Raw genomic sequence first — 72,089 nt, 5'->3', positions numbered from 1 at the left:
TCCGTCGGAGAAGTTTTTTTTTTTGGGTTTGCCACGTGCTGGCTTGTGAGTCCACCTACATTCAGTTGACCTGATGAATTTTAATTTTTTATTTGAATTCGCAATGAAATCTACATCTCCTCTTTTTTAAATATTTTTTTTAATAACAAAGGGTTTCAGAAGTAATCATGTTATAGCTAGAGACTGGAAAAATTCGCGCTTTGGATGACCTCTAGGATAGATTCCACAATCCCCTAAACACTCGGGCAAATGCCACCTGCTCATTGGCTATTTACTCGTGAAAACCTGTCAACTGGGACGCTTGCGATTCGATACTTTCTTGGTTGAAGGTTTTTCATTGGCTCAAAGTCCTTCAGATATACTGTGAGCCAATAACAGAAGCAATATAAAGACACAGTTGTTTGGATTCTAGCATATCATGAAATGAATCCGCGAATTTTTCCAGCAATCGCGACGCGACGTTAGAACGTGTATTACACGTTCAGAGTTACATACGGTACCAAGGCACTAGGATTTTAAAGTGAATAGTATCATAAAATTCTTTCCTTCTAATGTTTCATGTTTTTGCTCAAGAGTTTTAATAAATTCATTACATAACCACATTAAATAGGTAAGCAAAGTTATTTATACCAAGCAAGTCTTTATTTAATAGCTTTTATGAACTTAAAAGCAAATTTTTTTATGTCACTAGTAGCATGTACTGAAAACAAGAAATCATGTTTGCATTTAAATGCAGACATGTTTAACGCAAACAGTTTTGCATTAAACGTTCGTATGTAGCATTCGTCTTCAAACTTAATTTTTAGTATATACCAATACAAATCAGGTTTTTTCCTTAACCCATAAAATCAGGTTTCTATAGATTTTATAAAACCTGTTTTTTATTTATAAATTATATACTAAAATTTAAAGAAATTTTAATTTCAGTACATGCTAGGACTGCTAGTTTTTTTAAAAAAATCAACAAGGACTTATTCAGTATAAATTTTTTTTTATAAACAATTAAGTATGGTTATATTATTCATTTATTAAAAATAATGTGCAGAACTTCGAAATGTCATAAGCAAAATAATTGAAGATATTCTCTCTTACTTTCGTTCTTGTCAATGTTGAAGGTAAATTTATGTCATAGTACACACGTTTATTGGTTTAATGTAATACTTTATATTGACCGAACAGTGTGAACTGCAGAGTGAGACCAAATTCTTGCCATCCTAATGCATCAAACTCATGGCTTAGTACGTTTTCTCAGGGCTTTGTCGGTTACAAGCGGTTTTTTTTATAGCTCTCGGGTGACACCAGGGCTTGCATAATAGAGGAATCATTGCGGTGCTTGGTAGGATCAAAAATTAGTTTGTCGGGTTGACAACCATGCATGCAGTCTCGTTCAAATAGTTACCGATGTGCCTTATCACAGTACCTACACCTTCCTCACCTGACTGACGGCTCCTATGATGACCAATACCAACCGGCCATTCCCGATTGATAGCACCTCGCTTGGTTCCGATTCACGACCCCCAAATTTGAAATTTTTAGTTGGGCTTAGTGCAGGATTGAACGTCTTGGAACATTTGTTGTTACGTCTAGCTTCTAAAACATTTTAAACACTAGAAGAAAACGGCCAGAGCATTGCACGTGTAGGAAAAAAATTAATTTCATTTTTATTTGGTAGGAGTACCCTATGACCTATTATTTGTACATAATATCACTTCCAAAATTGCAGAGAAATCGTGTATGAAGAAAGAAGATTGGCACTAACACTCTGTCACGGATTCAATGTTTGATTTACATATATGTTATGATAGGGAGGCGCGGATTTTTTCTTGCGTACATAAATGGAACTTTCCAAGGTTATTTTTACAGCAAATTGGATGGACATTTGAAAATAGCTTCAAATATTCAATTCTTTTTTGGTAGGTTCCACATTTATTCACACTAATTTTTTGCGCTTTTTCCAAGTTCGGCTAGGCCTATACTTCAAAACGATTTATTTTCTATGGCATCAGGCAGAGGAAATATTACGAAGCTGCTAAATTTAAACGCGGATACAGACGTTTAAAAACAATTTTAGCGGGAAATCATCACTCAAATTCGAGTTAGCAAATAATTAATTTTAACTGCAGTCGAAGCTGCTATGTATTAAGTGTCGCATTTAAGAAATTAAAAAAAATTGAATGTCACTCTGCGGAATTGCATCGAAAATCAGAACTTTAAATTATCATACGGCGAGAATGTATCATTTAAAAAGCGAATATTTTATACTTCCTTGTTAAGTTGCTTAATTGCGACCTTGGCTCGTGGTTCTTATCTACAAAAATATATTACCTCGATATGCTGAGAAAATCTGAGATAAAGGTCGTGGCGAAATTTTAAGTGACATATGAACGATATTTTCTTGAAGATATACTTCTTTAGGCACGTTATAAAGAAAATGATGAGCAAATTATTACGATGTGCACGCACCATGCAACGAATTTTTCATAGGATGAGAAAAAGGCTACATACAAATAAAAATTATATATATGCTTTTAATTCTACCTTAGTGATTGATATTGAATACGAGTCTATATTATTAAAAACATTTATTTATTGTGAATATTAGTTTTGTAATTATGTTTATAAACTTTTTAAAGTCTATTTTCATGTGTTTTTATATAATTGAGGTTATGTACTCATGTGCATAACTTGTTTGCATTAAAAACTATAAAATATTACATGATTATTAATAAATAATTAAATTTAATAAATAAGAATAAATATTTTGCTTGGTTTTCGATTATCATTACTAATTTAAAATGATCTCGATTATTTTACTAATCCAAACTATTAATTTTACGCATGGTTTATATTAATATTAAATACCGAATTTTTATTTTAAATTTTTAATATGGTCCCATTTATATTTTACTAACTATATTTATAATCTCACTCCAGAACTTTTAATTATTTTATTTCTATTATTTATTTTTAAGCAAAATTAAAGTTAGTTAGTTTTTTTTTATCATGCCAAGTAAATATAACATCTAACGCGCGTACATAAATACGCACGCCCATTTTTTCTAGTCTATTACAGTATAATTCCCTGATTCCCGATGGCTCTTCATGTCGTGAACCAATAAATGATAATAATTATTGTGTTATCGACGGCAGGTACGTCGAGGAGGCTGCCGAAGCTTGGCCCAGGGTGGAAGGGGGGGGGATGGTGTCAGGTGATGTTTGATTACGTATTCCGTACAACCTCGACCTGAGGGGATTGCTTACCCGCACGACCCTAGGTGCGCCAGGCCGGGAGGGAGGAGAAGGGCCTTAAGGCTGCCACCCATGGGTCCCTCCCGTAATTACGGGAAGGTAAATATTTAACCAGGAAGTGGCGCCATGGTCGCGCCCCATGTCTTCGGGGTCGGGGGAGAGGTCGGGTCGGCGTCAAACCAACCCCCCTCCTCCGATGATCACGTGCAATAGGTGCCGGGAGGGGGGGGGGGCTTGAGGAGAGGGTTTCGAACCCTCTCACGCCATCACCTTTGCTGCGTGACGGGGGAATCACGTGACCTGTGCGATACGCCTTCTGCCGGGGCGCCACACGCTTCGGTGTCTGGGCGGAGTCGTGGTTGACGTGTCTAGGCCCTGGGGAAAAAAAAATTGTTTAGGGGCGAGAGGGGGAAGGAGGTATAATGACTCCATTAGCAGCACCCGCGACCTGAATATTCTAATCCGAGCGAGAGGGAGGGAGAGAGAGAGATAAATATATACAGAGAGGGATAACGGTATAGCCCTTTGTGTCGATTTCTCTATCAGAGTCGTGTGATCACTACACGAAACATTTGTCACAAAAACCAGAGGAAAAAATCTTGGAATTTTATTCTATCTCCCCTCTAAAAAGTAAGTAATGCTTAAGGCTCTGTCTCACACGACATCTTAAATATTTAATTTTTTTGCCCTTCATACTTATTATTTATGGGCTAAAACTTATATAATACGATACTTCGCTCGCATTTGTTGTTCTCTAACAAATATATATGCACTGTTTGTTACAGAAAAAATAATGGCGAGGAAATTACTAGTCACGGGTGTATCCGTGTTAGTGAGGCGGGATGATAAGCGCGACGCTCGCTGGTGCTTCTAGCGCGGCATCGCCTCTAAGCGCAAGGCTCTGAACTGGCGCGCAGTCATCTCGTCGTTCATACGACAACTATGTATGAGATTTGAGTGACACCGTTTACATTGGATGGCGGGAAAATGAAGATAAAGATGTAATGCGAGTCCTCTGGGTGCTTTCAAGAATCTTCGCCGGTGGTTTCATTGTCTAAAAATTTTTCTGAAAAATTACGTTTAAAAAAAAAGTACGAAAACAGAACCTTTCTCGGATATCTTGAGCAGTATTCAAATTGCATTGTTTCTTCTGAAGCTTTGCATGTGTGTGTCCTGGGGAGTGAAGCACTTACAATTATTGTAGAAACAGCCATTAAATAATGGTGACAAACGATAAAATGAAAAAAAAAAAAAATTGGTTATCTGAAAAGTCGGTTTACGGACGATGGTTTAACGTGACAACATCATAACAAAACATTGATGAAATAATTGCATACTTTTATGAATAAAATTGTATCGTTTTTATTGAATTATCACTATTTTGTATGGATACAAAGAAGATGTAAAATTAAATCTACAATTTAATTGATAAATTTACTTTTTTTTGCACTCATTAATTCAAATATGTTTATTACTACAACGAAGAGATTATTTTGACTATAACTTTTATAAATGTTACCTATTTAACTTCTTCCAATCTGTGTTATTATGTTAAGGATAGGATAATGATAGGAAAAGAAGGAAACTAATGGGAGTGTTTCAAGTTTAATGTGCCTCGAAAAAAGTCAAATCGATGGTTGTTTCAATCGAGTGGAAGAGAGATAGATGCGGCGCAAGCGTACAATGAGCCTAACGGGACACGGTGTAACGGGACAATGTGCGTAACGGGACACTTTTTCGTTTGTGCAGCCGGGTTCATCGATTTATTAGACGTTGTCACGTCAAAATAATTCAACGAGACGTGTGAATCCGAGCCTTAACTGTGAAGTGAGACGTTAAAAAACCGCTCCTTGGGCGTGAAGTGTATCGTGAAAAAAACGCGCTCGCAGTAACTCGCGTTTGGGTTATCTGTATGTAAATGCTTCGCCCGTTGCGAACAGCACACTCCAGGTGCTTTATTCGTTTTTAATCTCCGCGAGTTATTTGCATTGACGTCAGGGTCCGTGCTTCGAGCGGTACGTCAACTCTGCAAACGCGTGACGCAAACGACATCAAGGTGCATGTTTATTGCAGCAGACGTTATTTATTTTTCTCGACTTCCTTCTGCTTTCCATTCAGAATGAACATTATTTTCGCAAACGTTCGCATAAGTTTTTTTTATCACAAGTTGGTTACTTTTAACTAGATGTATACGTTTAACCACCGCCGTGACTGATTGATATTTTGGGTGAAATCGTACACAATAACATACGTCATGAACTCAGTTCATCTATTGAAACAACACATCGATTTGGGCGTGCATCCAAAATCATTATAATACTTGCTTAATGGGCATTATGCCATCTGTATTACTGATGCATACTTTCAGAATATGATTTTTTTTTAACTTCAAATATTATTATCTAAATTAAAAATGAAAATATGTATATATAACACAGTCTGCATGACTAAAGATTTCTGAAAATTTTAGACAACAATAGAATCTTTGTACTTTCAAAAACATGCAGAATGAATTATAGGTATTTATTATTTTAATCAAATATTTATGTTATTTATGTATTAAAATGCAAAACCAAATAAGTATATGTCTGATTGGTTTTACTAAATATGATTTTTATTCTGGTAGCCCAGTATAAATGGAGCCATGTTGGTTTACTAATCAGTTCATTCCTAGTTATATTCCCAGTGGGGCCGAACAATGTATAATGGTCATAACAAGAAATAATCGCAACTCAAAAAAGTACTTGAGAAGATTTTAAAAAATTAGAAAGGCGGTTATGTTTTTTGTGCGATGGTGCAGCTATCTCTAGTATTTCTGCCGTAACAATTGTATCGAAACGTTGCGAAACGTCCGCTGGAATGCGTTGAAAACCAGTTTTCAGCCTCGCGTAGGACACCGTTTATTAAAACAGTTTTCGGATTTGATTCCTTATTATCTTTGAAAGATTTGTGCAATGGAAGTGCATGACTTGATATAAGCTTTTGGACATACGCCATTGCTAAGCACATGTATGTCTGTACAAGTAAACTACAAAAAACCAAAAGACAAAAAACACAAATCAAGCAAAAATTGCTGTTGTCGATAGGATATATACACCACATAATATTCCATAACAGGAATATGGTCAACAAACAAAGAAAAACAAAGAAAAATGGACTAAGAGAACGAAAGACCCCCACAAATGATGAATTGAACCCCAAAAAAATTCAGCACAACAGTTTAAACGAGACAAAAACACAACAAAACGATAAGACGAAACAAACACAATAGTTATCCAAAACAGAAACAAGTGACGTTTCGGGAACTGCTATCTGCTCCCGTCCTCAGGCAGAGACGCACATGGTACGAAAACACAGGTGCGACTAAGTAGGGGCTGGAAAAATGAGGGTATTTATCAGAGAATGGACTACATCTTACTCAGCCAATGGCAGACAAGCTGTCTCCCCATTGACTGTGCACCATGGAATTAAAGCGTATTGGTTATGGTAGGTTGAGTATTGGCTATCGTTTTGTGCTGCAGGGATGTTTCTTTCTTAATCAAAGGGATCCACATATTTTTTTTTAAATTCAATGCTCTGCTGGCTGAAATAATTTTTATTGCTAATAATTAAGGCTGATTCTTTGATTACTTGCCGGGATTCAATTCGGACACGTTCTGGAACACGGCCCGCGAGTTAGGCTTACGGTCGTGTCACAACAAGCGGTGCTTATCCGCTGATGCCTAACCCCCGAACGTCTTGGAATACCGCCCTGAATGTTTCTTGCAGCACCTGCCAAAAAAAAAGAATGTATCGCCTTATCTCGAACAGACTGTACATAGCACCCGGGGGCAGGAGCGGTAAATGTTTCGTCGGCGGCGGGGATATACTTCACGTGGCGCATATTCGGAAAAAAAAAAATAATAACCCGGGCCAAGAACACGAGTCGCCTCACTTCACGAGCGCCAAAAGAAAGAAGGAAAAAAAATGTCCCTGCGCCGACAGCAGCCGGGGACGGGCAGACGTAATAAACCAGGGCCCCGTTGCAGCGCGCGACGACGTGGGGAGAGCGAGTGGACCACACGTGGTCCGGAGGACTACCGACGGAAATACTCCTCCCTGGATGACGGGCCTCCCTCGGCCGGGAAACTCGCCCGAGGACGTCCCACGACTCGACGTCAAACCCGAGGACTGTCGACGGGCAGAGACCGGGAAAAATTCGCCAACTCGTTTCGTCATAAGCTTAAATTCAAATTGTAATTATAACCTCGTCTGTTTCAACTAGATGTTAGCTTTTGGACATGCGCCATTGCTAAGCATATGTACCTATGTCTGTAGAAGAAAACTACAAAAAAAAAAACCAATAGACAAAACACAAATTAAGCAAAAAATTGCTTTTGTCAACAGGATATAAACACCACATAATATTCCATAACAGTAATATGGTCAACAAACTAAGAAAAACGACGAAAAATGGACTAAGAGAACGGAAAAAAAAAACACAAAATATGACAGCATAAAAATATTGAACGTAAAAAAATTCAGCACAACAGTTGGCACGAGACAAAAACACGACAAAACGAAAAGACGAAAAAACACAATAGTTTTCCAAAACAGAAAAGATCGAAAAAAAAAACAACACAAATGATGACAGCACAAATATAATACTGGTCTGTTTCTCCTCACTGGTTAACTTTTAATCTTGCCCGATCAAAGATGTATCGAAACAAACGTTATCCAGTAGAGACACCTCACGAGTCAGCAGACGATGAACAAGTGACATTTGCCAAAATTTGCAGGGGATATTGGAGTCCACCCTTGGAAAATTTTCCAGTCATACTGATAGGACAATTAATCACGGTTCTGAATTAAAAAAAACATGTTTAAAATGTAAGCATTTTTATTTTCAAATATTATTAAATTCCCACCATGCATCAAATTATTAGTCGCTGTGACTAAAAAAATTTTGGTACTCAATCCTAAATGAATAAATCAAACATTTTAGAGCATGCATATCGTAAACCTATAAAAAAAACCTAGTTATTAGACAATGCATCTTGAAAATTTTAGTTTGAACTCGTGGGTAGCATAATTTTTAATGAAAAAAAGTCTATCAACTGTGTGGAAATGTGTATTGTTTTGTTTCGTATTATTGAGAGATGTGATTGCTTTGCTGTGGTAGTTGAATATTTAACGATACAAATGCAAAAAAAAAAAAATGGTTACTGAGTTTCTTTTCTATAGTCTGAATGCATGATGTTTTTACATATGCATAATAATTTATAATAACTTTCATTGCTCTAGGCGGTGGCTGTACATACAATCCGCTATCTGATACTCGGTGAGATATCAAAATAAGTTTAAGCAAATAAAGATTCAATGATTACCTCAAGAGAGGCCTAAATACTTTACAGTTTTTGTGGTTTGTGTAAGTAATATATTTTGTTTAAATCTCATATGTATGCTTATCCAGTCACACGAGCTAATGCAATGACGATCGCGTTTAATGGAAAACAGGAGTCACCCTGCCTTTCATTTCACTTCCCCTTCTCGGAGTATTTTTTTTTTACTTCCTCTAGCAAACCCTTCCACATCTTTTTTTTTTTTTCCTTCACAGCGACGCATTAATTTCAATTAGTCAACGGGGACCCAACTGTTTGTCTAGAGTGAAATCTCTTCAATTACGTTGTCTGCGTTCGCTTCGACTAAGCAAGGCGGATGGCTTGTCTCCATTTGGGTAGAGGAGTGTTTCCTTACTGCTCTGCTCGCTTTTTTCCTTGCCTGGAACAGATGAAAGCGAACACGGGTGATACTTCATAACTAAGACGTTTCGTAAGGCAAGGCAAGATGTGAGTCATGATTATATGTACAGAAAAGGAGCTATATGAAGAGAGATGATATAAAATGAAGTTTTTTTTTTAAATCTAATTCTTGTTGAGGTTTTGCAAATATTTTAAACCACATTCCTTTTAACCGTCACTTATTTTGACCATGTTGAATTATGTGTCGATCATTACTAAAGAACTTGAACGATGATCACTTCAAATTACCATTGAACTTCTTAGTGAAGACATTGTACATTGGGTTGTCTCTATTATTTGTTATTTAAGAAACACACTTATATGCAGAAGGAAAAAGCTGATGTTGTTTCACCTTACTCATCAGAATTTGAGAAGAATATTTAATTTTTCTGAAGAGCACACCGCAGAGTCAGCAAACATTAAAATCTGTGATCAGTCGTCTAAATTAAATGCCAAACTTATAGTAGACTAATTAAATTTAACACCAGATACATGCGGCTAATTGAAAAAACATTATAATCTTTTACCAGTCAACGAAATTAATGCCAGACTTATAGTTAACTAATTAAATTTAACACCAGATGCATGCGACTACTTGAAGATATGGCACCTGAAGAGTAATGGGATCATCAAAATATCGTACAGAACATGACGCAAGAAGATGGACATTTAGTTCGAGCCTCAATTCAGTAGCTGCGACACTGATCATCTAATCGGACAAACTGCACCGTACAATAGGCAGCCACTGACCGATCAACATCTCAGGATAAACACCATAAATAATTCTCTGATGATCTAGTCACCCGTTCGATCGAAATGAAGCCAGTGACCAATCAACGTCACCTCCCGACTTCCTATCATCCCAGTTTGTAGCCTAGGAGTGAAGATATCCCATTAGTAACTACTGCACGTAGTATACCATAAAATTCACCAAAATTTTAGTTTTGAATCTTGTCACACTATCGAAGTTTATTTTTGGTCTGGGCTATTTCAAACTTTTCAATTTTAATCTCATGATGAAATTGAATAATGCATCACATTTCTGGATAAAAATTTTTAAGATGTTATGTGATTTTTGTGCATTTATTAACTTTTGTATAACGTTTCTACGACATCCATTCTAACATTACTTTAGTTTTAAAATCTTTAATGACCCATGTGTTCTTCGTTTTAAGGATTCGTTGTGACGGAAACGCACGTCATTTCCGTTTTCGCTAGGCACGATTTTGATTGGCTGATCGCATCCCTAATCGAACATATTTTAAGAAACTGTCCTATATGCAAAATATTTGATGGTAACTCAAGTCATCCAACTTGTCAAACAAACATGGCAGTCTTCGCGATTTTTTCCTGTGACTTCATAACCTTAGGGCTCGGAACCAATGATAGTGTATTCTGAGTCACGGTGGGAGAGGCTGCAGTTGAGCTTAGAGGTCACCGCCCACAAGGGCACACACATGGCGCGCAGAGCTTCAGAAAAAAAACACGCGATTTGAAAACTGCTCAAGATATCCGAGTGGTGTCTGTTTACAAAGACATTTAAGAAATATCTGAGTACGGAAGAGTGGTTTTGTTTCAGTTTCGTTCCTAAACTGCATTTTTAGGAGAATGAACAGGACTAAAAGCGTGTTTTCAGGATAATCTTTAGTGTTTGAAGCATTATCAAGGATTTTGAATTACACATTTATCTTCGTTTCTCCGCCATCCGCCATGTTACTGTTATCATTTAAAATCTCATTTTTGTCCATTGCATGACTTAATTCCTTCCACATAATTATTGTCCTGTCTAATTTTTTTCAAAGTTTGACTGTGTTCATCTGTGCCATGGTCGTTGTGTTGTCCATAATACCTGTTCGCTGTGTTGTCCATTTTGCATTCTTGAAAAATTTATTTTCCCCGTGACGAAAAGTGCAAAAACTGCAATGGATGAAATCATTTAAAGATCGTATCAGATGCATTCTCCTCCTCTACTCGTTTCCAGACTTTACAGCGGGCACGAATACCCCAAGTCACCGCTGCAGTTTAACACCCGTCCACAAAATTTATGGTCGGCCTCCGCGGATCACGCCGTTAACACCGGTAACACGCGACCTCGCGGGGCGAGATGTCCTCGTCTTTGGCAGAGTTCCACAGGAAAATAAAATAAAAAATAAAAAGCAATCAGTCTTGACGCTCCGCGACCACGCTACCTCCCGCGTCTCATGTTTGTGTTGCCGCGTAATTTTAGACCTCGAACCATGATCTGCTACCATCCCCCCCTTTAACACTCTCTTTCTCTTCCAAAAAAAAAATGTCACTAGTCACGTTGGGTGGGAGCAGGTATTAGGGATCATGGCATAGCGGGACTGAAGAGGTTTTTAGCAGATGATGCATTAACTCCATTTTTCACGCGCGCGTTATAAATGTCTTCTTGCGAGCTCAGCTGTTGGTGCAGGTCTGGAGACACGGTACAAAAAAAAAAGAACAAGAGAGAGGAGATTTCGGTTCGCCTCCTAGAAGCCCAATTCGAATATCCTCGTGAATATATTCTCGCCGACGAATGAGACGCGCATGAACACATCCGACTCGACCCATTTTGAGGTTGTGATGAAATGATGGTTAATGTTTTCCGCGGGGCGTAATGCTTGCCTCACGCCATCTGCAAGGCGGAAGGCCGCAAGGGGGAGTGACTTAACATATATATGAACACAATCGAATCAATGAAATGAAGTTGAATAATCGATTAGTACGATTTTTTTTCTCTGTAATACTATGCATTTATTTTTGAAAATGTTTTTCTGTAGATTTCCTCCACGCTCAACTATACGAACACTTAAGAGAAAATATAAATTTTATTTGTTTATTTTATAGTTTTTTTTAAATTTTATTTGGATGTGCCAGTTTGTGGTATATGACGTGATTATCTACTCGTAGGCAACCGGCTGTCAACAAGTTTCACTTCAAACAAATGTTGGAAATTGGTTAAAAAAAAAAAACTTCCTTCTATACAACAAACATTATTTGGAGTGGAGCAAATTCCATAGACGAAGAAAGCAAATGCATCGAACGGTATTCACAAGATTCCGGCTGTAATAATCGGAATATCACGTAACTACTCAACATAGTGTGTAACAAGTAACACACAGAAAAAAATTTCTGTACTTTAAAAAAAAAATCCTTTATAAACCAGTTGCCAAGAAACAGATTGTAATACAATAAGAATGATGTTGTAACTTAGTACAACACATGACCATGGTTATTTTTGCACATATGGAATACGATATTCGAGATAATCGGCTCCTATTTTAATATTCTAAATGACATTTCATTCGAGCATAATTTTTTTTTCAAATCATGGCAAAGATAATCAAATATTCAGTAAATTGACTTTGATTTTGTTTTAGTTTACTTATTAACGAGAGAAAAAAATACTGGAAAGCTATTCAGAGAATGGTTTACAAATAACTTTTAACTATTGTAGGTACTGGGACAACACAAAGCAAACCCAGTATTATTTTGTTGTGATACAGTTTGTTTTGAATGTGAATGTACATATTTACACTTACATGTGATTTTACATGAATATGTCTGTTTTATTCACAAAAAAAATGTACAGTGTATGTCTGTTGTTCTATCCGAGCGGCCTGCCTGTGACGGGAACATTTCGTCCTCTCGAGCGACACGAGGTGTCGCTGCGCAGGTAATTAGGCTAATGCGCCCGGGTTTTCCCGTACACGCTGCTAATGGAGTAGTTGAAGGACCTTCGAACGCCTCCTGCAACCCCACCCTATCCACACGATCAACCTCTTCCGAGCATTACCCATCACGCCAGCATTTACGTTCACTTCTTTCCAGTGCACTGTATCTGCTACCAGCTCTGCCCTTTCTTCAGTGTGCTCTGTTGCCAGACATACACCAAAAGCGTTAAAAAAAAATTTTTCTCTACGCACAACTTTATAGTAAAATGATTTTTTTTAAAACTTCATATTAAATTAAATTTTAAAAGGAAAAATTGATTAAGAATTTTTATAAAATAATTTTCTACTTGTAGTTCATCAAGAGCATCATATGATAATATTAATTTATTACTTCTAAGGAAATGTAACCGAGAGACGCCATTTTGGTTCCAAAATTTTTTTTTAAAATTTATTTAACCTCTTTTAGCCTGGTGTTGCATTTTTGCAACATACCCTTTTTTATTTTTTTAAATATTGTTTTCTCTATGTGCTGCTACATTCCTGGTATTTTTAGTTTGTTTAAATGTTGGCATTTATTTATCTATGGATTTATTTTTATTTTAGTGAAATAAAAACAAAAGAAAGCTTTATTCTTTTCACTAATCACGTGATTGCAGTGCATCAATGGTGAAGCTCGAATGTATACATTATAACATCCATCCTAAAGGTAAACTATTTACTAAAAATTATAGAATATCTTTGTTAGGCTTATTTTTGATTATGCATTCATTGACATGAACCTTGATATAATTCTAGTAATATTTATATGTACATTTCAGTTTGTTGCGAATTTGCAACAATAGGCACTAATAGAAATTTTTGAGATAACAATAGGTCTTTCTGAATTTTTTTCTTTTGCATTCTATAATGATTTGTAAAGATTATTTGAGTCTTAATTATATTGTTTATACAATATTACATACATAATTATTGATACAATGCAAGTTTATTATGATATTTTCACACACTAACCTTTTTTACTACAGTGTATGTAAATGATTTTCAAAATGTTTTTTCTACACTTTTGTTGATTTATGATAACTGTACAATTGTATCCATGGATTGCAGGTTTACAATGAGGAGAGCAGAAATAAAAGGCAAAGGAAAAATGGTGGTAAAATTTCAGTCTATTCCCAAAGAACAGGATCATTGTGTGTATGAACAAATTGTCCCATTCGAGGGAATGTCAAGACTGAAACAATACAACCCGAAAAAAAACCACAAGTGGGGTTACAAAATTTTTACTCTTTGTGACACAAAAGGCTTAGTTCGTGATTTTGAAATATATTGAGGAAATATTGAACCTGTTCCTGGATTGCCTGATATTGGGGCCAGTTCAAATATTGTACTGAGATTAGTCGAGAGCATTCCAAAGCACCAGAACTTTTTGCTTTTTTTGACAACTGGTTTTCTTCATTGAAGTTATTCACTGTATTAGCTGGAATGCGAATATGTGCCCTAGGCACCATAAGAACCAACATATTTCCTGGGCTAGATTTACCAACTGATGCGGAGATGAAGAAAACTGGGAAAGGCTCAATGATAGAAACAGCAACGGATGTTGATGGAGTAGAAGTTCGGGTCGTAAAGTGGTTTGACAACAGAGGTGTTTCACTAGCTACTACGTTCGATAGAGCCCAACAAACATCCACTGTGAAGCGATATGACAAAAATCTAAAAGCAAAGTTGAAATTTCATGCCCAAGGGCTGTTTTGACCTACAATAAGTTCATGGGGGGTGTATATCTGCTGGATGGTTTAGTGTCATATTACAGAATCAACATACGATCTAAGAAGTATTACCAAAAACTGATTTTCCATTTCGTAGATGTAGCATTGGTGAACAGTTGGTTGCTATACCGAAGAAAATCATTTCTGACCTCTTGCAGTTCAAGACTGATGACTCTGCAGCATCGTGTTCACAGGGAAAAGACCCCACTGAAAAGAAAAGAGGAAGACCCTCCAGTACCAATGTTGATGAAATGCACGAGAGAAAAAAATGTGAGGACCTGCAAAACCAATTCCTGAGTTCAGTGTTCGGCGAGATGGTATTGCACATTGGCCTGCTATTGTGGATTCGAGGCAACGTTGCAAACTTCCTGGCTGCACTGGTATCACTACAGTGAAGTGCTCAAAATGTAGTGTTCATTTGTGTTTGAAGAAGAATAAGAATTGCTTCGTCAAATTCCACATATAAATGCTCAGAAAATCTACATGTAGAAAAACCTGTCATATTCTTACTATTTTCAATTTGGTTGGTATATGATCATATAACCTTATCAGCAGATTTGTCTTATCAGGGGAATTATTATATATTAATTTTTACATGTTTGGCATTTCTCTATATGTTGTTATTTAGTTTTCCTTAGGTATGAAAATTATAACATGTTGATCGTATAAAAAGTTTAATTACATGTGTATTTCTAAAAAATAAAGTTGTTGTGCAGGTCATGTCATTGTGAGAACTATAAATAAGTGATTTGTTTGAGCACTTTGAATTTGTAAGATTTTTTTATGCTATTTAACTTTTATAATGTAAGCCTACAAACAGTAAATAATTAAATGTATTATTCTAAAAATAATTATTATTTTCCTTTAGTGCCTACTGTTGCATTTTTGCAACAAACCTAATAAATTTTTTACAACAACGAAATAAAATATGTCATAGTTTCCTGTGTCTTTGAATACATATTTAAGGTCATTTTTCTACAAAAATATTTTTTCCTTGCACATTTGCATATTTCAGGCTAAAAGAGGTTAATAATTTTTATATCTGTTACCATTACATTTTTTTCCTGACTTGGACTGAATTGCATAACGAACGGAATGCCTTGTTATTAATTGTGACCGAATGCTATAAAAAAACGTTTCCCCTGTGAAATAATAATTAAGTTCGTAAAATCGATATTTTCTTCCAGATTTACATAATTGTGAAAATACTATTAAAAATACACTATGATTTTTTTAAATAGAGATATAGTAAAAATTAATAATATGCTAAATTTATTATGATTATTGGTTTTTAATATTAACAAGCCAGGTGATATCAATTTGGCAACAACGGGTGCTATTTTCTCTGTACTGCAATCTAAGCATGAGACATTCTATGTAGTACCCCCTCCCCCACAATAAAGCCTTTTTCCAGGACCGATCGTTCCCTGCCGATAGCGTGGGTATACAACCCGCTTGGCTCTCGTGCGCGCGCGGGTGGAGGTGGCAGCCAGGGGCAGAGAGTGAGTGAGAGAGATGGACTGAGTGCCACCCCGGGGAGATATGCAACGCGGCCGACGCCGTCACGAACACGGAACGTTCCAAACACCCCCTACCCCCCCCCCCCTCTTCCTCACCCCAACAACCCATTGCTCCCCCTGGGCCTATCAGCAAACTCGCATCGCGTCCACTTTGGTCGATAACGTAACTGCCAACTACTGTCCGTCTCGCTCGTTGGCCTGCATCGCTCAGTCCCGCCGTCTCTCTCTCTCTCTCTCTTCCAGGGGCGTGTGTAACGCGCATATAAAACTAGGCGCGATGGGTGTATTGAGTTGTAACTCCGCGGTCGACCCACGAAACGTTAAGGGTGGATGGGAGGGTGTTGTCCGAGTGGCTATTTTACACACCCCCCTCTCCCCCTCTCCACACTCCACCGGCCGGCAGAAGGGTTTGCTCAGGCAAGGGGGTGGCAGGAGTTGCCGCGGAGAGCGAGAAGCAAGGGGAAGGGGGGGAGCAGTCGAGATCAAGGCTATAATGTAGCAAGTGTCGTGTTTTATGGCTGTCCGACACGGGATCGCATGCTGAAAAGTTACTTGTAATAAAGACATAAAGGTTTGTGACGTGCGCGCGAGAGTGGATCACGTGACAAAATATTGAAGAAATTAATGGGAAAAGGGGAGGGGGGTGAAGGGAAATTTTGCTAGCTAATCAGGCTTTATTTGGCTTTTTAACAAATAGGTTGTAGCACGAACAGGCTTTAATCTATTTGTGATAGATTGAGAAATTCTATATATAATTTTAAACATTTTATTGCCCAACATTTCCATTCATTAAAAAAAATAATAACTTCAATCATATCAATACCATTTTTTTATTTCAAGCATAATTTATTTAATCTGTCCGTACTATATGCAAAAAGTCTTATTATAAAAATGCAAAATCTGTATCACACGCATGTACCTACCAAGTTTTGGATATTATTTTAAAATGTAAATAACAAGTGGTAAAATATAAATGTGCATCGACATTTCAAGACGGAAACTCGATATTTGTATATTAGGAATCCAGAATATTTTATTAACCAGTTAATAGCGTCAACCAAAAAAATTAAATTTATCTACAGTGTATCTTTAAAAGAAACTTCGAACGAAACATTTTACAAATGCTTTCCCCCTTTACCACAAAAATAAAAATTGCGCAAACATATATTTTTCTTGACTTGCTACAATTTACATAGAGCGCAACTTTATTGAACCCAATGTGTCATTCTAAGAAGACCTAAAATCTCTGCGTTTGCAATAACGATTCTGTTCTGTATTTGGACTAGCTGCAACAAGGAGTCATGAAAATTTGCTCACAGATCGATTAAAGTTGTGCAACATGTCTTTGTTATACCTGGTATCATAGTCGTAGAAAATGCTAACGGATTAAATAAAAAAAGTGAGCAGACTTTCAGATATAACCTCGCTAATGAGAAAATTAATGTTTTCTCATGTTGTTCATGTTGAAAATAAAATTAAAAATATGAAACTCAGACACGAAATTTAAAGTATAATTTTTTTAAATAAAGCCGAGCTTGATAAATATACTGATCAATGTCATATTTGCTTTTCAAAGACATACCAAAATTTCCAGACGCGAATCACACACACACACACTGCGCCTACCACTAGTAATTCGCTGCCTGAATCGCAAACTTTGCTTGCTACCATCACCCGTAGATGGAAGCACGAAACCAACAGAAATTTTAAACTATTAGAAACGGCTCCGATAAAAGTGAGAAAAGACTTGAAAATATCCTAAACCCCGGCTTTGCTCCTGATTTTCGACAAGGAATTCTATTAAGGTACTGTCCATCTTGTTAAAATTGACTGAACAGTTAATACTATAACGTTTCAGCACACTTTAGACGTTATACTTCTAGGGCATTACTAAAATATTACCTTATAATTTTTTAAACGCGCATTATAACCATATGTTTATGCTTATATGTATATGTATATATATGGGTTAAACGACTGAAATCAGTCTGTAAATGCTTTATACAAACCAAACATAAATTTTTGGGCCTACTCCTCATTATTATACAGCATTAAAAAAGTAAAAAAAAAACAGTGCTATTGACGATATATGAACCACGTCCCTTGAAGTCAACAAACTCGTGCTTCACCATTGAGCTACCGCTCTCGTTGACGTATTCCAAGGAGAACATGTATTATAACCATTGTAATGCCAGTTTTATTAGGTAATTCAAAACTTGAAATTACTTTTTACCATGACTATTTCAGTTTACCGAATATATTCCAGGGTAGTTGCACTATAATTAAGTTTCATTTTGGCTCACGTTTGATATGTATCCTAATGTTTACGAAAGAGACTATATACGGGTTTCGTTCTTTAAATGATTCATGCAATGGGGAATTTTTGATTTAATGCAGTTTTTATGGACATGCGCCATTGCAGTTTGGCACTGTTTGTGATGGAAATATTCCTAAAGTCAATGTAAGGGTTTATGTTGCTAAACGTGGGTCCACCATATTTGGGTCACATTTCCGTCCATCGACTTCCGTTCCATTTCCATGAAATGACTCCTACCAAATGCAATATTCCGAGAGCTAAGATATTTACACATCAAATATTTGCAGCTCGTTCGATTAGACAAAAACTTCGAACACGTTCGATTAGACATAAAAAATATCGAACATTTAGATTACTTTGAGAACTTCCTTACACACGAAGATCGTGTTCACGCACACCACGTGCGCGATTTATAAGAAATATTTGCAATTACATGTGCAGTAAAGTGCACATAGTTTTAATAAAAGAGTGAAATGCCACCAACAAGACTTCAAGAAGCACAACAAACATCCTCGATGCTACAAATTCGATGTTTGCTGCTGGCCAACATGCACGTCTTGCTCTAAACATCCGAGAGTCGGTTATTAATATTCTGCCTGCGATTGTTTGGCGGAAACACACACACAGCATCGTTGCGTAATTGCATCATGTTTATCGCTGCCTCCAAAGAGATATTGGCCCAGCCCTTAATCCGTTTCCCCGAGCGTTTAAATGTTTAACTAAAGCCAAAGCGAGTAGGAGCTCACTGACACAAGTCACACGTAATTAATGGGTCTCGTAAAGTTAGTACTCGGGTTTACAAACGCGACCGGTTGCTTTTGCGACCGGAACGCTCGATTAGCTCAGCACACAACGTATCCTGCACATTTTCGAGTCTGAATTCACCGTGTGTGATCAAATAGATTGCTACAGGCTAACATAAATAACGTGTGCAGTAGTGGCCAGTGTTTGCGGTGGGTGAATATACATGGTATCAGTGGTATATTATAACAAGTCATGCATCAAATCGAATGTTAACCAACCTAATTTTCCTTAAAAATGTTCAATATGTGCACCTTTAGATATACGGCACACATCCAACCTAAATTCCAATTCTTCCCACACTTTGGTTAACAAGTCCGGAGTAATGGAATTAATAGCCTCTTCAAGTCTGTGTCTCAAATTTGGCAAGTCATTGGGTAGCGGTGGAACGTAGAAACGATCTTTTGTAAAGTCCAAAAGGAAAAAAAATCGAATGGCGTTATGTCAGGTTAACATATAGAGTCAAGCGAAAAAGAGCTCTGTCGTCTCAACCATTACGACCAATCCAACGGTGAGGGACTTTGACGTCCAACCACTCTCGTGCAAAGAGATTCCAATGGGGAGGAGCTCCATCTTGTAATATAGTTTACAGATGACTTTACTAATTTGAGAAATTACGCTGATAAGGCGCTGTTAACCGTAGGTGGCGCGGCAAGCGACAAAACAACAAAGCAGTACTCGCGCATGAGCTTATATAAAACTGAGTAACTCCATAATCGTGACCTTTTACCAACACTCTTCATCGCTAACAGTTGATACTATTAAAATTTACAACTGGGACATTTATTTATGGCCACTCTGTTTTTGTAGCCTACAGCGCGAACATGTGTGTCAGCCAATAATTAAAGTTCTAAGTTTAGGACCGTCGGTTCAATTTACTTTATTGAACTCACTGTTTGTTGCATAGGAGTCACACGGGGATAAAGTGTATAAATAAAATTAGAGGATTGATGGTAACGCTAGTTTTTGAATATAACTTGACAAGAAAAAATAAACTAGCTACCTATAGGAAACTCCTTGGATGTCTTTTGAGGAAATGCATACATGTAAGTGGATAAGACCAATTAATATTACCTACTCATTACACGATTTTCGTTGGTAGAAACCAGGTGAAACATAATTATTTCAACAAAATTCGTTACAACCTTGAGACAGCGAGTGAGGTAAAAACACGTTCTAGATGTTGGAATAATGTTTTTTTTTTTGACGTGATAACGTTTTATAAATCGATGAACGCCGGTTGCACGCACGAAAAATTTTCACGTTCCGCCTGAGCCGAGCGTGCAAGAACCAGCCAACCACCGTGCGAGAAAATCTTCTATAATATCGAACGGGTTAAGGCGGGCTTTTTAACTAATTGTTCGTGATGACATTCAAACAAATTATTTAAATTAAATTTTCAAAACCTGTAAATAATATTTGAAAATTAAAAAAAGTATTCAATTTTCCATCAATGTTTTCTTATGACGTTATCACGTAAAATATCGTCCGTAACCGACTTTATAGACAACCCCCCCCCCTTTTTTTTTGTAAATTAATTATCCATCAACACAGCTGAGGTCAATATAGCTGTGACTTGAGCCGTTTATTCACGTAGACAGCCCCGAACATCTAGAGAGCCCTCCTACGCAACTCCAGAGGATTGCCAACTGTCGCAAAGCATCGTACCTAGCAGGCACGCACGCCGACTACACGACCCCATGTTCTTAAGGAAGTATTATCCTAAATTATTTCGTATGTGTGAATTCGTATGTCTTCTCGTAGCTATAAAGAAATTCATAACACAACTACGGATGATTATTTTTCTAAGCGGTTTTATCAGTTTAAATAGTGTTTAACGTTTCCTTAATATTTTACGAAATATGCGATGGTCAATAACTTTTTTTTCAAACCTAAAATCTGAGATTTTCAGTTTGAAAAACATATTTTTTATTTGTGTTTATGAAGGATATGCTAAAAATTCAGCTTATCTACAATCTGTTAGTTCAAAATTGTATAACACACAAGAACATCATCCTCTCAATCCCTGATAGGAATGAAATAGGTTTCGGCCTTTAAGATTTATATAGGCTACCTATTAAACAAATATTATAAAATAAAAGTGAAAAGTACAATTTATAAACTATCGGCTATGATTATGCTATAGATTCTATTTAAATCACTGGCTAAACATAAAACTTTTGAGGCAAAATATTGTAGCAAAGAACCACTTCTAACTTTTCATTCTTGAAAATAAAAAGCATTAAGTAGATACTTACTAAGAATCTCTTTTATACATAACACGTATCTACAAAACCAAATTCGCTCGGTTCTATAATGTAAGAATTTGATCAATTTGCAAACGGTGTGCTGGAAGATTTGCAGACAAATATATGCTATATTGCATGAAAGGATTGCACTTTCCAGAAATACATATTAAAATGGGTTCCTACCAAAAATCTGGCAAAATTTCCCATATTAATAAAAAATTAAGTGATTTTCGATACATTAAAATTTATATACATATTTTACGTCGAATAAATAAGTATTAATGGAAAAATTGATAACAGTACGTATGTATATGAATAAAAGGCCATAATACTATTTATTTAAACCTACGTTACCATTGTGAAGACCGAATAACAGGCCATTATTACCGAAATTATACAACAGTTCTCGAAATACATTTTACTAAACATTATTTTTAACAAAAATCTGTCACTTTATTTCTAACAATTTCCTGATACAAGAAAGAAAGATAAATGTGCCCTGTTTTAAACTTTTTATAAAATTATTTAACTAATACAAAACAAAAAATATCGTGTTAAAAAGTATAAGACTGTCTCTTTATCAGTTAGAAATAAAATTCATCCAAAAATTTAGATCATATCGATCACTTATATAAAATAACTAGTTGTTATTGGCTTAAAGATAAATTTTAATCCAATTCACTTTAATATAGTTGGATCATAGACATAAGATCTATTTTCATCTAAGGAACTTCCTGAATATCACCGTGCGCATGTAAAGTGATGCTTTTATAGGTTTTGTGTCTTCATTTGGATTATTTGAGCATAGCTATAATTCTGTTAGCTAAAATAAAAATTATTTCAAACATTTTAGAATAAATATTTTTATTTTTTTGTAAAATTGGATAAAATACGTTAGTTAGGTATTAGCGCAACCAAAATAATACAGTAAGTCATTTGTTTCTGATTGTAGATATACATAGCTACTTAAGTGTGCTCATTCCAATGATTATGTTGCTGCATATTTTGATTTTATATTCTGAAATAAAAAAACCAATTTACGGGTCTCCCAGAGAGTTGGTATGATATATTTTTCCGTAATTGAAAACTATCCCATGAATAAATAATGCAAGAGTGTAACAACTAATAAACCAACGCTTTAGGGGGTATGTTTTCGTTCTTGCGTATTCCTAATATTAACAGTGTATAATCTGAGTAAACATAATTATATGTCGAATATTTTTTTAGTTGCTTGACTTCTAACAGTTTCTTAATACAAGAAAGAAAGATAAATGTGCCCTGTTTTAAACATTTTATAAAATTCTTTAATCAACACAAACAAAATCGCGTTAATATGTACCTATCAGACTGTCTCTTTATCGGTTAGAATTTAAATTGACCAAAAATTGTAGATTATATCGATCACTTAAATATAATTACTATATTTATTGGCTTAAAGAATACATTATAATCCAAATCACGTTAAATATAGTTGTATCATATTAGAGATAAGATCTATTTTGAGCTAGGGAAGTAAGACTTTGACTCCGTGACCTTTTGAGGATCAGAGTTTAGAAGAGGAGAAGGACGTCAATTCTCTCGCAATCTCTTCCTATGCTTGCTGTTTCCCTGCCTTTGTCAGGTAGGTGTTTGCAAGGGCTGGCCCCAAAATAAATAAAACCAAAATAAAATCGTCTCTCTCGCGGCTTCAAGCGTCTGAAAGACAATCTCTTTTCTTCCACCCCCCCCCCCCCCATCATAACCTTTTCTTTTACCGGTGGTGTCTTGAGTGCTAGCGTCTTTCCTCTTCCCCCGTACCGTAACACCAAAGTGAAGACGTTTTATTTCAATTTCCAACCTTCCCCACCCCTTTTTTTTTTCCTCTGCGTGGTTTCGCACCCGCGCGCAACGTGACGAAAACAAATCCTCACGTTTAATTCACGCGGCTTTAGAGTGCGACGGTGAAGAAAAAAGGATTCGGGCGAAACGATCGGTTGGCGGAGAAGGGGAAATGAAGAAACAGGCGGGTGGATGAAGAACAAAAACAACAACAAAAAAGAACAAAAGAGGGACTTTCCGACTACTAGCGGGGACGCGGCTTCAATTAACGGCTTCCATAAACACCATTAGAGACGGTGTGACGAGCGAGAGAGAGAGAGAGAGAGAGAGAGAAAGAAAGAGAGATAGAGAGGCGTGAAGGCAGTTAACGAGAAGTGGCCAATTGTCCGGGGACGGGAGAGACCTACCAGCGATCTCGCGTGCAGTGGGTTTTTTTCTTACAGCGACCCCCGTGTTTACAAGCGCAGTTCTACTCCCCGCAGGAGAGACCGCCGGTCCGTTGTTGTAAAAATACAAGACGCCAGTTTCACTTAAAGGGTCGCGTTCCAACGACACGTGTGTGAAACCGTGCAACAACCACGCGTTGTCTGAGTGATCGTGAGCCACCACTCTGGCTGAAAAAAAAAATGTATATATGCCCATTGCAGAAGAAATTTGCTTTACTCAGCTACACATTGAATTACAAACACGTTTACGGTTGATTAGGTTACAAATCACGTGTTAATTTTTTTTTCGTTTGTACGTTACTAATTTGTTAAGAGATATTTCTAAAATATTTACTCGTTAATGTGGTATGTAGACCTGTTGAGTGGATTGACCTCAACAATATATATATATATAAATTTATATATTATGCATAATATTTGCATAATTACCTGTAAAATTTGAAATTATAACATTTTTGTGCAGAATGGATAAGGAGAATCAAAATAAAAAATTTACTTAATTTTAATTAAGTTTTTTAAAGCATAATAACACAGACGAATTTGCAAAGGCTAGGTAAAATTAAATAATATTTCTGAAATAAATTAAACCGTGTAGTAGACAGTTAAACTGACTTTAAAACTAAGAAAAAGTTCCAGTTTTATATTCAATTTCATTCTCCTAATCCGTACTGCACAAAAAAGTTAAAAATGCAACTCTGCAAGCTAATTATGCAAAAAAAATTACGATAACATTACTTTTAAATTTTCTGATAGCTAAGCTACTCCAAAAGTCGGCAAGTTTAACCGTGTGGAACGTAAATATAAAATGACGATATGGTATGGTTCATATCCCCTTTAATTCCCTTGCATTTGCTTTTCTGCCACAAATATTTTCAACAGATATTCACTAAGTGTTATTATATTATTGATGCAAAAAAAATTCGCGCAAGTGATGATAGTTACGAAGACTTGCGCGCCCTTTTTACATCCACGTTATTACACTCAGTGAGTATCGGTTGAAAATATTTGTGGCCGAACCAAAATTTCAAGGGAGGTAGCGAGTGAGTTAAAATTGTAGAAGTATTCCTGAAAAATGTAACTACGAAAAAAAAAAAATGCAAAATAAACATTACATGTGAGGCTGAACCATAAAGCTCAATCATTATGATTATAGATCTGTTTGAAAACAATTTTGAAAAATTGGATTAAAAAACCTCGGAAAAAACACACACACACACACACAGAGAGAGAGAGAGAGAGAGAGAGAGAGAGAGAGAGAGAGAAAGAAAGAGTGATGTGTATGTATTACTTCTAGTGAGTAACCATGAATAATTTAGTCAAGAAAATTTTTTTTATTGTAAATGTGAACATGTCTTTCCATAAATAGCAGGTAATGGGGAGTTTATATCTGAGCGCAAAAATTAACAACAAAAAGTAATTTGCGATGTCTATATAATTAATTTAAATACATATTAATTCATTGCGAGGCTTATATGGAAGTTTGTGCTCCCCAAACTCTTGTAACTCGTTCGGAACTGTCGCGGAATCGGCATCACCGCTTATATAGTTATGGCAACCCTTCTCGAACCGACGAGAGCGACTGTGACGAGTCGCGTCATCCCGAGTCGACCCGACGCCCGAAACATCGCGAATGGCGACGATTTTTCACGCCACTCCACGTAGTGACCTCTGTAAACCCGGAATTCCCAGGCCACTAAAGGAAATAATAGCCCGAGGCTGATGATGTGGCAGAGCGGAGGGGGGGGGGGGGGGGAGGGTGTAGCCAGGACCCTTGTAATCCGGCCAGGCACGCATGACATGCCTTACGTCAATGGACGACGCGTGACTTCAGCCAGCCAGCCAGCTCCGAGCCTGGCGTGCGTCGCGGTCCTGTCTGCATTCATAACAGTTCTATGTGTGTTTTCAACATGAAAATACATGAATTGTCTCGTTACCAAGGTTAGATATTGATAACAGGCGAGCTCACTTTTTTTTTTCTGTGGGCATAACTCCATTTGAAGACTACAAGGATGGACAGAAGTCGAAAGTCGCTAAGTGTGCGACACCTTAACCGCGCCCACGGGGGTTGAAAAAGGACTTCGCCCGAGGGCTGAAAAAAGGGTCTGCGGAGCGGAAGCTCTGGTTTTAGGGATTTGAAGGGGCGGGAGATCAGGGCTGAAGGGAAAGCTGGAGCAAGAAGGGGGGGGGGGGGGGGAGAGGGGTGGAGGGTGGATATTTGGCGTCACGTGCGCGAACAAAAAGAAATTAAACCACGTGTCTGGAGCTGAACAGGGGTGCGAGGAGTAAGTAGGGAAAACCCGAGGGGGAAAAGAAAGGGGAAGGAAAAAGGGGAGTTTGATATTACTTTTTCCACCCCCTTTCCTAGATCCGAACATCACCCCTTCCCGCCCCTTTTTTTTTCTCTTCCGCAAACCGTGACGGGCGCCAGTTCGAGAGAGGGATTCGAAGGGATGCGTCACGTGACATTTGGTGCGCCTGGCTGTGGGGGTGAAGAGGAGGTGGAGGGGTGGAACGAATTACGATTCGGGTTATTAGGGGCGTCTGTCTGGGTTCTGACTTGGGAGGGGAAAGGGAGTCTGTGCGACGCCTCCACCTCGTCATATGTACGACCGTTCAGAATTCACTTGCTGCACCCTCCCGTAGGATGAATAAAAAAAATTTTTATTGGGAACCGTAAAAACTTCCCTTGAAATTTTTCCATTTAGATATGTCTTCGTAATTTTAACCGTGTTCTTTTTTTTTTTTTTTTTTTTTTTTTTTTTTAGCTCCATGAGAATGTTTATAATGCTCTCGTTCTAAACTTTTTTTATATTTTTGCATTTTGCCCCTGGGTTAATTATAATTGGGAAACCCCAATAACCTGGCTGAAATATTGTTCCGTACAGTCTTGTTTTTTTTTTTTTTGCGAATGGCTGGAATGAAGTAATAAAAGCAACACCGAAACAATTCCAATTAGCTCCATTTAATGCGTACCTTGGTACGCATACACACAGCCTTGCTATTATAAAAATTTCCCCAAAAAGTAATAAAATGGGAGAATTCAATTATTTATTTCATAACAATTTATTAAACAAACACCATAATTTTTATTTTTGTCGTGTCCCTGAATAAATATTTTATTGATATTTACCAATTGAAGTATTAAACATTTTAAAATTTGTTTACTCACTTAATATACTTTTGGACAACTATGCAGATTAAATTTAAAAATAAAAATAATAATTTGTAATTATGTACCGGTTTTGTAATTTCAAAATCCTTTCCATTGTACTATGTTTTCAGACCTAGGAAATTTGAGCATCCGGAGTTCAAAACTGAATTATTTAATACAAATAACTTAAATTATTATTTTTTTTTCAAAATTACTAGTACGGTGAAGTACAATTTTACATATATTCATTTCAATACAAACATGTTTTTATTTCAGAATGGTTTGAATTAAACAGAAATATTTAAGTGTGTATTTTTTTTAAAATTATATCATGTGTTCACAACTCATTGTTTTAGAAATGGAAGATAATCTTGAAAGTCAAAATAAAATTACTTTGCTTATTTACAGTTTTGTTTAAATATATCTGAATTTCATGTCATGCTGCTGTGTCCACATCTGCAATATTTTGCTACAGAAATAAATTCAAGACCAAAAGATACATCTATACTAATATTATAAAGCTGAAGAGTTTGTTTGTTTCTTTGTTTCAACGCGCTAATCTCAGGAACCACTGGTCCGATTTGAAAAATTATTTCAGTGTTGGATAGTACATTTATCGAGGAAGGCTATAGGCTACATTATATTATTAATAACATTAGGGATCCTTACTAAAATTCCAATTTAGAATCAAATGCGTTGGAGGGGGTTAGATACAACATGCAGTACACGTACAAAGTGTGTGTTGAAAATGCCGCAGGCGCTAGAAGTTTATTTCCTATTGCCTATTAACATTGTTGCCACGCACTAGATGCCTTATCATTCTTAATTTTCCCATACAAGTAAAAATCACCCGTGTGATATTAACAACGAAGCAATCAGTACCCTCATAAGAGTTCAATTAGTATTTAAATACTTTTTATCACTTTAAATCGCAAACCTAAACGATTGTTTTTTTTCCTCTCTCTGTAGTTTAATTTGTTTTTTAATTGCCCTTTTTTTCAAGTATATATATTTTACAGACTTGAAACTTAACAGTAATGTTCCTTATGTTACGCAGGATGACATTTTCCGAAAATTAGATCCCATGGGTGGTTAAAACCAGGCAACAGTGGGTACTTTGTCTGCATGAGAATAGGATTTTGAATTGGTCATGCCTTCTGCGTCTCCATGGCAACAGGCATCGCGCGGCAGTGGCGTACCCACAAGGAGGGACATGTATAATGAGCGGCGCAAGAGTGATCTGCCTGTAGACTGCCGTAGCGAAGTGCGGGTACATCAGTTGTTACGTTGCGTGCACGAGTCGGGAAACCATCGGTGCTATTAATTTTCTCTCCGGTACATTATACAGCATTGTAATACATTTTCACTGAATTTTTTTTAAATTTACTATTACTGTAAATGGGAGATGTGGCTTATTTTTTTTACATTAGTATAGCCTTGCGAAGCCGGATCGGGCAGCTAGTAAGAAATAATTTCTTACTTTCGTTAAGTTATTGAACGGATGTCCTACCGGATGTGAGTGGTGGAGTGGTAATATAAATCGCCTCCTACCGGGGAGGTTCGGGGTTCAACAGTGGGAAACTTGACGGACGTTTCCGAGAGAGCTGGAACCCAGTGCTTCATTTTAATTTAATCGCCCCTCACCATCCGTGAGAACCACGATGTCGATGAGGCGCCAGGCTCTGCGCGTCAGAAGTGAAACTTCACAGTTAAATTTATAATAATGTATATGAATGTGTGTAAGTATGTGAATATGCAAGTATTTATTTGCTAAGGTATGCGATGTGAGTAATCAAGTGCGCAATTGAATAATTTTATCTTTGAATTTAATTGACTGTTATAAATGATTTTGTGTGTGTAAATAATAAAATTACGAAAACTACCAGCCAATTATTTGTATTTTTGGAATTCAGCCCCTAAGTGTTGGTGAAAGGGTAAGTATGTTATTAAGGTTAATAATATTATCTCCGAATTTAATTAAGTGTAAAAAATGATTTTTAGTACCGATTATTAGTTTATTGCGAACTCGAAAGTGCCATCGATTTCCTCATTCCTGGGTACCACCCCCCTCTCCTACATCGAGCGACCCAATCCTGCCAGTTCGCGGCAGTTATTAGTTACACTCGACTCAGTCTACCGTCTGTACAAAAGAGTCATTTTTATAAACTGCAAAAACCAAACATGTATAGGTACATACATACATACATACATACATACATACATACATTATTCGGAGATAAGCGACGTCACACGAATATTTCATCTCCTACATTAAGCTCCATGAAGGCAAACATGAGCAAAAATAAAACTAATTCGTCATTCATGCTACTTGTAAAAGTTATCTTCGAAGTGGTTGTGGCTTCGTGGAGGTTTTAGTCAATGTGTCTAAGTGACTGTCATAAAATTGATGTCATAATGAATTAACGATATTGGTTAACAAAACAAACCATATCAGTATAAATCTGTGTTGAAGATTGGTTAATAGCTTGAAAGTAACTCACTAGGAAGAATATTGGAGTAACAGACGATTTGCCTAACGGCGGTTTGCCTAAACATGAATTTGTTACGGCGATTTGCCTAAAGTCATTTCGCCTAAAGATGTTTTGCCTAACGGCGATTTGCCTAACGGCGATTTGCCTAACGGCATTTTCCCTAACGGAGTTCTGCCTGACGGCGATTTGCCTAACGGCGTTACGCCTAACGGCGTTTTGCCTAACTCCAATTTGCCTAACGGCGTTTTGCCTAACAGCGAATTGCCTAACGCCATTTTGCTAATGGCGATTTTCCTAACAGCGTTTTGCCTAACCTAACCTAACCTAACCTAACCTAGCCTAACCTAACCTAACCTAAGCTAACCTAACCAAACCTAACCAAACCTAACCTAAGCTAACCTAACCTAACCTAACCTAACCTAACCTAAGCTAACCTAACCTAACCTAACCTAACCTTACCTAACCTAACCTTACCTAACCTAACGGCGTTTTGCCTATCAGCGGTTTGCCTAACGGCGATTTGTCTAACGGCGTTTTGCCTAACGGCGTTTTGCCTAACTCCTATTTGTCCAACGGCGTTTTGCCTAACGGCGATTTGCCTAACGGCGTTTTGCCTAACGGCGATTTGCCTAACGGCGTTTTGCCTAACGGGGTTTTGCCTAAAATTAGGCAAAACGCCTTTTGGCAAAACGACACATGCCCGAATAATTGTAATAATGCTATAATGACATGAATATTGCCAAAAAAATCAAGTAAATAGGCCCGTACCACAATGACGCTGAAAAGTAAAAACGGAAAACGAAACCGCAAGATATTTACGTTTCACTATACATCTGCCACATCCTTAGTGCAGGGAAACTAAAAAAAAAAAAAAAAAAAAAAAAAAAAGAGAGAGAGAGATTGAATTTCATTGTTAGAAAAAAATAATTTAATTTGAGAACTTTTTATTTCCGAGTTCAACACAAGGTCATAATTTACATGTACTATATAAAAAAAATCACAAATTAATGATAGGGCTATATATATTATTGTACTGGACAAAAAAATTTTAAAATATTTAAAACGTAAAGAATCTTGTCTACCATCGCGGCCTGAGAATCGGTTTCTATCGGTCGCACACAGTAACGTAACCGGAAGACTTGTGCATTGCCGAGCTAATATGTGCGGATCTTTCCGCATGAGTGCTATTGTAGACTATCCGTTTCCGATTACGTGATCCGTCTTGTAGTGCCGTTATTAGCTTTGAACTTCACGTAACAGGGTGGTGGTGGGATGGGGGTGGGAGTTTTAGTGTCTTGGTGGGGGGCTGTCTTCATTTTGGCTTCAATACTGAGGCATGTTAAAAATAATTGAACGTTTCTTGACAATTTTACTCTTACATGAAATACTGTACATTTATCTACTTTTCTAGATAATTTCCATCAATAGGCACTTACCGTATAGTACAACCAGATTTTGAATCTCGTCCTCAGAGAAGTCTGCCGCCTAATTTAACAACCACTGCAGCACAGCCGTTTTGACCTAATCATCGTTGTCGTAAAACGACTGTTATATTTAATTTTTTCCCCCGTTCATTTATGACAGAAGTTCGCCCAACCTCGTTCCTCATTACGGACATTCTAGCGGCCATATTTAAAAGCTCTGACCCATTCACGTACCATTCATATCGGTTGTGATGGTTTTTCTCCATGCACCTCACTGATCTAACGATGAATTTCAGCCGTTTTCACGCCTTCGTCTTTAAGAAAACGAATCACAGCGCGTTGTTTCACATTCGGCGGGAATCTCAATCGGCGGAGGCATTTTAGATTCGCACATGCAAACATAAACACGGTCGTAACGGTGTCTGTGGATTGCCAGCAGAGGTAGGTACACATGCTGACCGCGGCGCTGCAGCTGCCGAATTCCAAAACGATACTAACATCAAAAAAATTGGTTGTCTGTAAAGTCGGTTTACGGACGATAGTTTAACGTGACAACGTCATAACAAAACATTGATGAAATGATTGCATACTTTTATGAATAAAATTGAATCTTTTTTTATTGAATTATCACCATTTTGTATGGATACAAAAAAAGAGTGAAATGAAATATACAATTTAATTGATCAATTTACTTTTATTTGCACTCATTAATTCAAATATGTCTATTAGTTTAACGAAGAGATTATTTTAACTATAACTTTTATACATGTTTGCTATTTAACTTCTTCCAATCTGTGTTATTCTGTCAAGGATAGGACGATGATAGGAAAAGTAGGAAACGAATAGGAGTGTTTCAAGTTTAATGTGCCTCGAAAAAGCCAAATCGATGGTTGTTCCAATCGAGTGGAAGAGAGGTAGATGCGGCGCAAGCGTACAATGAGCGTAACGGGACACAGCGTAACGGGATAATGTGCGTTACGGGACTCTTTTTCGTGCGTGCAGCCGGCGTTCATCGATTTATTAGACGTTGTCACGTCAAGAAATAAATACCTCTCGTATTGAACCGGCCAAGATCGCACTCATCCACCCCTAACTCCGTAACATCAACGTATCATCACTACGTATTTGCGTATAGGCAATGTGATGTATTCTGACGGTTTGAGAGCAGACGCGCGGTTGAAACGTATCTTCGACCGTCAGACTCGAAGGCCTCTCAACCACAAGAGTGCAAAACGACGCACGTTTCAGAACGGGTAACAAGGAAAGAGTCTTCACGCGGGATGGGGGTAAAAAAAAAAAAAGAGGGTTCGAACGTAACTGAGAGCATGACGCCAGCAGCTGACGCCACTTCACGAGAGTTTGCAAGACATGTTATCCACACGGGTGCGACAACACTTCCGCGTGGTCGCGTACAGTCAGCTGCGAGATGTAGTTCCCCTCGGTGCACAGCAGGACTGAGCTCGGTCAAAGCGCGCGCGTCAGGAGAGACACTTCACAGGCAGCGGAGCGCGACTGTATGGGGATGTGTGTAAGTACGCGAGTGCGCAGTTATGCTAGTGTATGCGAGCGGGAGAGTATAGTGCGCGAGTATGCAAGTGCGCAAATATGCGAATGTGCTATGATGGAATATTCACGTGAAACTATACCAAACCCAGGTAAAATTATAATATATAGCGTACTTCCGGATGACCAAAAAAAATTCAGTATAAGTTTCGATATAAAATCAGATCTCCACATCTTGATGGACCAAAAAAAAGTATTTATGTTACGATCAGTTATTAATATAGTAATAAAGGTAATGGTAAAAATAAAAATAATAAGATAGAAGTTATTACTGCTGAACATACAAATAAAGGGATTTGTTCAAGAGGTATACTCCAGATTCCTGGACCCATCCTATTTTCCTCCATCGAGTGACCCACTCCTGATAGTTATACTTTCTCGACGCTATGATGACCATCTCTTCGACTCAAACCTATCGGCAGTAAATAAATTTCAGGTCATACATTTTTACACGTTCAACGATGAAATTAATTTCCAAACAAAACTTTCAAACGTTTGTTTTCGTGTACAGGGTCGCAACTTACCAACCACTCTTGAAGATGGCTAAATACGTGGAATTCCGAAACGTCGCTTGGTGCGCACCATCACTTTCATTGACTTGGGCTCAACCCAGAATACAAGAATAAGTTTCTTGGAAACTAGATGCCAAAATAAATTATTTCTATTATTGCATTTGGATACGGTACAATGGAACAAAATGTGTATCGTTGCAATCGTGTTCATTATTTGTGGAGAAATGCAATACTTGATTTTTTAGGTTACTATTATCTTTGAAAGATTTGTGCAATGGGAGTGCATGACTTGATGTAAGCTTTTGGACATACGCCATTGCTAAGCACATGTATGTCTGTAGAAGAAAACTTCAATAAAACACAAATGACAAAAACACAAATTAAGCAAAAAATTGCTGTTGTCAGGATATAAACACCACACAATACTCCACAACACGAATATGGTCAACAAACAAAGAAAAAAAAAGAAAAATGTACTAACAGACAGAAAAAAACAACACAAATGATGACAGCACAAAAATACCGAATCAAACAAATTCAGCACAACAGTTGAAACGAGACAAAAACACAGCAAAACGAAAATACGAAACAAACATAATAGTTTCCCAAAAAACAGAAGAGAACGAAAAAACCCCCACAAATGATGACAGCACAAAAATATTGAACCCAAAAAAATTCAGCACAACAGTCAAAACGAGACAAAAACACGACAAAACGAAAAGACGAAACAAACACAACAGTTTTATAAAACAGAAACAAGCGACGTTTCGGTAAAAGGTTACTCATAAAGTTTATATAATTTCATTTTATGTTTTTATATATAATTTTGTACAGTTAATGCTATTATATTTGTAGACGGTACATTACCAGGTAAACAGTTTGGATATTAGTTTCCAAATAATTTATTTTCAAAGTTCAAACATATTATACGGTTTAGAAGAAAATTATTTATTTTGATATTTTCCTATTTGTACGTTTGTCACGAGTATATGAATTGCCAAAAAGGTATGGTATGAATGTTGAAATCATTACATTAATCTAAAAATAATGTGAGTATCTTTGCTGAACGTTTTTCTAAGGGCGAACACATTTTGCAAAGGAAGATTCAAATGTAACGTAAGCGTGAAGAGGTAACATTTAGAATAAATAGTCTGCAAGAGGGACCTTAGAAAACTGTTTATCGAATACACTTTTTGATAAAATCAAATATAAAGCCTATTTTAATTAATGCTTCACAAGAGTGCCATGGTGGTCACTAAACAGTTCTAACCAATCACGTTCGTCACATCTATGACGTCAGCACGACAGAAATGGCGGTCGTGACAGACTTTCCGATTAGAAATATTTTATATTTCCATCGCTTTGCTGGCGTGGCGATGTTTAAATCGTGTAAATATGTTTTAACTTCTCCGTTTATGTTTCTAATATTATTATTGTATTTTTAAGTTATTTTACTCTAAATTTATCTTTGAAATCTCTGAAATGGTTTACGAAGAGTGAATTTTCACAATTGAAAGTTAAATTTTAGTTAAACAAATTTCTCCCCATCATAATCTATGAACACACCTATAAGCATTGATGGCTGTCGTATGTTTGATGCGTGTGTGTGTAAAAGCAATAAATTTTTTTGTACGAATCGTGGTCTGTGTTCACAATAACGCGATGTTTTGCTGTCGCATCGAGATATTCACATCTCGCCGTTGTGATTCCAGCATAATGTTGCGCCTGGGACAGCCAGTAAAGCCCCATCGTTATATTATACAAATTGTCCTTCATAATCGACTCTAATATATTGTTCCGTGACATGGTTTCATGAGTCGCAAGCTAATCTTCTATTTTATAACATATTGTTTTGAGTAATTAATTCGCTTAAAGTACCCATGCCTTTAAAAAAATTCTTCTAACCATAATAGTAAAAAAAATATTAGGATGTTTTGAAAAATATATTGATTCAAACACTGGTTTGCAGTACATCACAATCACAATCAACTTTTTTTAGGGATGATAGACGAGGAAATTGAGTCGAATCAGTTGTCTAAAAATAGGCCGTTATCATATTACAAAAGTAAAAGTTTTTTATAGCTTATGTAAAAATTTTCCTTACAGGAAAATACAATTATTTAATGCGATAGTGTGGTGTAAAATAGGTGGCTATTGAGAATAAAATTATTATATTAACGTATTTTGCTTATCGACTATTCTGCAAGTTTCAAATTACAGGTGATTTTCTTATGTGACAATATTGAAATAGATGAAGTTTTTTTTTCTACCTTTAATAGCCCTGTAATGTTGGGTAACCTACCTTAAATGTATATTTACCAGCATTCGGTAATTTTTCAAAGCTGTTTATTCGGAGACCATTTTTATGTACATAAATTCAAGGATGCTTTCTTTAGAAAACAATGAGAATGTATGTTACTGCTTATAATTACTTATTAACGGTAGATATAAAATGAATAATTCCCCTCATTTCGTCTAAACGTTGTGGTTATCCAGGAATCTAAGCGGGTGGCGTTTTAAATTATGTTTTAATTTCTTGGCTTCGCGGACGAAGGAATTTAAACACCGATCGAAAACACAAAAGCAAAATGACAGTTCGTAAATTTAGAGGCGTCATTACTGAGTCTTTGCGTGCATGTTAATGAGCTGGACCCAGCCTTGCAACCGGCCTATGTTGGGTATGCGAGATGCCTGCTTGCAAGCTCTCTCTCTCTCTCTCTCTCTCTCTCTCTCTCTCTCTCTCTCTCTCTCTCTCTCTCTCTCTCTCTCTCTCTCTCCTGAAAAGTACGAATTACGATAATGAAAGGTTCTTGGCAGATAATGAGACGGTATCATGGAAGTCGCTCTTACGACGTTCAAACTACGCTTTCCCAAGCCGCTTTTCTCATTATTCTCTTCTTTTTTTTTGTCGTAAGTCGCGGAACGTTAACCTTGAAAATTATTTTATGTATGCAAATGCCAAAGTGCACATCATTACATTCTTGTGCCTTAAAAAGAGTTGCATATGTTCTATGAACCACGTTGACAGTAATAATTAATTCAGGGGCTTTAGAAATCTATTTATATAAAGATGGTATCCAAAAGGTAAAAACATAAAAATAAAATATACAAATGTTGTTCTCTAGATCTTCTCATGAATATACTAATGGAAAGTTTGAAATTCGGTAACGGCACAAGCAGACTTAAAAATTATGATGTAAACACTAGTTTTAATCAACAAATTATATATATATTTTTAATTTTGGGTGTAGAAAAATCTATTATCATTATGAGACAACCAGAATTTTCAAGCAGTTTCAAAATATTTGTACTAAATCTCTGTGAGTCATTTGATAGCCAGCAACATAAGCCCGAGCCTATTAAATTGATTGGACTTCCACGCATTATATTTTGCATCAAACATCTTTGATAACTTCGCAAAAGCACACAACTCCCGTGTGATGATATGTGCAAAGTTCGGGTCCGAACCAAGGGATGAATTCCGTTTAATAAACAACTGCTTGACTACAAAACAGTATTTTCAGTATTATTGGCTTCGAATTCTTACCCGGTAAATTATGTTGGTTTTTTTTTTGTCCCAGAACCTACATTAGTAAAAGTTATTTTCAAAACGTTCCCTGAATAGCTTACCAGTATTAATTGCTAATGATACAACAAATAAATTCAAATAGTTGAATGTTCAATTATCTTAACCAAGGTTTAAAAAATGCAATTTCTGTTGTACCCTCTCTTTAAGATTATGAATGTTCGTTATGTTCTACGCGTACGCAAAATTTTTAACGTGTGCATACAGAAACAAAAATAAGTTTTAATGTGACTTTGTGTGAGCTCGAGTCTGCAGAAATTAAAAGCTGTAATTTTGGACACGAATTATAAGACGTGACAGGAGATCGATTACCGTCTCTAAATCACAAGAGCTACAAATGGCGTCCACATAGCTGCATGTGCACTATGCTACACCTTTAAGCTGTTATACATGTATATCCATTAAAAACATATATTACAATAACGGTTTACAACCCCAGAAAAATTTTAAATATTCATGTCGTGTCGATGGCTAAGATGTTCGTATATAACACGCAACACGTTTTCGCTTATTAAACTAACACACAGTGAAGAAAAAAACGTTACGCTTTTCAATCAGATTTTAAAGATTTTTTTACGGTATAGTAAAAAAAGTTTACGCTATTTTCTGTCGCATTTTTACAGTTTCAAGTTATAGAGTTGCCTATGTTTTGACTCTTGCGCGGTTATATAAACCACCGTAGTTTTCTTGCGCCTTCTTGCGCTCTTAAGCATGTTGAAAAATTTATAAACCTGGCAATTAGGCCCTCTCTACAATGGCACGGGAACGGAGACGGATCACGTAAACGGAGACGCATCTTACGGAACAGAGTTTCTACGACAGCTCGCATACGGAGACGGAACCGTACGTATTTAGCTCAGCAATGCTGAGGTCCTCCGTTTACGTTGCCCAGTGCGACCAATAGAAGCCGAGTACTTTGGCTGCGACGGTAGCCATGGTTTTTTAATCCTAAATACGTTAAAAAATTGTTTCAAGTACAAGAACACCTAGTGTTCTATTATTACTTAGTAGAGAAATGCAAAATTCGCGGATTCATTCGGTGATAGGTTAGAATTCAAACACATATACCTCTTAGATAATTTTGCTATTGGCTTACTGTTCATCTGGACGAATCTCAACCAGTTATAAACCCTCAACCAAAGAAGGATCGAACCACAGACAAACCAGCTGAGACGACTTACAAGTCGGCAGCCAATGAACTTGCGTTATTTTCCCGAGTGTACAGGGGTATGTGCAGTCTATCCTGAAGACCATTGAAAACGCGAATTTTGGAGTTCTCTATTAATTAGTTGTTTATTTTTATTATATATGCACATTCTGCAATTGCTATGATCTCGAAACATTAAAAAAATATATATATTTTATGACCTGAAAATGCAATCTCACTGGTGGACATTTGTTACGTTTCCGCGCATTGCGGAAGCAACAGACGTGATGACGAAATAACGTTTCGGGAGATCCTTCTCCGTTGTCGTATCACCGTGGAGCGGGCGTTTGCAAGAGGGATGGCGAATTTCCAAAACAGTTTCTCACAGCGTGCGGAGCTACACAAGCAAGGCTTGCCTTTTGTGTTCCACGAGCTTAGGTCCGGCGTCCTTATTGACCCCCCCCCCCCCCCGCTGGTTGGCGGAAGGGGTAAGGGAGGGGGACCGGTCATGGTGGCGCAGCCCGGGTCGAAAGAGCAGAGAGGATGGTACGACATGCGTGGCGTGCCTCGCACGTGTGTGTGTGTGTGTGTGTGTGTGTGTAGGGCGCCCCCATGCGGGGCCGACAAGAGTCCTGAACAAACAGCCTTCCCCCCTCCCTCTCCTCTACAATCCCGCACGATGAGCAATCCCTAAATCCAACGTGGTCGGAGATCGCAGGAAGGAAGGGAAGGGAGTGGGTGTTATGTTCGTGGAGGTGGGTTTTGGTGGGAGGGGAAAGGGGGAAGAGCGGGCAGACAAATTGTTCCGGGTACCAAACGCGGGAAACACGTCTCACGGACACGTTGAACATAGCACGAGTCCCGTCCACCTTACCACGGACCGTCTTCGACCTCGTTGGTACTACCTTCCACCTTGGACCTGGCCTTGCGACACTGCGGCAAAGACTCCTCCCGGGAGGATAGTGGTTCTCTATCTCTCTCTCTCTTCGTCCGGCCAGGCTGGGGACCTCACACGTCATGTACATAGAAACTGTCTTGTTCTTTTGTTAACATAAGGAATAAAGGGCTCTTTAATCGGTAGAGATTTATTTATTACAAGCCATGTGACCTACGTACAAGTATTCGATGCTCACTTCTTTTTTTTTTTTTTCATGAATTACCAAAACAAGCTGATAGAGCTGACTTTTATTTATTAACAGAAGCCTAAACAACAATTTCCATGTTTATAACTTCAAAAATGACAAACTTCTATACAGACTTTCATCACTTATTTATATTTTCAAGATGGCGGCCGTAACGGAAATTCATCATAATTACCTTTTATAGCTCGAAAATAATGTTTCACTACAATTGTGTGTATTTAAAATACAAGTCTAAAATGTGGGTGCATACGCATATTTAGTATCGGATTTTAATGAAAAAAAATTCTAAATTAATTGATTTTGGAGTATGCATAGATCTCAAATAAAATTCATATTTATTATCGGATTTTCAACACTTTATGAAAATCTATAAAATGGTGGGTGGTTTTCCCCGCGGCCGTAACGGAAATTGCAATGGTGACGTTATTATCCATGATGACGTCAGAGGCTTATCGGAGAGTGTATACATGGATGCTTAGACCTATATATGGACATTTATAGCCGCTGGTATTTTTATGGACTAAAAACGGAAAATTTGGCCTCGAAACGGGAATTTTTCTCTCGAAAAGAGAATGTTTTTATTTTTCAAATTTTTTGAGATTTTTTGGCGGAAATTTTTTTAAATGGAAATTTTGGCAAATTTTGAGGAATATTGGGCAAATTTAGCCAAATATTGAAGGTCAAGCATCAAGGTCAAAGTTCAAGGTCAAGGTGATGCAATATGGCCGTTGTGACATCACAATCCAAGATGGCGGTCAGCTCCTCGGCTCCTCACCCAAAACCCAGTGCCCGGAGCCCCATTTGTATAATACTATTAAGGCTCAGTGTTGAATTTTTAATTTTCTCGTCATTTATATAATTTATGGGCTAAACCTGGAATTTGAGCACGATACCTAACTTTACTTTTTTGTTCTCTCACAAATATTTTTCAACAGATATTCACTAAGGGTAAAATCATGTGTGTAAAAATTTCGCGTAAGTATTCGTGATTATTACCGCTTGCTGGAATTTTTAAGCCCATTATATTACACATCGGTTGGAAATATTTGCGAGGGCGGTGGCGAGTTAAAATTTTGAAATAGCTCTTAAATAGGTAATAGTAATGACGAGGAAGTTAAAAAAAATTTGAGCTAATTTTTTATTACTCTCCAAAGATTGTAACATCTTACCTCGGTAACGAGCAAATTTACGTGTTCTCATGTTCCAAATATACTTATAATACGAAATTCACACATGAAATTTAACGTCGAATTTTTGCAAACAAAATAACAACCTACATAATTTAAAAAAATTGGTTGTCTGTAAAGTCGGTTTACGGACGATAGTTTAACGTGACAGCGTCATAACAACACATTGATGAAATGATTGCATACTTTTATGAATTAAAATTGAATCATTTTTAATTTAATAATAAAAGAATAATTACTTGAAATTATACTAGTAATCAGATTTTTAAAATGCAAGAATAATTAACCTTTATTGCCGAAATTGTTGTAATAAGCAATCAAAACCACAGATTAAAATTCGTCGAGAATATTTTACATTTTTATGTCTTCCAGTGTTCAAAATGATATGCAATTGTGGCCCCGGGAACGAAATTTTATTTATAATTCGTTAATAATAACGCCCATAGCGATAAACAAAAGAAAATATGTATTAACGAGTACCTTGTTCCCGAGGCAGCTAATAACTTATATAGCGCGATTCGTTCGGTTCGCGTCCGTCACCGTAGATTACAGCACTGTAGGGGAATTATATTATTTCGTTTTTATAATACGATTTTATAACAAATACGGATCCCAAATACACCAAACCTATTTATAATGTGTTACAATATTTTTTAAAACATTGTGCTAAAGATCCCGGGTGTAATTTGAATTATTAGGTGTAACTGTAAAACACCATTGTTCGTTAAAAACGTATTTGAAAATTCAACATTACTTTTAAATAACCGTACCGATTGTGCTGAAAATCGATGGACGATCGTTAAATTATATAATATTAATAATTCAAACGACGAAAACATGATTGAAAATTCGAATCGATTGTTGTTCCAATCGAGTGGAACAGAGATACGGTGCATGCGTACAATGAGCGTAACGGGACACATCGGAGTGGGGCAATGTGCAATACGGGACACTTTTTCGTGCGTGCAGCCGGCGTTCATCGATTTATTAGACGTTGTCACGTCAAATGGCATATTATAACACTAAGTATATGTTTGCGTTTTTTTATTTGCTTAAATGACTTAAATCAGTCTGACATATTTTATTGAGCTGATTCAACAATTAAGATTAAACAATAAAAATTTCCTCACGAAATTCTTTTATTTTTTCATGGCGTCGAATATATGAAGGCTAACAATTTGTTGTGTCTCTACAGTATGCTGAACCCTGCGCAATCTCTAAATTTCCACGTCAACTAAGGGCTGCAACGAATATTTAAGATGTCTTTATATATTTTATACTATAAATTATAATTAAAAGTGCTATAGGATAGTTGTACTATTATAAATGTTTTATTATTTTAATACCTCATCGCTGTGTAGATTCTGCGATGTTCACGAAAGCAATATATACGGGCACGCCATATTTCCGAGGTTTCTGAGACATCCCCAGGTGGCGGCACTGCGGTCACCCATTTCAATCCCGATGCGACCTCCGTTCAAATATCGACGACATTAATTCCGCCAAATGCCGTCCACCGAGAAACTAAGATGTTTACACTTAAAAAAAATATATATAGGCCTATAAGCTGTGTGCGTGTGAACGAGCCTTAATGTTTCGCGACCTGCTCCCCGGAGCGAGGCTGGTTCAGGCGCTCGTCCAGTGATGCGGACTTACCTGGCGCGGCGCCTGGTTTGACGGCAGACTGCAAGGTGTGACTTTGGCGGGCTGCCCGCAAGCATTACGAAATTTCTTTCGTTTATTAATTTTTTTCCGGCCGCGACTGTACGGGACAAAGACGTCACTTTCTAGTTTACGTGCCGCACAAATCTCAGCTTGCCATCCTGCTCGTATAATTGAAACTGCTACGAATTTTTTTTCCCCCGTAGCGAAATCAGAGACGCGATCATGCAAAAATACAGGAAATTTTTCTTTTGAGGTTTCTTGGCTTCACGGTTAGAGATAACAGTAAAATTGATGAATTTTCGACGAAGAATTGACCCTGAAATGAATGAAGAGTTCTTCGTATTCTCAGAAAACTGGAATGCCGCTCAGATTTTTGAGTTCTCTGCTCTGTTGTTAAAAAGGTAAACAAAACAGTAGAAGAGAAAAAAAAAGACTCAAAAATATCTTGAAGAATTTTGTTAGTGTAATAAGATAATGATTGTTGTTTCTTGTTCAAAGAAAGTTAACTCAAACACCCGTATACTTACGAAGCTGACAGTAAATCAAGGAAGATTCCTGGATAATGTGTGACCAGAGTTCTTCGTAAAATTTAAGGTGAACATTTCTGAGAGTGTTTGTGCGTTAAAATTGAAGTTGTCACAGACGTTTCTGTTGACTTTGCAATCATCGTCATCTGGTCTTCTATCAGTCTTCTATCGAGAGTCTTAGCAGTCATCTTGCATTTATATGTTTTCACCTGAGAGGTGAGTGTTTTCTGGTTGGCTGCAGCTGTGGATCTAAAGCTTGCGACTTTATGTACTATTAAATATATGAAATTCCTACAATACTTTTCTAAAAAAAATATGTATAAATTATTTACTTGTATGCACCACAGACAGTTTAGGCTGTAATTGAGTTTAAAATGAGTCACTGAACAAATACGCTTATTTAGTTAATATTCACCGAGTTTAAATTACAAATTATACCACTAAGAGTGAAGAAGAATCACAATTGAATCGGTTTGAAAGAAGTTGATATCACGAAAAGAAGTTTCGTGAACTGTACCAAAATCAAGTAACGTATTTTGCAGCAGAATCTAGCAAATTAAAAAAAAAAAAATTAAAAAATTAGCTTTGAACTAGAGGAATAACACTGTAATCATGGGATTGCAGTTGCTCATAAATATGGAAACAAGCGTATGCGTCTTCAGTAAACAAAAAATGTAATCTTTAAAATCAACTTGAATTGCCAGTGGAGATATTAATTTTTTCCCGCAAACTATCATAACAAACGTGCCAGAAATGCTCAATTATCATGTCGAAACGGACTTTAGTCCGTTTTTGTACAAAATATAAAAAAATGAAACCTCCTAAAAGAAAACACTGACAGGTGTTTCGAAGTTAACTTGAAATTCATGCTTGAATTATGTCTTTACAACCGTAAAATGGAAAATACTAGAGCACATCAAAATAAGCGAGCTGTTTAAGATTACTGTTTTGTTAACACATTGAAGACCGGAAGTACCAACCAAATGGACGTGGTGGCGCTCAGTATAATTTTCTTGGTTTCTTCATCATCCATGAACTGACGGAACTACACCCAAGAATTCCATCTGAACTGCACCTGTCTGAGGGAACATCAAGAAACCTGATGGATGGTTTTTACCAGTGTTATCCATTCGTGTGATAACGCTTGTAGTTGGTCCGTCACTAAATGGTAACCACATCACGTTAAAACATTTCAATTAAAAACTACGATAATTTGTGGTTTATTTTAAGTCTGTTTGTGTTTTCTAAGTCCAATGTACCGACCGATTTCAGACTTTGAGTGTGTGTGGCTGGCACTGAAATATATCTTTGTGTAAATTAATAAACAAATATACTACTTGTTCCTTACTTTAATATTATAGGCTTACTCCTAGTGGTATGTTATGGACTCAAGGGAGCATAGGTTCGTATATTATTTCACTTTTATAATTTATTGTTTTTATCCGTGACCTGAATTGTATTCATAATAAAACTATGAGTTGATGTTTATAAGTTATATACTCAAGTTAATGATTAGTGATTAAAAAAACGCTGAAGGTCGATAGCTATTATTTCAACGCTAGCATGAAGCGGATAATGTAGTCGTGTGGTATACAATTTTCAATCAACCGTTTGTTTATAGACTTTTAGGTAACTGTTTTTAATTTGAGTTTCTCATTAAAAAAAACTCTAAAAATTTGATTTTACTTATACAATGAAAAAAATATATAATTTTCAAGGATTCCAGGAAAATTTGGTTTTAGAGATTCATAAACGAATCCTTAAAAATAAATAGTGAAACGAAAAAATATTAGCTACATACAAAATTGATGTATATTTAAAAGTGTATACCACATGGATACATTAAATAAGCTAAAATTTAAATCGCACAACAAAGTTCTAAAAACATAGAAGAAAACACATGTTTACTTGTGACATGTGTTGACTTGTGCCCTTCTGCGAGAAGGACCGTTAGCAAATCAGAGTACTCCGTGGAAATGTTGAGGAAGAATGGCCAAAGACTTATAGCTAGAGACCTGCAAAATTCGCGGATTCAATGACCTCCAGGATAGACTCTACTACACTCTACACACTCGGGCAAATGCCACCTGTTCATTGGCTGCTGACTTGTGAGTCGTCTAAACCGAGTGTCTGTGATTCGACACTTCTTTGAGTGAGGGTCTCTAATTGGCCCTCATTACTCCAGATTAACAGTGAACCAATTTCAGAAGCAGCGCTAAGGTATAATTATTTGAATTGACACATATCACGAAATGAATCCGCGAATTTTGCAGGTCTCTACTTATAGCTTAAGGCCATGTTGGATTTTATTTTTAAAATATCTGATGTTTATAAATATTTTGATACATTATTATTTTTTTAAATATTTATACTAACATAATAAAGTTGAAGAGTTTGTTTGTTCGAACACGCTAATCTCTGGAACTACTAGTTGGTTTAAAAAAATTCTTTTTTTGCATTTGATAGCCCCTTTTCTTGAGGAAGGTTGCGGGCTCTTTAACATCACGCTACAACCCTTAGGGGCAAAACAAATTGAAAAAGTCAGAAAGAACGCTAAGAGAAAACTACGTAATAGCGCGGGCGGGCAATGCGATGCCGTGGGAGGTGGGAAACAATTCTGGTAGTACCATAGATATATTAGTATAAATAATTTTCTTAACAAAAGAAAGCTGATATTGCTATCTTCAATTTTTTTTCAAATTGTGATGACAAACTTTAACATTCTTCTGCTAAGAGAACAGTTCTGCGAGTGAAATAAATAGCTGATTTTTTTTTTCTGTTTTGATTATTTTGTTTGATTCATCTAAGAGTTTGAGACTCTTGCGTGAAAATGAAATGGAATATGAGCGTATGAATAGGTTATCGAGTGCTGAACGTTCTTAGTGTTTGATTGTGTTGACAAACTTTAAATATTCTTCTGCCAAGAAAATAGTTCTTCAAGTAAAATAAATAGTTGATTTTTTGTTTAGTTCAAAATGCATCGAAGTAAATCTCAGATTTCTAGGCAGTCTGCGACAGCATAGCGTTTGAAACTTTTGCGTGAAAATGAAACGTAAGATGAGAATATGAATATGTTGGACAGTCTACGTAACATAACCGAACAAAACCGTCTTAGGGAATCGAGTGATGAACGATCTCAGCGTTTAACCCAACAACGAGTGAGGTCAAATGTTATTAAATTACGTAGCCGAACCAAATTACTAAATTTGTTTATGACTCTAATGAATTCTATTCCGAGATAAACGACGTTGACATTGGCAGAATGAATAATATTTGCAACAATTGCAAAGCACATAAATGGAAAACTGAAGCGCCCAGTTTATGTTGCAACAGCGGTAAAATAAATATCCCTAAAATCCCGGAACCAACACCAGTTTTAAAGGAATTATTAGAGACCGGAAAAAATTGCGGTTTCAATGGCCTTCAGGATGGACTGCACATTCCCCTGAACACTCGGGCAAATAACGCCTGTTCATTGGCTGCTGACTTGTAAGTCGTCTCAGCTGGTTTGTCTGTGATTCGATCCTTCTTTGGTTGAGGGTTTATAATTGGTTGAGTTCCGTCTATATGAACTGTAAGCCAATAGCAAAATCATCTAAAAGATATATGTATTTGACTTCAAGCCTATCGCCGAATTAATCCGCGAATTTTTCCGGTCTTTAGGAATTATATTATTATTAGGTATACATTCAGGCTGAAAACATTTTTTTAAAGTCATACAAGAGAATTTAACACTCTATTTGAAATGACTTCATTTGGTGCCAAAGAAATTCGCGCGTGGTATTTTATGCCTACATTCAAGATACCACTTGATAGGAAAGCTTTTTTCCCCCCACACTCCTCTTCAGAAGCTGCTTCACTGTGGAATTACCTCCCACCCACCAGTTTCAAAAAAAAAACGTCAGAAATGCACAGCCGTGCCTTATCGCGGGACTCGAACCAGGAAAACTCGCGACAGAAAACCTGCGAGGTCGAGACATCGTGACCTCTCTTGAATGGTCAAGGGGGGGGGGGGGGGGGAACAGGTCACCGGCAAGGAGTGTTTTCGGACCAATATCATCACCGGGAACTCGTACATCACGCACACCCTCGCAAGGGGGTCGCATCGCGAGAAGGAAAAATTAAGTATTTGGGGGGGGGGGGGGGGGCGCAGGGGGAGAGAGACTGGGGGTAGGCCTCGTCGTAAATTAATCGCGAGAGTTGGAAGGGTGATGGTGGGGTCGGAAGGGGGGGGGGGGGCTAGACTTCTGTAATTACAGCGTGTCTACAGCCGAGTGGCCGGAGATACGTCTGCGTGGGTCGGACCACCGAGTAGTTTCTGGGGGTTTTCCCCCCCACCCACCCACTACCACCCTCCCCTAAACACTACTCACCTGGAAGACCGCTTCACCTGGTTCGACGCCCCCAGCTAGGGAGAGTTAAAAAAAAAAAAAACGGCGGAAATTTCCGCGGAGCTGAAACATCACCAGTGATACCTTTACCTATTTATTTATTCGTTTTAATTACGTGTCGCGAAGTTAAGACACAGGCCGTCTTGTCTTACACTTAACAACAAGGGGGAAGGGCAAATTATTTTACGGTGGTCGAGTTTTTTTTTTTTTTTTTAAAAACAATACAGCCAGTCATGGGGACCGTCAGCAGAAGTGAAAACTTGAAACTCTGTTTTTGAATGTGTAATATGACATCATTTCCACGTCAAATGTACGTAAGAAAATTATTTTGGTATTATATCAGTACGATGTCAGCATATCATTTATCCTTCCATCATTTTTTGGTCACAACAGATGTCAGTGGTATTTAAAATGACGTAAAAACTCATTACCTAGCTATGACTTACCAGTGATGTCAGACCTAGGGCATGTATTCACGTGGTCAAATTTTCACTTACTGCTACTACAGCATGTCGGTGACGCGAACCCATAAGTTTTGCCCCTACCAAAAATATCTGAACGCGACTAAAGAAGCTTTCACTTAAAAAAAAAATGGTTGTCTGTAAAGTCGGTTTACGGACGATAGTTTAACGTGACAACGTCATAACAAAACATTAATGAAATTATTGCATACTTTTATGAATTAAAAGGAATAATTTTTATTTTAATAATATAAGAATAAATACTTGAAATTATACTAGTAATCAGATTTTTTAAATGCAAGAATAATTAACCTTTATTGCCGAAATTGTTGTTGTAATAAGCAATGAAAACCACATTAACTTTTCACTTCACTTTATGAACAGTCGACGAAACAGTTCACGTGTAGATGTGAGTTGTGTGCTGCCGCTGTCTTTCTTCTCCTCGGACGCATAGGCCAATCGAGTGGAAGAGAGATAGATGCGGCGCAAGCGTACAATGAGCGTAACGGGACACAGCGTAACGGAACAATGTGCGCAAAGGGACACTTTTTCGGGCGTGCAGCCGGCGTTCATCGATTTATTAGACGTTGTCACGTCAAAAACATTCGTCTCCAACCGAGGCTACCGGGGTTCGATTCCCAGCGGGTTCGAACCCGGATTTTCGCGAGTTGGACACGTGGCGGACGTTGCTGGGATTTTCCTCGTGGTACTCTCGTTTCCCCTACCTTACCTCAGATCATCTCACCTCGCGCACTCTCCAGGCTGGCCTGAACGACAGGTCTGTCCCTGGGATAAGACAGCCGGCTCCTATGAGTAGAGGCCGGAAAAATTCGCGGGTTCATTTCGCGATAGGCTAATATACAAATAGTTATACCTCAGTGCTGCCTCTGCTATTGGCTCACAACTCACCTGGATGACACTGGGCCAATGAGAAACACCCGAGCAAAGCTTTACCGAATCACAGGCTGCTACGTTGGCACGTCTCACAAGACAGCAGCCAATGAGTGGGTGACATTTGACCGAGTGTACGTAGAACTGTGGAGTTAATCCTAGAGGTCATTGAACCCGCGAATGTTTTCGGTCCCTAGCTATGAGCGTCAGCCCCATTCCATCAACGTGTAGATCATTCCTCATGGCGGGAAAATACACGTCGATTTTACTTTTTTTTTCACTTAAACAAACAAAATATCAAAGGAAAATAATAATATCAATCATTTTGAAAAAGGTTGGGGGGGGGGGGGGGGGGAGGAACTAAACTAAGTGAATATCTCACACTGAAGTTACTAAACAAAAAATAACATATTACTGGGGGCACGCATTTTTTTTTCCGCGGGGAAAAGAATCTGCAACATGCGCCAGCGGTTCTTACCTTTCTTTGTGTTTGGTATAGACAAGAAAAATTCGCGCTTTCGATGACCTCTAGGATGGACTCCACAATCCCCTACACACTCAGGCAAATGCCACCTGCTTATTGGCTATTGACTCGTGACACCCGTCAACTGGGACGCTTGCGATTCGATACTTTTTTGGTTGAAGGTTTTCCATTGGCTCAAAGTCCTTCAAATAAACTGTGAGCCAATCACAGAAGCAATGTAAAGTTATAGTTGTTTGGATTCTAGCATATCGTGAAATGAATCCGCGAATTTTTCCTGTCGTTAGTGATTGGCGGCCGTCAGCAAGAGAAGCCACTGACTGCCCTATTTGACAGGGTCACTCAGGACACGTTTGCTTCCGCGCAGAATTACTGTGATTGGTATTATAACGGTAGACACGCGTCATAAAGAAATTCGAGCAATCACGCGACACAGACGATGCAACACTGTTATAACTCTCAGCTAGTACCGAAGTATTTTCGGGAAAAATACATTCCCCTAAATAATAATAAACATTTTACTGCGTGTGTAAACTAAATGCAGGCACGATATCTCACTGAAAATAAACTAATTACTAATATAAAAAAATTGATTGTCTGTAAAGTCGGTTTACGGACGATAGTTTAACGTGACAACGTCATAACAAAACATTGATTAAATGATTGCATACTTTTATGAATAAAATTGAATCATTTTTATTGAATTATCACTATTTTTTATGGATACAAAGAATAAGTGAAATGAAATCTACAATTTAATTGATACATTTACTTTTATTTGCAGTCGTTAATTCAAATATGTTTATTACTTTAACGAACAGATTATTTTAACTATAACTTTTATACATGTTTGCTATTTAACTTCTTCCAATCTGTATTATTCTGTTAAGGATAGGACGATGATAGGAAAAGTAGGAAACGAATGGGAGTGTTTTCAAGTTTAATGTGCCTTGAAAAAGTCAAATCGATGGTTGTTCCAATCGAGTGGAAGAGAGATAGATGCGGCGCAAGCGTACAATGAGCGTAACGGGAAAAAGAGTAACGGGACAATGTGTGTAACGGGACAAGGAGTCATCCTTTTTCGTGCGTGCAGCCGGCGTTCATCGATTTATTAGACGTTGTCTTGTCAAAAAGAAAAATAAATTCATGTTCACGTTACAAGGGAACGGAAAAAAAAAATCCGCAGGTTCAATACACTTCAGGAGACTCAACGGTCCTCTACGTATACGTGGAGAAATGCGACCTGCCACTTCGCTGTTGACTCGTCAAGACGTTTCAATGGATTTGAAAACGCTTCGAAATCGCGGTTTCGTTGACCTTCAAGATAGTCTACACAGTACACTCGGGCAAATAATGCCAGTTCATTAGCCGCTGAGTCGTGAGTCGTTTCAAGTGGCTTGCCTGTGATTCGAAACTTCTATAGTTGAGGGTTTCTCATGGGCATATAGTCATCAAGGTGAACAGTGTGCCAGTAGCGAAAACAGCTTCATGGTGTATGTATTGAATCCGTTATGCCGCAAAGTTTCTGGTCTCTATTTAAAATCTGAACAATTTTATCACTAAAAACGAATCGTATGGATAAAAAAAGCAAGAAAATCAAGCTAATAGGCATGTAAAAGGGCGTGAATCATTTGACACAAGAAATAAAATGAACGTAGAAAATCTGCACACGCTGTTTAAATATTTCATTAAAACACTTACAGTTTTCATACATGATATTTTACCCATCCTATATTTTGAACCTTAATTGAAGTTTTTCTCAATTTCCTCAATGTTGCGAAGTCAAGATGGTCTGTGAAATTTCAGCGCCTTGGGAGAAAAATCTCGAATATATTTTCACTTCAATTTTCGAGTCGAGTATAAAAAGCGACCCTAACTGTCAGTATTGATTTAGAAGTATGCTATTAGACAGAAAAAAGGGAGGGGGAAGCATTTGATACAATTACTCAAGGCATCAATTTAAGTCTAGTGAGTTTTATCGACTTAATTTTCAAGAGGCGCAGCTCCACGAATTCATTGAAGTGACAGCATTAATTATATCCGTTTCAAAACGTAGCCTTCGCGCTTTAAGCTTCTCTCATTCGCCTTATTGGCCCCTTCCTTTCCCCCCCTTTTTTCTTCTCTTCCTTCGTTTTTCCCCCTGAAAAGTTTTTATTTTCTCTTTTTTTTTTCTCCCCTTCTTTCGTCGAGGGAGTCTTATTTGCCCTCCGACGCTTTCTTCTCTGGATACCCGCTGCGACTTCCGACATCCGACTATCCGACTGTTTAAGACGTCGTCGGATCCGCGCGTCCGTGCGCGCTGCCGGGAGAAAAAGAAAAAAAAAGAAAGGAAAAGAAAAAAAAAGGGGGAAAAGAAAATTTTCCGAAGGACCGCCATTTTCCTGAGTTAGGTAGCGCGGGGTTCGAGTCGTCTCTTTGCCTGTGGCGGCACAAAGGAGACTCTCTCTCTTTCTCTCTCTTTATCACCCTCTCTCGCTTCCGCCTCATTGCGACGTGACGTCAAATCTCCGTCCTGCAGCTGTAGGCCTTCGAAATGGTTGCAGACGGGGAAAAAAAAAAAAAGAGATTTGTCACCGGTGAAATACAGGGGGTGGGTCTGAATTCGACCGACGAAACTACGACTGGAAGGTTCGTCACGACAACACTTTATTCAACACTTTGTGACTTGAGGTCTGCAGTGGTCGTAGACAAACTCGGCGAACCATCAAACGACACGCTACCACAAGGAGGCAGTGAGTGACGACGCTACGCAGTGCTTCAGAGGAAAGACTCGGACAATAGCAACGGGCGTAAGGCAGGCGGACTTGCGTGTTTGCTTTCGTGCACGCGCACGCTAGGAATGAAGAAGAAGAAGAAGAAGAAGAAGAATGGTTTTCTTTTTTTTTTGTTTTTAACGGTTGGCTTCACTGTTTTGTTTTTATTTCTTTCCTTCCCCCCCGAAGCTACGCCGAGCCGAAATTCATTGTTGTCTCCCCCGGACGGGAGGCGGGTGGATGCGTGAAGGAAGCAGGCGCATGAAGCCGTCCGGAGCTGTCCAGACCTGTCCGGAGCTGTCCGGAGCTGTCCGGAGCTGTCCGTCTCCCGCGCGGCCAGCCACACAGCATCCCTGAGAGGTCCAGCCCTCCTGCCCTCGGCGTTCGAAAACGACACACGTCTCCTCGCAGCCCCGACGGGAAGGTTTAGGCTACTCGCCCACGAAGACCACTAAATGGCCGGATACCTGCCCCAAAGGCACATTCGCATGTTCGAAATCAAAGCCCAAGCCGGACTAGCGAACGTCAATTTGGTTTTTATGGAAATAAAAATTTAAAACAATTCGGCGCGTGTACTTACTTACTTAGAACTTATACATACTTGGCGTAGTAAAAAAAAAAAATTGTTTCAATTTTGCATGCAAATAATAAAATGACTGGAGTAATATTACAAATACGGTTGGTAAAATTCAAAGTATTTTTTTTTAATAATATAAACACGTGAATAAAATTATTTATTTTATAATCGAGATATTTTTTAATTAGAAATAATCAATAAATACGCTGAAAGTTTATTATTATTCATTAATTATACTAATTTATTAAACAATAATGTAATAATTTGTACATACGGGAACATAACCTCACTTATATAAATATACTTGAAAACGTTTATGAACACAATTCCTATAACTAATATTCACGATTAATAAATGACTTTAACTATTTGAACTAGTATACAATATCAATCACCGATGTATAATATTTAAAAGCATATATCTATAATTTTTATTTGTATGTGACCTTTTTTTGTCATCCTGTGAAAATTTAGTTGCAACGGATGTCACAATTTCTTCCAATTCACGAAATTTTACCTATAAAATGTGGTATGCCAAGAGCTAAGATATTACATCAAAAATTGACACCATGATATAAGATTACTTAAAATTAATAATTATTTACGTGTTTTTAAATCTTATACTTTAGTGATTGATATTAAATACTGACCCATATAATTAAAAACATTTATTTATTGAGAATATTAATGATATAAATTGTGTTTATAAACTCTTTAGTGTATTTATATAAGTGACGTTATGTTCCCGTATGTACAACGACGCCAGTATGCTTATAGGCTTCCATTGTCGCTCGCAGGGAGTGTCTGTGAAGGGTTTAGTAGTTTCCTGGCCTTTCACTTGGGAGTTTTTGTGAGATTATGTTCCCGTTTGTATTATTTTTTTTAAATTATAAATTATTACATTATTATTTAATAAATAATAAAAATTAAAATTAATAAAAAAATTATTTTCAATATTAATTAAGATTTTTCCACATTATGTTAATATTAAATACTTAGTAATTATTTATTTGTGTTGATTGAATTTATAGTGTACTAACCGTCCTTTTATTATTTTATTTCTAATTATTATTTGCACGCAATATAAAAGTTAGTTTTTTACTACGCCACTTATACGCACGTACATAAATATAGGCTACGCAAACATTTTTTTTTAAGAATTCTATTATTTTAGAATACGTGATTGGAAGATGACTGTCTCTGTATTTGGTTATGTTTCCAATGTCTTTAATTTATCTGATTTGTAATTTATTAATACTACAATCCATTTAAACGATTGCACAGGCTAAAATTTATATAAAGCTGAGATTGATGACTTGGCCCACATAATGACACACATGAGGTTTCATTAATTTCTGTAAGCTACCTTCATCAAAATTTTTTCTGTCATATATGGTTTTTTTCGGTCTTATTACATTACGTCTAAATGAACTGGAAATTATATGAAATATCTACATCATAAAAGTCGTTTGAATATTGTGTTTTTCAAGCAGATTTGTGTAACATTTGTTTTTTCAAACATTTACACTTCAAAAGACAGATGAAAAATTAATGATTAGTTATTATTAATTCTCAAAAAAGTGCGTTTTGCAATTTTATAATTTAAAAAAATACAATCTTGTTTCATAACCTCTGAGAAACTCGTCAGCCAAAAACTGCATTTCTCATTCCAAATCTCCGTCACATTTAGTTTCCTCAGTATTGGAAATAGCATTAAACTAAAAAAAAAACCTTCACTGTCCATTTCATTGTTAACCATTTTGAATTTTTCACCGTCGGAGTCTTCTGAAATAATATTTTCAAAGTTTATTTCAGAATCTGCATCAGTACACGTGCTCACCCTTACCTATTTGTTAGCTCGCATTAATTATTTTCAAGCTGACTCTGGCTTTGGGCCCCTTAGCCACGTCATGATATCATATTTTTCCCCCTTCCTCCTGCAAGATCAAAACAACCGTTACCATCATAAAAATTCGCCAGGGCGCAACCCCCTTTCCGCCTTGACCCTAGCCGTAAACAGCCTCCTCCTACCCCGCTAGCACCGCGACCAATCCCAGCGCGCTTCAAGGGCCAGCAAGCGAGTCAACCTAGGGTTTGGAAATACGCTTCCTGGGGGAAGGGGGGTAGGGGGTACCTGCTTCCCTTAAATTAAGAACCCCCTCACCGAGAGAGCTCGCTTACGCTTGCGAAATCGTGACTGTGAAACGAGGTACAAATAAAAAATAAACGTCATAACTACGTTTTATGGAAACCTTCACGTATATTTTACAATTTTCTCCTTATTGCACACATGAAGGCCAAAATATGGGCAGTGTTAAACATACGAGAACCGTAGTAACAGATAACTTGTGTCGGTTTAAAACCCTTGCACAAAACTCTCGAGCCACCTCCACCCCCCCCCCCCCCCACACTTGCCCCTGCGAATTTCTGCGGGACCCGTTTGCAAACCTTCCAGATTTGCACCCCTGCCTAAGAAATGATATAATGCGTGGAGGTAGGCAATTCTTTAAACACGCCGAGTTATTCACATGAAATGCAATTAATACCTTACGTGTTTGTTACGCAGCAGTGGAATGAGCACTTCCAAGTCTAGTTGTGAGTAATTGGCCGACGTGCACCGTGATGCATTTGCTTGAGAGCTCACCACATGCTCAAAAAAAAAAAAAAAACTACCAAAAAACTTGTGACTTCTCGCGTACATAAATAAAACGAGCTACGCAGGAAAACATGTTTCCTGCGCCGTCAGTTCGTTGCCGGCGACAATTAATCGGTGCGCGATTTCCTCGCAGTAAACACCGTGTTTGCCTCGGCGTTGATGAAATATTGCCCAATGCCAGGCGTTTTATCATTGCCGCTAAACAGATTCACATGCGTTGCGCGCCGAAATGCTTGGTCATACGCAGTTGTAACATTTTGTCCATTAGATCATAAAGCTCTATAAAATATCAAATATCAATAACAACAAAAGGTAAAAAAATAATAATTCTGTGCACTCTACATTATTATGAAGAATGTTAGGAGGGTGTATTACTAAAATTGTGTTATTTGGGTGAATAAATTCTTACACAGTAATTTTTTTCTAAATGGAACAATAATATTCATTACAGATATATTTGTAAATTTGTACTTTTACATGAAAAAAACTGTTCGCAGTAATAACCGGGTATGTATGCCTTGTGTTGCTCCAGTACCTCCAATAGTTATGATAAAAGTTATAGTTATGTGTAGACCGTTCCCTGATTAGCTTTCCAGTATTAACTTCTGTGCAAACTAATAAGCATAATAAAACCAAATAAAGTCAAATGATGGAGTATTCGATTATCTTTTCCGTGGTTTAATAACTTATGCTTACATGAAAAATTAATAATATATATATAAATCATCATCCAACTTTCGTAAGAAATAAGTACTCAGAAAAAAATTTGATTGTCTGTAAAGTCGGTTTACGTACGATAGTTTAACGTGACAACATCATAACAAAACATTAATGAAATGATTGCATACTTTTATGAATAAAATTGAATCATTTTTATTGAATTATCACTATTTTGTATGGATACAAAGGAGTGTAATTAAATCTACAATTTAATCGATAAATTTTACTTTTATTTGCACTCATTAATTCAAATATGTTTATTATTTAACGAAGACTTTATTTTAACTATAACTTTTATACACGTTATTATGTGTTATTCTGTTAAGGATAAGACGATGATAGGAAAAGTAGGAAACGAATGGGAGTGTTTCAAGTTTAATGTGCCTCGAAAAAGTCAAATCGATGGTTGTTCCAATCGAGTGGAAGAGAGATAGATGCGGCGCAAGCGTACAATGAGCGTAACGGGACACATCGTAACGGGACAACATGCGTTATGGGACACTTTTTCGTGCATGCAGCCGGCGTTCATCGATTTATTAGACGTTGTCACGTCAAAAAGTATTTCATGTACGCAAAAATAACCATAGCCATGTGTTAAACAATTTTAGGGTTTTTTCCATGTAGTATTACAAACTATTTCTTGGCAATTGGTTTCCAATGGAATCTTTTATAAACACGTAGAGAAGATGTTTTTCTGGGTAGCAAAATGGTATTTTTAAAGCTAATAGTTTTCAATATTTTTTCACGGATACTGTTTCTAGAACTGATTGTCTAGGACGGACAACCACCACCTGGAACTGAGCTAAACGGCAAGTGGCCCTCGCGAATTGCATCTTAATTTCCATGAGTAATCGCTTCGCGTGATATTTCGCTTTGCAGTTTCCGAACAATCTCCACACATATACAAGCTGTATCTTAAAATTCGTGTCAAAACTGTTGTGACGTATGAAGGGTACGTAGAATAGGCAAAAACAACGGTGGCCACACGTCCGGAAAAACTTCTGTTTTCCGCCAGAGCACTTACAGTGCGTGATTAGCTTCACTGGATCCTTGTTGTACGGCTTTGAAATGTACTTAAATAACCGCGGAAAATCTATAAAAAATTTTCCTCGCAAAAATAAATCATAATCATGAACATGAATGTATTTTGCATTCTTCCCATAGACGTATTGATGGGTGATTCCAGCTACAAAGTGCACAGAAAACATTTTTTTTGTACGTAAACAACAGATTACTTTTGTAAACCACTTTCCAGAAATAGTTGGTATTAATACAAGAAAATATTGTAAATTTGTACACCTTTCAATGTGTTATTTTTGAATTTATGAAATATGTTTTCGGAAACAATACTGAACTACTTCATATTGCGTTTATGTCAAATGGCTTATAGTTTCAAATATTGATTTTCTGTTTTATACAAGTATAACATTTTTCAACTGTGGAAAAGATAATCTAATATTTAATGATTGCACTTTTTTGTTTCATTGTGCTTATGAATTTTCATATTAATACTGGAAATCGATTCAGGGAGCTGTTTACAAAATTCTTTAACTGACTTAGGTACTGGGACAACACAAAAGCACAAATTTTCGGGCAAGATTTTCAAACCCATTATCACACGAAACAAAAAAAAAAAATAGCGATACATTTGTTTTCATGTGAATTTACAAATATATGTAATTATACATGATTATTTCATTTACATTTACAAGAACAAAAATTAGTACAGTGCACGATGGGGTTTGAGTAAAACTGAACCTCCAGAACAGAGATGGACAGCCAACCTTTAGTCCGCAGGCTACACCCGGACTCCAACATCATTTTGCACGGATCTCCTCGAGGATATTTCAAAACAGAAATGTCTTCAGTTTAGGCGTCTTACTTTCCTTATTCAGGGCCCCTCGAGGGGGGGAAAAAGGGGGGTGGGGTGCATTTCTCGGTGGCCCTGGTACCAGAGTTCTCAATTTTTTTTATATGCTTGGGTTTACCCAGATGGGAAGAAAATTGCAAGTATGTCTATATATAAATAAAAATGTAAATGTTCGTTCAAAATTTTAAATTTCCGAAAGTTCTTCACCGATTGCTTTGAAATTTTGACAAAACGTTGCATAGAATACGTGCATGTTTTTATGTACTTTGTCACACACGTGACAGATAAAAAGAATGATAAAATATATAAATTTTGGTTTTTTAAAGATAAAGATTTAGATAGGAATATAGAGACAGAGAATTTTTTAAAGATAAAGATATATATATATATTATATATATTATATATATTATTTATATATATATTTATATTTATATATATTATATATAATATATATTATATATAATATATATATATTATATATATTATATATATATATTTAGAGAAATAGATAGATATATAGATGTATAGAGAGATAGAGAGATGTATATATAGATATAGAGAGATAACGCGAGGGATTTATATAGAGAGATGTGGAGAGATAGAGAGATAGATTGAGATATACATAGAAACCTAGATATAGAGAGTGATAAGGAGAGATATAAATATATAAATATAGAGACATAGGGATTTTTATGTGTACAGAGAAATATTGTGAGATTTATAGAGGGGCATATATAAATAGAGATAGAGATGCTTTGTATATGTGTACTTCAAACAAATTACAAAAATAATTGAGAAAGGCATAGCAACCCATGCCGGGCATTAACTAGTTTTTAATAGAATTTATAAGAAACCTTACAAGTAAGTACAAAAAACAAATTCACTTTTAGAATTATGACTACATTTAAGTTCAAAAATTTTAATATTTTAATTTTTGGGTTTTAAAAAGTTGTACTATAAATAATAGGGAGGGGGGGGGGGGCCGACAAAATTATTTGTCCCCGTGCATTTGGTTCCTTTCGATGGCATATGTAGAATAAGTTGACAGCACACGCTATTATGAAACCATATTCACACACAAATAATTAAATATAGAACAAAAAAATTTTCACAGCACTTCTTAAAATTTAAGTTTTATTCATTTTAGTAGATACTATTTTTAATGAAATATATTCATCATGCCTAATATAGTGTTTGTTGGTTATTGTTCAAAACAGTGCATCGTTAAAAAATTGTTGTATATTTTAAATATTTAATCAATATATCGTGACCCTCGGATGTGTTTCAAAAATAAAATCTGCACTGTTAAAATTATACAGTAAATTTTAAAACTTTTTAACGAAGAAATAACATGAAATAAAGGAGTTGTTCTTCCTAATTTCAGATGACTGTATCTTAAAAACTACACCGTATTCCATCTTCCTAGTTCCGTTCTCCGCTGTGAACTGGGCCAACAGTCTAGAGTAAGGAAGTAGGGTGTTTTTGCTGTTTAGTTAACAAGTTATTGAATGTTTCTGCGGCATATCAAGATTATTCTTATGGATTCGTGCAGAATGCAAAAAAAAAAAATCGCTACCCATTAACTTACTAACATAATCTTAGTTACTACAATAATCGTAAATTAACGAAGTTCCCTGGATAATATGTAACCAGCGTTTGTTTTCTTCGTAAAATTAAGGTAAAACAATTTTAATAGTGTTTTCCCCACACCTCTTGAAAATTTCACACCTCTTTAAAAAAAAAAAAAAAATCGCCACGTGCCTTTTGCAACAAAATCGTCGCACATAATAATGTACTCTCCAAAATTTCTTATTAAGGAGAGAAGGAAAAAAAAAACGAACCAAAAAAAAATCAAGGTCTATGGCAGCTTTTGTAGGCCTACTCTTCTCTCTTTCTCTCTCTTTAACCGGCCCAAGCTTAAAAAGCCTCGTCGCATTGTGTCGCAAGTGGCAAGGGGAACCGGGTTTTGTCTTTGTGAGAATCTTTCACAGCATCCCCTCCTCCAAGACGTTGGCTACTCGACTTCTCGACGTCTTTCGCCCTCTCTCCAGGTCCTGAGACGCGCCGCGCACAATCGACTCCTCGGGACCGGGACAAAAGACAAAAAAAAAAAAAGGTGGGGGTTTAAAAGAAAGAGAGCTGTAGTGCTGATAACAGCAGGGAGAGAAAATTTCTTGCCTTCTGGCAAAAAAAAAAAATTGCCCTGGCCATCTCCCGGAGCTCAGAGAGAGGCGGAAAGCACGTCTCCAGAGTTGCCGTCGAGATCCCGCAAAAGCTCCAGAAATCTGCTCTTGTGAGGTAGGTAATTGCCCGAGATACTCGCGGGCCATGGAACCATTCCCTGTGCGGAGTAGAGGAGCGCTGACAGGTATCGGAGGGTTCGGTGCCACTTTGAGAGTCGTTCTCAGCACTGTGACGATGCAGGCATATCTTTACCAGGCCCACACAAAACTTGCATAATTGCACTGTTGAAAATGTTCACCTTCAACTTACTAAAAACGATGGTTAAAAACTATCCAGGGATCTTCGTGATTGTACGGCTATATAAGTGAATTTACGGACACCGTGTTCACTCACTTTGAACATTAAAAACACCAAAAACATATTCTTGGCGTATTGGCGAAACCATTTGAAAAAACTGGTTAGGTTCACACCATGAACACTCTCGGATTGTCAGCTCGTGTGTTTACATAGCTATGTGTTGTACAAAGTTACAATATCATTCTTGTAGTATTATACATAAACTATTTCTTGGTAACTGGTTTCCAGATGATTTTTTTTTTAAGTACAGTCATGGTGAATTCTAACGTTTGACGTTCAACCTATCACACACATCCTAGCTGACGGTTTATAAAAATCCATGTCACATTTATTCAGCATGTGAAAATATTAGCATTCGCTCCAAACACATGTTTACTCGCTTCAACGACGAATGAATGCCTTCTTTGTCTATTGTCTATCATTAATTTTTAACAAAGCTGCACAAGTGTGAAGAGAGAAACATTTCGCCATTGCTCATGCGTGAAAGGTGCGCACTCGACGAACTTAATCAGCACCGATGCAACACACTCTTCCTTTTTGTTACGCGCGCACGGTTTTCCGTGTTCCGTTGTTCATTGTGAACCAACCTTAACATGACTTGGCGCTTGTTGGTGGAAGAGGGGAATGGATAAGGGGGTGGAGGGATGGCGAGGGGTGGGGGGCGTTGCGCTAGGACTTAATGGTGAAGAAAAATCACTAGTTTGGTTATCACAACAAGAAGGCGTTGCACCGACTGGCGTGCCGCTGCGGACAAGAAGGGTACAAGTTACAATTAAATGCTCAGTCGCTCCCAGCTGTAGGTTTTATTCCCTCCATATTTATACGCCCATTATTTTTGTTCTAGGGTAATTCCTACGAACAGTACACCATACACTATCAATATATCTAGGTAGGGCATACGGCTTAACTCATTACCAGGCCAAGTATCTATAAAAGCTTTACATCTATAAAAGCTGTAACTAAGCTTCACTTATTCTACCGGATCTTTCAGTAACACGTCACTCACAGCTTATGTCGTACACAAGTCAATCCTACGCGCTCCTTCAAATACGCCATTAACGCTTCCAGGGATTTTTCGCTTTGAAATTACCATAGATTTTTCTACATCTATGACATGGCGACACAGTTTCTCATTTGAGAACTTCATGCTATCAAAAATATTCTATTTCTGCCAAACTTTTATTACCTATGACAGTTTGCCAAAAAAATCTACAAATGCGAATTTCTTTTTACAACCTAATTGGGTAATATGAACGTATTTTAAAGAAAAATACGTTCATTGTAAGATCTTTTGAATTAAATTAAATATTAAACCAAAATTGAAGAATTATTCCACTTCTGAATCCTTTCGACGCACATATTATATAATTACGAATATAAGAAATCCCTTCTTAGTGCAGTCTCGCAATAATAACAAAACCACATTTCTGTTGACTTCATGAGAAGACTAAGGCTTAAACAATGTATTAGCTGTTGCCAAGAGAGGAATAATGCATCATAAATAAATTTTCTCGAGATGAGACACACATGCCTTAAATAAATTATGGATGAGTACATTCCAGAATGGAGCTTGCGATGATTGTTTCTCAACAAAAGTGGAGTGGTTAGCAAGCATTGTTGCTGGTGCGAGATTAAATTATTTTTTTTTTTTTTTAAGATGCTGCGAGGAAAGTTTTGGGATGCAGATTACGTGGATAGAAAAGCAGGAGGGTATAGCTAAGGGAGAAAGAGAGAGAGAGAGAGAGAGAGACAGCGAGAGAACAAACACTTTGGCAACTTTTGTTTCATAATTCAGAAAGCTACGCGGGGCTCTGACTACTTTCCTCCTGCGAGCCCTATGTACCTACCGTATTTTCCGAGAGCGGCGCGCCGAAATCTTAAATCTTTAAAATGAAGTTGTCTGGTTGTTTCCGGGGGCGCAATCACCGCGCAGGGGTCTCATCACGCTTTCCCTTAAAACACGATGTTGTTGCGCCCCTGCCTCCCGCGGAAAAATCATCTTCTCCCGAGAAGCAGCGAAACTTTGGTCCCTAAAATGGGTATGCCACAGTTAGGACACTGTATATTATGAAACGAAGTTACAGCCCGGGTCAAAAGTCGAGGAAATAATTTCGAATCAAACCGTTTCTATATATAAAAACAATTACCGAGAACTAGAAAATGTTTCCTCAATACATATTCCGTAACGTTGAAGTAGTTTATACGAAGATCGAGTTATCTAAGATTACGAAGAACTCTTCGTTTATTTGAGGTTAATTCTTCGTTGAATATTCCGTAAGTTTACTTAAATATCCAACAGTGTAGTTTTTTGAATGATTCGTTGATGAAAAATTACGTGCATTTTTGTAACGAAATATTTCACGTTGATGCAGACAGATTTTTTTTTTTTTCGTGGAGAATCGTCACGTGGAGTGTATATCGCTGGGAGACGGGAGACGGGATATCCAATTGCTGGGCCCGTCTTCGTAATCCAAGATTTATGAGCTCACGTGACCTGACACCGGGGCGGGTGATCCGCGGCGATTACCCGCCTATTACCATTGAATATATATATCTTATAGAAGTCGCGAGGGGATAGGATTTATTATTCCAATTTTCGGATCAAAAACTGTGGTAGTTGTTAGCTCCGCCGCTAGACAGCTCTTCTTTCCACAAGAGGGTACTCGTAGTTACCAGCTTCCACGCCAGAGCGCTGTAGCGTCGCTTTTTTCAAGGTCATGCGCGTAATTCTCTGTCTCACTCTATCGAGAGGCGGTGCCGTTTTGTTGAAATCCGAGCGCTTAGATACGGGCGAGCGCAACTGAATTGGAGGAGTACGGCCACCGAAAAAAAAAGTGCGGTTAAAAGATGCCAACATCAAAATTTAAGTTTTAATTATAAGAAAACTACAGAAATTTCTTAAACGTAATAACGTAAAAAAAAATTACTGACATATTCGTAGTTCAGAATTTATAAAATGTTGTGTTAACGGAGTGGCGCATTGAGTAAAATGGCAAAACATAATTTGGAATAATTCTTGACAACGTTGAATGATTTTGGTAGCTATGAAACAACTATGGCTGCGATGACTGTTCAAACGCGTGCACGTAATGTTATTAGTAACTGAAACTAATGGTATGATGTCATACTTTGTGGCTATGCAGTTTATATTTTCTTTTAACATAAGATGAAGCATTTTTACATAATGTTTTGGTTGTTTCGTAATTCAAAATAAATAATCTTAAACGTTATATGGTGAATATTCCCAGTAAGGAATGACCACTAAAAAAATCAATTTTGCCAACATAGATCTGAAAAGTTAACGATTTACTATGTTAAGTTGCTTATAAATAACGCACATTTCCCGGATCTCCAAAGAAAATAAGAGTTTTTGTTATAGCATTGAGTTGCCACTCTTTATATTCCTTGCTTTGAGGTTAGATTCACAAGTTATGCTCGTAAAAACGATGCGCAAGTATTTTGAATACAAATATATTTTCTTTTAATAACCGAAAGGTAAATATTATTTCCATGAAATATAATACAATTATTTAAACATAGACAACATATAAGAGCTATTTTTATTTATTATTCCATCTGGCGTGATAAATATTATATTTTAAAAACAGTTTGTGGATTTTTAATATAAAATAAATATTTATTAATGACATCAATTTAAGTTGTTCAAAAAATTCACTTTGGTATGAATTCAACCAAATTCATGTTATTCAGGGCAGAAAATTAGAAACTACCAAAAAAGATTATCCACATTGCTGTTTTGTGTAAATCTGTGCACGGACTTAGTAAGTGATATATTTATAATTCCTCATTTTAGCAACCCATTTTAACACAAGAGAAAAAGGATTTTATACTAAAAATTATTATGTTAAACCATTAATTAGCAGGAAACATGTATGAATAATCTATTTAAATTTGCATTGAACAGTGAATACTATTTTGCAATAATAAATATATTTTATCATCGTATATTACAGATGAAAAGTTTGTATTTCCATCTAATCAGAAGAATTATGACACAGTTAATTAAATTGCTTTACAAGTTTTTATTCACATGAAAATCATTAAAAATTGGTTGGGAAGTTATATAAATATACAAAAACAAATCATTATACATACAATTTTATTATCTTAGTGGATTTAAATTAATGGTGTCCCAGTGACTACTGCGAAGAAAAAAATCTTGCGAAAGGTTTCCTCGTAATTGAAATTCGTCAAAAAAAATCTATCTCTCATTTTTGGTGACATTTCTGACAAGTGGTACGATGAAATTTGAGACTGGCAAATGAATGTTGTGAAGCAATAAACAAAATATCACATTCGTGAACTACAAATGTATAGTTGTTTTTATTTTATAGTAAAAGTATATCTAATAACCCGTGGCTTTGCTCACGTAATTTCCGGGTATTGCTGATATTCTACCATTTTAAGTAAAGTATGTATTAAATTCCAAAGATTTTTGAAGAATTATACACAAAGAACTGTCAAGTATAGAACATATTTAATAAATAAAAATATTTTTACGACTTATTTTTAATTGGTTTAGCGTAAGCCTATTTTAATTTTTATTTAAAATGAAGTACCTACCTTATTTTCTATCTCCCGGTTTAGTGACTTTGAGAATATATTTTTCCTTGATGAAATCTTAACTCTTTTCCATCTGACGAAGAAGCCAATTAAAATATAAACTAAGACTCGCGCACTTATTGTATGTTAAGACTGCCATCGTTTTAAATTACTGTAATTTTTTTAGTTATAGTCATGCTTAGGATAATAACACAATATACCTTATTTCGCATATATTTCAGTATTCATGAAACCAATGCATTTTTATTTGAAATGTAGAGCGGTTACCAAATTTCTTATCTCGCATATTGATTTTTTGGTATGGCTAGTATTACTTAAACTAAATTTTTGAATTTTCACTGATGTACTCTTTTCCCTTTTCTATGTGATTTAGAAAATATAGCAATATACGTAAACCAATTAAACCAAAATCATCCTGAATTTTTATTAACGAAAAAAGTTAAATACAAAAAATTTTAATATGCGTATTTTATTATTGAATTTATATATATATCTTGCCAATACTGATTTAGTGGGTTCCATTTGTTTTATTTTTTAAAATAATATCTACCCCTTTTACTACTTAATAGATAACGTTGAATAGAAGAAGGTTGTATAAGGTATGTTGAATTTCCTTGCCAATATCTAAAAGTAAATTTGTACAAACGCGAAATATAGTTTAAATAAGTATTTTACTTTTAAAATAAAACCATATTTTGAACGGAACACTGACTATTGGCCCAATACAAAGTTTTAATAGCTAATTTTCACTTCACTCGGGTACAGAATCCCATCATTCAGTGATTTCCGTGGCTAGCTTCTTTTGGGATTTCATCATTCTCAAAGCGACGGTAAAGGAAGCTCCTCTTCAAGGTCGCCTAACGATGCTGATAAGACCTGCCGGGTAATTTGAATCGTTGGTCTTGGATTTTCGGAGGGTGGCTGAGGGAGGGGGGGGGGGGGTGAAGGATGATGTCACGACTGGGCTGGTTAACCAAGTTCTGCCAAATACCACCAGGGGCGTATACGGCCGATACCCAGCGATGAAAGCGATCGCAGCGGCGGAGCTTGGAACTACAACAATTCTTCTGAGAAACCGGACAGAAAATTTAACCTGGGCTCGCGACTTCTATACATTATATATATTCAATGCTATTACCCAGGCATCACTGCAAACAAAGGGGGGGGGGGACACACGCTCGGACGTAAACTCCGCGAAGTGGTCTCTTGTGATTTAGGACCACCCTTGCCTTCGTCCCCCCCACCACAACCTTCACCAACAAACAAGGTCGTGCCAGGCGTGCGCGGATATCTTTCCGCAAATGTCACGTTCTCGAAGCTATCAGGTTTCAGGCCCCTGCTGTCCCAGCTAGAATCGTCCTCGGATCTCGGAGATAAAACACCTGTGGCTTACTACAGCTAAACTGCACTAAAATAATTTTTTGACGTGACACCGTCTAATAAATCGATGAACGCCGGCTGCACGCACGAAAAATTGTCCCGTTTCGCACATTGTCCCGTTACGCTGTGTCCCGTTACGCTCATTGTAAGCTTGCGCCGCATCTATCTCTCTTCCACTCGATTGGAACAACCATCGATTTGACTTTTTCGAGGCACATTAAACTTGAAACACTCCCATTCGTTTCCTACTTTTCCTATCATCGTCCTATCCTTAACAGAATAACGTGTATAAAAGTTATAGTTAAAATAATCTGTTTGTTAAAGTAACAAACATATTTGAATTAATGAGTGCAAATAAAAGTAAATATATCAATTAAATTGTAGATTTCATTTCACTCCTTCTTTGTATCCATACAAAATAGTGATAATTCAATAAAAATGATTCAATTTTATTCATAAAAGTATGCAATAATTTCATCAATGTTTTGTTATGACGTTGTCACGTTAAACTATCGTCCGTAAACCGACTTTACAGACAAACAATTTTTTTTTCGTAAATGGAACTGATCGTCATCATGTAAAATAAAATTAATTTGTTAATTTGTACATTCACATGAAAACAACTGTATCACTACAAACTAGTGTTTGCAGTAATACTGGGCTCCGATTACTAGTACCTCAAATCAAATAGTTATAAAGTTATTTGTAAATAGTTCCCTCAATTTATTTTTTTCAGTTTTAACGGCGCACATTAATAAGCACGATAAAAAAAACTAAAATTTTATCATTCCCTGGGTTTTAAAAAAAATATGATTTCATTAAACATAAAACAATATTTAACAAAGCGTCGTGAGCGCGACAATATGTATACTCATTATTGTTTCCAAAAATATGTATTTCATACATGAAATATATAATTTGCTGTAAAAATTTACAGTTAGTTTTCTTGTATCATTACAAATTATTTTTTTGCGACTGGTTTCAAAAGGAATCTTTTTAAAAGTACAATAACATGTTTTCTATGTAAGTGTTTTGGCTTGGGGAAATATCCTTTTCATTGATACCGAATAATCCACATATGTGTAATTTTTTAATTTTTGTTTTTACTGTTGTGAAAGTAAATGTCTCGCAAAATGGTCTTCTTTATTACTCTTTCTGGAGGGTAGGTTTTTGTAGGTCTAGGTGAGTAACTAAAGTCAAATGTTTATTAGGTTTTCTCAGTGACATTTAAAATACTGTAAAAATCTTGAGAATGCGTGAATTCTAGCAACGTTTTGTTTTATTATTATTATTATTATTATTCCGAAGGCGAAGTTTCACGAGCGAGCAAAGAACTTCGGAAGTGTTCGGGGACTGATCAGAGGTCAGTGAGTCGTAGGCTTCCCTTGAAATCGACTACCGACAGTCATGCGAACTGACGAGCACACATCAACACATTTCTTGTACCTGCTCCAACTGTAGGCATGGGTGTTGGTAGTTTCGTAATTTATCGCCCTTTTTGACAGAAAAATAATAAAAAATTTAGCAAAACTTAAAAGAGTTGTTTTATTAGCTGTAATGCCCTATTTGAAAATCTTATTTTTAAAGTACGTAAAGAATTTCCATGGGCGCAGATCCTAGGAGGCCATAGAGGCATAGCCCTCCTTCCCTCCCCCCTCGGAATAAAATAAGATCCATTCTGAGGGGGCCCCCTTTTGTTTTCAAGATCCTAACTGTGAAATTGGATTCATAAACGTTATTCCGCAGACCCTTCCCCACCTTCAGGAAATCCTACAGATTTTCGCCCATTTTCCGATGGTTTTCCACTGATACACAGAAGATATATTTTAATATCAATCTTAGAAAGAGCGTAGAATAGGACGTTATTTGAAATAATTAGTTAAGTCAATTTCTGAAATCTGGTTTTTAGCAATAACCAGGGCGAAGATTTCTGTGCCCAGGAGAAGTCAGGAAGTGACAAGCATACTCCCTATGGATTTTCAAGACATGTAATTCTTGGGCGTTAGGTAGGCCTACAGTATTGTCTCATTGTTGACAACAAAATTATTGTACCTCTTTTTGTTAATTATCCAAAGGAAAAGCTAAAATAACGATAGTGCAAAGTCTGGACACTGTAAATATCGTGAAAGTTTTTCAACGAAGAAGAGCAAGCTTCAAAATAAGAACATCTCTGCAAATCTCTAGTAGTGATGGCAATAAATATTATCATGTTCTCCTGAGCACAAACTCCCGTGTTAAGGTATATTATTGAAGCACAGACAATGTTACGGTTCGATAATAATGAAAATGGAGTATATACTCTCAAATATCGATGGCACTGAACCAAGTCTATTTGTTTCCCCATTTTGTTTTTGTGTTTGGCCTTGTTATCACAAACCTGGCCCAGAATATCAAACACTTTTGTGGTATTGCAAGTAGCTTGTTAATTTACAGTTATCACGATTTTTGTTGATGTGCTCATCCCAATGAATGAAGGGCTTCTGCTTGACAACGTATTAACTCTTGTCTAACTATTTTCATTTGTCAAATAGTTGGTCAGCCACGATATATTTCCAGCATCATGCACTTTTATCCATCTTAAAACTAATAATCTAATTAATTCTGTCAGTTATTAAAACTTTTAAAAATTTTTTGTCTCAGATTTCTGAACTCTACAAATATAATTGGAGCTTAATTCTTATTCATGTCAGTTAAGAGTATAATCTAATTATTTGAGTGTTTCTTCAATATCTTGAGTACATATTCCACTCTGAGTAAACACTCAAGTACTATTATGGCCCCAAATTAAGTTTAAACTACATAAATTGTAAGAAAAAGTACATGCTCCAGTTTTATTCTCCCAAGGCAGGCAGGCTGGCGTTGCCAAAGCCTAATCCTCCACACGAGAAGCTTTCTCGGAATTTCTATGGACAACAAAAACCGTCGATAGGCAAGAAACGCAAAGTAATTTTAGTGCTCAAAACACAACGAAGGCAACGAAACCCAATCTATATTTTTTTCCCCTCCTCATGTAGAGAGCGTATCGAAGCGACGATAACGGCGTGTGTCCCTTTCCAGGCCATTATTTTATATTTACCTTTAACACTGTTTAACTTGATAACTTTTCGAGTGGCCGAACTTCAACCAAATGAAGAAATATATATAGTGCATACTTTATCATTATTAACTGGCAGTTTTGAATTTTTACAATTTTTGCGCAATACGGGTAAGGAATAAATAACTGAATTTTTTTTTTTGGTTTAAAGGCAGTGCCGGTGGCTGCTGCGTGGTAAAGTTTTAATTTCTTTCAGAAAATTTTTTAAAATTAAATTTAACCTTTTAAAATCATAAAAATTCTGAGGGTTTTAAAAGATTAGGGAAAATTATGTAAATTAAACCATATCGCAAAGTAGCCAGTAAAATTGACTTTAAACCTAAAAAGCTCCAGTTATATATTTTTATCTCATTATCATTATCCACACTGCACACAAACGTAAAAAAAATGCAACTATGGCAGCTAATTATGCAAAAATTATGCCACACATATAAATTATTTTTCAATTCGTGAAAGTTCGGCCACTCAGAAAGTCGGCAAGTTCAACCGCGTGGAACGTAAATATAAAATGATGGCCTGGAACGACATACGCCAATAATTCTCGGTAGCAAATTTTCTGAATTTATTAATAAAATCAGTTTGAAAACCATCAAATCCCACATAAATGATAACCATTTATTAATGCTATTAACAAAAAAAGTATAATATATTTTATATATTAAGGTCTGAGTTGATTCCAAAACAAAACAATATATGCTTTTTTATAAATGCGGAAAAAAGAACGATAATACATTACGAGGAAATGTTAGGAAACTTGAGACGTCATCTTAGTTTCAAAATATTTCAGGCCACAACAATTATCTATGTTTTATTTTTCAAAATCTTGCTTCTTTAAATCATAGTATATAAGTTAATAGCATGCCCGAAGCTGGTAGTAAGTGGCAGTTACAAATAGTACCTATATATATATACTTTGTGAAATCATTGGCGTTTAGTACTGAAGTGTTTTTTTTTGTAAGTTATCTGTGATACTATTGGCAATGGACACTATTTTATAGTCTATGCAAAGAGGCAAATCTCTTTCAGAGGTGTCCCTGCCTTAACGAAGAAATATTTGTAATACCTACTACATGATAAAACAAATATAGCATAGATAAATACTATTGTCCCTCAGTTTCAATCTTTCCAATAGTGTTATAAAGAATCACTTTGAAAAAAAGAAGACGGTCGTAAAAGTTAACTGTTAAACATAATGAATCGGCTGAAGATTCCACTGTACGCCTGCTAAAAGAAAAAAGTTCCCCCGCTAAACAATGTTTATATTCTCGATGAAAATCTGCCCGGTTGGCAGCGCTGGGAGTCGAAGGGGAGGTAGGTGTTCCTTCCCCGACTGTACGCCTGCCGTTGGCCTCGGCGCCCCGCGGAAGGCCATAAACCTTCATTCCCGCGCCGTAAAGCGGGACCCCCGCGCATGCGCGGATATCAGCGACGGGCGGGATACCCGCCCCGCGCTGGAAGTCTTCCGCGGGGTCTTCGTTAACGCGTAACTGCTCCGTAACGAGGAACAATGTAGTCCCGCGCCTGAGTGCCTGCTCTTTTTATAGGCGCTTGCGCCGCCGAAGAGGGCCTGCCCGCCTTAATATAAAGGCGGGGTAATGAAATTTAACTTGCTTTCACGAACGAGTTGCTGAAGGAGGTAAAAACGTAAGATGCATGCAGCAACCTTCCGCGCGGGCTCCAGGAATCTGAGCGGTCGTTAGATGATGGTATTTAATTGAAATTTTATCACTCAAGCCAAGGGAGATTTATTGCTGCTATTAGAGGGTCATCAAGCTCGGAGGTGGAAAAAAAAAGACTCTGGAAACCAAATGTCGGTTCCTAAAACCCATATACAGTTATCTGATGGGTTTTTGCTATAAACCTTATCGTGGTTCAGAATTATATGTGGTAGAGATTCATTCTGTTGGTAGTTCTGATGTTTTATTACAACTACTGCCTTGTGAACCTAAAACAGAACTCTTTTGACGTCATTTAAATATATTTTCTTGAAGTTATGCTTCTTTAGGTGCACCGAGAGCGGAATGTTAGTAAGGAACTGAAACGCAATGAAGTTCGTGCGCATCACGTACGAATGTTCGTCAGGATGAAGTCTAATGCGCATGCGCTGAAACATCGAGGAGACTGGTTGACCAGGTTCCAGAGTCTCCTACAATCACAGCGCAACGTCATTGTGTGGATGCGCGGTAGACATAGAACAAGGAAGGAGATATAGAAGTGCGACTCTTACATATGAAACTGAAACCATGTTTGGCGCATGTGACGCTATCTGTTGGGTGGGCCGATAACTATTAGCAAAAAATATCGGGTCATAGAGGGAGGGGGAAGATGTTCTTTTCTAAAGGTACCTTTATAATGATAAATTAATTACTTCACGACTAATTGCAAAATACTTAATAAAAGTTTATAATAAAAAATCCCTCTCGGTATATAGCCTATAGTCATAGGAAGATTTCGAAGTACCTATTCATCTGGAAATATTTTGGAAACTCCTACAAACTCCAAAAAGTATTTTAGGAACTTAATGTACATAACATATTTTTGTTCTTCAATATCACAAAATGATCGATTAAATATTTGGGTATTATCGATGCAGCAAAAATATAACGACTTTTTTTAACTCAATGTATCCACCATTGAATAAGTTAGAACGAATTTCATATTATAGGTATGAAAAATAAGGTAATTATTTAATTGTTTTAACCTTCCAACATTATTTTTCATCCCCTGCACTAATAACGTGGTCGTATAAAAATTTCCTTTGCACCAAGGTTTAAGATAATATTAAGTTGGTTTAAAATAAATTAGAATTATTGATACTAAGAAATGTTGTATATTTTGAAAATTTCAACCCCTGTTTTTATGGTAATAATTCGTTTCATTAAAAATTGTTTCAGCCAAAATTTTAGGTTAAGTTTAGTATTTATACAATAATTTATAACATATTTGTTAGTAAATCTATTTTTAATGATGTTTTTAACTTTCAAACCTTATTATTTCCACCCCTTGCAGTAATTGTTGGTTTGGATAAAAATGTATTTCAACGATAGTTTTAGTTAATCTTTAGAAAGTTAAACAAAAATCAGAATGAATTCGGTAGTGTACATGGTAGGGAAGTTTTATTTTATTTTCTTATTCCAACCCCGGGATTTTCCAATTCCTTGCAATACTCGTTTTTTTTATAAAAATTGTTTCAGACAAAATTTTTAGATAAAAATTATAAGATTTACAAACACTCTGAACGAATACGATGGTGTGGCTACGAACAGAGTTGTGATCTTTTTTTGTTCTCCATCCCTTGCAGTTATGGTTGGTTGTATCAAAAATGTTTTTAGACAAAAGTTTTTGGTATTTCTCTACGAGTTATACTTTTGAAACTGATGTGATATTTTCTATATTATGAGAGTTATAGCGATTTTTCTGTTTTCTAAATCACCTGCCCCATTTCTACCCCATTGTCGGAAATTGCCCTTCAACGAAATCAACCGAGATTTTACACCATTAGATTTTATGTATCAGTTTGGTAAGAATTTTTGAAAATTTCAGCAGTTTTCGTGTTCACAAAATTGTGATATATATATATATAATTTTGTATTGAAGATGTTTTTGAGTCTATTGGCCATGAAACGAAAAACTGTATAAAATTTTTCCTGAAGTCGCACCATTGTAA

Source organism: Bacillus rossius, chromosome 1 (genome assembly GCF_032445375.1).
Source record: "Bacillus rossius redtenbacheri isolate Brsri chromosome 1, Brsri_v3, whole genome shotgun sequence".
In the NCBI taxonomy this organism is placed as follows: domain Eukaryota; kingdom Metazoa; phylum Arthropoda; class Insecta; order Phasmatodea; family Bacillidae; genus Bacillus; species Bacillus rossius.
This window is presented reverse-complemented; position numbering follows the sequence as displayed.